This window comes from Lathyrus oleraceus, chromosome 4, assembly GCF_024323335.1.
Source record: "Lathyrus oleraceus cultivar Zhongwan6 chromosome 4, CAAS_Psat_ZW6_1.0, whole genome shotgun sequence".
Taxonomy (NCBI): Eukaryota; Viridiplantae; Streptophyta; class Magnoliopsida; order Fabales; family Fabaceae; genus Lathyrus; species Lathyrus oleraceus.
The window spans coordinates 363,769,702-363,841,790 of record NC_066582.1 but is presented as its reverse complement, the minus strand read 5'-3'; the positions used below and the strand labels follow the sequence as shown (position 1 = coordinate 363,841,790).

Here is a 72,089-nt window from a genome sequence, read left to right as displayed (position 1 = left end):
ATACCGATTCTTGATCGTCACTTTATTCAGTTGCCTGTAGTCCACACACAACCTCATAGTACCTTCTTTCTTCTTAACCAATAATACTGGTGCACCCCACGGTGACACACTCGGACGAATAAATTTCTTATCCAACAGATCTTCCAGCTGACTCTTCAATTCAGTTAACTCAACAGCAGACATACGGTACGGAGCCATCGATATCGGTCTAGTACCAGGTACCAAATCAATCGAGAACTCAACTTCACGCTCTGGCGGCAATTCATTCACCTCTTCCGGAAACACATCAGGAAAATCACACACCACAGCTAAATCGCCAATCACCAGTTTATCTTTAGCCTCCAAAGTTGCTAATAACATAAACAACTCCGACCCATCTGCCACTTCCTCATTCACCTGCCTTGCAGATAGAAACAAACTCTTTCCTTCCTCAATCTCAGGAAAAATCACAGTCTTATCAAAACAGTTGATATAGACTCGGTTAAACACCAACCAGTTCATACCCAGGATAACATCAACCTGTACTAGTGGAAGACACACAAGGTCCATCCCAAAGTCTCTACCAAAAATACTCAAAGGACAATTTAAACAAACTGAAGTAGTAGTCACTGAACCCTTCGCAGGAGTATCAATTACCATACTTCCATGCATCTCAGATATCTCTAACTTAAGTTTCACAGCACAATCCAAAGATATAAAGGAATGAGTAGCACCTGTGTCGATAATAGCTACAAGAGGAAAGCCATTAATATAACACGTACCTCTGATCAAACGATCATCTGCAGAAGTCTCAGAACCCGATAAGGCAAAGACCTTGCCTCCTGACTGATTCTCTTTCTTCGGCTTAGGACACTGTGGACTAATATGACCCAACTCTCCACAGTTGAAACAAGTCACAGTCTTCATCCGGCACTCTGCAGCCAAATGACCACCTTTTCCACACTTGAAACACTTCTTCTCAGTACTGGCACACTCATGGAAACGATGTCCAGCCTGACCACATCTGTAACACTTAGCAGGGGCACTGGAGTCTCCCCCACTAGGCCTCTTCATCCCACTCTGCTTCTGAAAACCTTTGCCAGCTGCATACGGTTTTCCACGATCATTCTGACTCTTGCCTTTCCTATCAACCCTTTGCTGATAGCTCTCTGCTCTGGCTTTGGAATCCTGTTCAAAAATCCTGCAACAGTCAACCAAGTCAGAAAATACTCTGATCCGCTGATACCCAATAGCCTGCTTGATCTCGGGACGTAACCCGTTCTCAAACTTCACACATTTCGAAAATTCTCCAGCAGCCTCATTATAGGGAGTGTAATACTTCGACAGCTCTGTGAACTTAGCAGCATACTCAGTAACAGACCGATTGCCCTGCTTCAATTCCAAGAACTCTATCTCTTTCTTTCCTCTGACATCCTCTGGAAAATACTTCCTCAGGAATCTCTCTCTGAACACAGCCCATGTGATCTCAGCATTTCCAGCAGATTCCAACTCAGTGCGGGTAGCAACCCACCAATCATCTGCTTTCTCTGACAGCATATGCGTACCGAACCTGACCTTCTGGTTATCGGCACACTCAGTCACTCGGAAGATCCTCTCGATCTCCTTCAACGACTTCTGAGCACCATCTGGATCGTATGCTCCCTTGAACATTGGAGGATTGTTCTTCTGGAACTCACTCAGTTGACGAGCAGCTCCCATTCCCACAACATTCGGATTCCCTCCAAGTACTCCAGCTAGCATACCCAGAGCCTCAACAATCGCAGCATCGTCTCTACCTCTTCCAGCCATCCCTATTCTGAAAACCCAACAAGCTAAAACAATAAGTACTGATAGGGTTACATGTCATACCCCAAAATTTTCCCGTTGGCATTACCAAGCATTTTCCAAGACCCTCTGACCTGTTCTGCAAGGCACTGATATCAAATGGACAAAAGCCCACTCACAACAGGCCCAATCCACAGGCGGCCCAAAACAGCTGGCTCGCTAGGCGAGCAGCTCCTTCGTCTAGCGAACATTGCATCATGCCACTCGCCCAGCGAAGCGTTGGATCCAGGAAAAAGCCCAGACCTAGTTTGCTCGCTAGGCGAGCAATTCCTTCGCCTAGCGAAGCTTGCGAGAATTTGAGGTTTTGGACCTCATTTTAAGCCCATTAGGTCACCGTTACCACTATTATAAATACCTGCTCCTCTGCCACGAAAAAGAGACACAGAGACGGACTCACTCACACGGAGACACTCACACAGAGATCCAGAGGAAACCCTAGCACCGAAACCCTGCTGATCCAAAGAGTTCAGAAGGCGGAAACCCTGAAGGCCGCTTGCCCGCTCCGAAGCTACCGCCGCCCAACTCAATCCGGCTCGCCAATTCAAGGTTGCAACCCGATTTGCAAACAGGTTTGCATCACTATTATCGCTTTAGTTTCTTATTTGGCATACGATTTAGGATTCTTAATCGGCATGTGATCATCACTTTATGTTCTTATTTTGCATGGGGTACCGCTTTAGTTTCTTAGTTTGCATGTGATATCGCTTTGTATTCTCATTTGGCATGTGGTACCGCTTCATGTTCTTAACTTGTGGATGATACTATAATTGAATTTATAAATGTATTTGAAGTTTTGCATGAGAATTTAAATATGCTTGAATATTGTGAAACTGAACCATATAATTATGTGTTGGATGTCATAAGCCACGCTGCAGATTGAGGTCATAATGTTCTCAAATTTCAAACCCGTGGCCGCTCGCTAGCTCATCGCTAGGCGAGCCCGCAGCGAGCCTTCGCTGAGCCTTCGCTAGGCGAAGCAGAGGCGAACGGGACAGGGGCTGCTTTGTCTCTTTGCTGCCCATTTCATGTTTACCTGATGATGATTCTGCATTATTTGGCTTAAATTCCTGGTTGTTATATTTATCTTATGGTGCAATTTCCAATTGTATTTTACCTCGATGCTTTAATCCGTGTGTTCATGGTGTAAAGGCTAGCATACTTCCGAAGAAATAGCCGCTAGGGAAGCCTTCATGGAGAGGGATTCTAAATTATTTCACTTTAACGTGAAGATTCATATTGATTGCCTAATTAATTTTAATGTAGTGATCCTTAATGTGTTGATTTTAATGTATCGATTTAATGCGGTATCACCATAATTACCTAATGAACTTAAAACATGGACTTTAAATAAATGATATCGGACCTCTCTTTATTACCCTACGATTACGTAATACGGTCATGTCCCGCGAATATGGGGATATCCTTAGCAAAGACCCTTCGGTAAAATCATCATAGTCCCTCGGACGTTGCCTTCGAAAACACGATTTTGTCCCTCGATGACCCTTCGGTGTAGCCTACGGTTAAATGATGATAGTCCCTTCGAATGCTAAGGTATCCTCACAACTGTTGCCTTCAATGACCTATCGATGATCCTACGATGACCCTTCTACATCCCCAGGATAAAACTACTTACTTCTCAATAGTAAGGACAGTTTTACCCTCATAAGAATAGGAAATGCCCGGAAAGACCTCGGATAGGTATAACCTTAATTGCTCATTCATAACAAAAAAAACTTTTCACCTCACACCTTTCAAACATCCTTTTTTGGAAAATCACCACTTAGCATACATCCTCACTAGGATCATTGCCGAGTTATATTTTTCTAAACTACTTTCGAAAAACTAAACGAGATAACCACTTTGTATACATTCATGCAAGAATCATTACAAAGTTAAGTTCTCATTTTCAAAACATTTTTCACACCTTTCTCAACCACCTTTTTCAAACTAGAAAACATAAATGATTGAGCAATTAAGAGCCCATGGATAACCATGGATACAAAGGGTGCTAATACCTTCCCTTTGTATAAAGTACCTCCCGAACCCGAGAATTTAAAATTAAGGTCTTTCCTGTTCTTTTTCACCTTTCCTTATGGGATAAAAGAAAAGTCGGTGGCGACTCTTGCTAACCGCGACATTGCGATTACAAATCCAAAAAAGTCCAGTTCACCGTATGACAGAACTGGCGACTCTGCTGGGGACGATAAAGAGAGGTCCACCTTAAAAATCATTTATGTTTTAATTGTTCTTTCTTTTAAGGGATTGTTTGAGTGAAAGATCCTACACCCGGATCTAGTGTACCTTAGGTAAGTAGCAATAGATCATCGCGACTATCCGGCGTATACTGGAATGGTCAAAATGATGGCTACGGTTAATGTGGCACTTTGGTCGTCCTGATGTTCCTCATGTTCACTTGAGGAAAAATTTGGCTTCCGCGTGGTGTCATCAAAGCATTAACCAGACCTTTAGAACCCTAATTGACTCATCCTAGCCATTAGAAAGTAGTGAGATAACTGGCTTCGGTTCCGACTGAGGTTGGTTGATACTCGATACTACACTCTTTGAGATTGGACTTTAGGGAAGCTTCGGTCAACCACTTGGTGTTGCACTGAAGTGGACTTAAGGAAAGGTCGATGATTTGAGATCCTTCTAGAACCCGGTTACTATTCTAGGACAGGTTGAACCAACCAAACTTCAATGGGGGGGGGGGGGGGGGGTACTTACCTATGGAACTCATGCAAGCCTTAAAACCTAGGAATGATTGTTGTGTGACATGTCTGTGCTTGCATAACAGCATAACATCATAACATCATAACATCATCATAGCATCATAGCATCATCATACTAACCATTTCAAGGACTTAGGAATTTAGCTTTGCTCTGTTGAACAGGTTATGGCTTCCAGGAAGACTATCCGGATCAATCTTGTAACGATCTCTCCTCAACTCAAGGATTTGGTGTTAGAACTTCCCGATCATGCTCAGTTCCACAAGAAACATGGTCATCTTCTCAACTTAGTTACCACCGGTTTCAAAGAAGATATGATGAGAGTTCTATTCCAGTTCTTCGATCCTAAACATCATTGCTTCACCTTCCCAGATTATCAGTTGGTACCCACATTAGAAGAGTTCTCCCAGCTACTTGGGATACCTATCCTGGATCAAACACCTTTCAGTGGTCTGGAAAAGATTCCGAAGTCTGAAGAAGTTGCCGCAGCTTTACACATGACAAAGTCTGACATTGAGACCAATTGGGTAACGAGGAGTGGAATGAAAGGTTTATCTGCCAAATTTCTGATAAGTAAGGCCCGAGAATTCCTAAAAGTTGTGAATGTCCATGCTTTTGAAGATGTTCTAGCATTGCTAATCTATGGTTTGGTGCTATTCCCTAATCCGGACCAATTCATAGATGTGAATGCTATTAAGATATTCCTCACACATAATCCTGTGCCTACCTTGCTTGGAGATGTCTTGCATTCCCTTCACACTCGTACTATGAGGAGGCAAGGGACTCTCATGTGCTGCGTACCTTTGTTGTCTAGGTGGTTTATTTCGCACCTCCCTCAATCAGTCTTGAAGAATGATCAAAATCTGAAATGGTCTCAAAGGATAATGGCACTCTCCCATTCAGACATCCGTTGGTGTTCCAATCTCAGAGAAAACGTCACCCTCATAGACCGTTGTGGAGAATTCCCTAATGTACCACTCATGGGGATAAGAGGAGGTATTACTTATAATCCTGCCTTAGCCCTACGTCAGTTTGGGCATGCTCGAAGAGATGGTCCACATGAAATGATTATTCAAGGTATAGTGTTTGACTATGACAGTGACTCTCAAGGTCTCCGTCAAAGGTTTGTACGAGCCTGGAGCATGGTGAAGAGAAGTAATTTAGGAAAGAAAAATTCTATTCCTATGGAGCCTTATCTCAGATGGGTACGCGCCAGAGCTCGTGAACTTGTCATGCCATATCTTGCAGTCGGACCATTGATTGTCGAACCTGAAGCTGAAGGAGATACTTCCCAGATCATTCCTTACCCAGATATGCCTACTGATGTTGAGGAGTTGAAAAGATCCTGGACCCAGTTGAGAGAAGAGAGAGATACTTTCGAAGCTCAGTTCAATGCAGAAAGGAAGAAAGTGTTAGAGCTCACCAGTCAGCTTAATGAGGAACGAAGACTCAATGCATATCTTCGCCCGAAAAGAAGTCGCCCCTGGGAGACTTGAGCTTTGTATTTTTACTATTATTCCTTTTGTAATGAACATTGATAAAAAAAAGTAGCAATAAAACATTTCCCTCTTGTTGGGGATTTATGCAGAGTTAAATTCCAAAAGTCCTTGAAAACATTTCATACATTGCATCGCATAACATAACATTGCATAACAGGTGTTCTAAAAGACCATATTCTCACGGTCTGCCTCTTAAACAGAAAAATGGATCTCGAACAGACTGTCAAAGATCTCCAGACTCAGAATGCTCAAGTCAAGGAGATGATGTTAAGCTTATCCAAGGGGCAGGAGGAGCTGAAGGCTCTTTTGGCTGAAAAGAAGAAGGACAAGAAAGCTGTGAGCTTCATTAACCCGGGCAGAAGGCGTAAAGGACAGGCTACGGGAATCAAATTTGGAATCCCGAATGGTCCAGAAGAGGGGGCGGAAAATGATTCAGAGGAGGAGAATGTTGATTTCTCTAACCCTGAGGATGATGATGAGGAGTATGAAAATGAACAGTACTCTCCAAGAGATGATAAGTACAAATTGCTGGAAGAACGCATGCTAGCCATGGAGGGTCAGAAGACACCTGGTCTGGATTTCGAAAGTTTGGGTCTGGTCTCCGATGTGACCATTCCTCGCAAATTCAAAATCCCCACTTTCAATAAGTACGATGGTGCGTCTTGTCCTCAGATGCATCTAAGGGCTTATGTGAGAAAGATCCAGCCGCATACCACTGATAAGAAACTGTGGATCCATTTTTTCCAAGAGAGTCTATCGGGCACTCAGTTGGAATGGTATTATCAGCTCGAGAGCTCGGACATCCGCACCTGGACTGATTTAGCAACGGCTTTCTACAAGCAGTACCAGTACAATTCTGAATTAGCACCTACTCGGCTACAGTTGCAGAATATGGCCATGGGATCTAAAGAAAGCTTCAAAGAGTACGCTCAGAAATGGAGAGATTTGGCCGGCAGAGTCAAACCCCCTATGACTGACCGAGAATTAGTGGACCTGTTCATGGGTACCCTGACTGGCCCATTCTACAGCCACCTACTGGGGAGTTCTTCATCAGGTTTCACTGAACTTATACTGACAGGTGAACGGGTGGAGAGCGGCATTCGAAGTGGAAAATTACAGGCAGCTACTTCTACAAGCAGTAAGAAGTCCTATCATGGGAAAAATGAATCGAATGCTGTGTATGGTCAGAAGAATCATAACAAGAAAATCGGTGACCATGCCATTGGAGCAGTGACGATCGCAGCCCCGCCAGCTCAAAACTTCCAGCAAAGACAAGACAGACCAAGAAGGCAGTTTACCAAGCTCAATATGACTTTAGCACAAGCACTGCAAAGTATGCTGAAGGTAAACCTAATCACTCTCAGAGGTCCTCCTGCAAATGCCAACACTGCTTCGCCTCGTTATAATCCCAATGCCAGGTGTGCATATCACTCCGATAGCCCCGGGCATGACACAAATGATTGTTGGCTGTTGAAGAATAAGATTCAGGACATGATCGATGCTGGGGAAATTGAGTTCGAGCCTCCGGAGACTCCTAATGTCATCAATGCACCTATGCCTAATCATGACAAGGCTGTTAATGCTCTCAAGGACGATTCTCTCATCACTGCTGTAGCGGACTTAACATCTCCTCTCCCGATCATAAAGAGGAATTTATTGCAAGCTGGTTTATTTCCAGGTTGTACTGAAGATTGCAATCTCTGCACACTTTGGCCCGAGGACTATTTGAAATTGAAAAATGGCATTCAACGGCTGATGGACGACCGTACAATTCTCTTTGAAAGGGTTTCTAAAACGGAAAACCCTATTGAAGAAATATCTATAATTGCAAGGTCCAAAGTTCCGGTTAAGATTACCGCTCCCAGGGTACCTGTGAAGATCATTGCTGAGCCCAAGGTAGCTCCCCTGATCATTACTGCACCTGGCCCAATACCGTACTCCTCAAGCAAGGCAATTCCGTGGAATTATGGAGGTGAGGTTTACATCCATGGCGTAAAGCAAGTTGGTGATTCTGCTAATCCTAATGACATCGTTGGGACTAGTAAAATTACTCGAAGCGGAAGGATCTTCTCTCCAGAGATCTCACCCCCAGCTCCTGAAACTCGAGGAAAGGAACCAGTCAATCCTTCTCAGTCAGAGACACCGGTCGAAGCTACTACTGAAGACGTCTCCAAACGAGAAATGGAAGAAGTGTTGAAAATCATCCGCAAGAGTGATTTTGATGTGGTAGAGCAGTTGGGGCACACTCCTTCCAAAATCTCGATGTTGTCCTTGTTGTTGTCTTCTGAATCTCATGCCAATGCCTTGATAAAATTCCTGAAGACTGCCCATGTACCTCAGGAGACCTCCGTCGATCAGTTCGAAAACTATGTTGCTAATCTAACTGTCGACGGTGGCCTAGGTTTTTCCAATGCTGACCTGACCCCGGCGGGAAAGAACCACAATAAAGCCCTGCATATCTCCATTGAGTGTAAAGGGATCACCCTGTCTCATGTGCTGATCGATAATGGCTCTTCTTTGAATGTGTTACCGAAAACCGTGCTCGAGAAACTTGACTGTAAAAGCATCGAACTGAAACCTAGTGACATTGTGGTGCGGGCTTACGATGGTGCGAAGAGTGTTGTCCACGGGGAAGTTGTTCTCCCTATCAAGATAGGACCTCAAGTTTTCAACACTACCTTTTATGTAATGAACATTCGTCCTGCCTACTCCTGCTTACTGGGGCGTCCTTGGATTCATGAGGCAGGTGCTGTAGCTTCGTCTCTCCATCAAAAGCTGAGGTATCCATTAGAGGGTAAGATCGTCACTGTGTGTGGGGAAGAAGAATACATTGTCAGTAGTGTGCGTACCTTCAGATACGTCGAAATGGATGGTGGATTCTTCGAGACCCCAACTCAGTCATTTGAAGTGGTTTCTCCGCCCGATCCTGTCCTTAAGTCAACTCCCTGTGTGCCCAAGGTTACTCGTGCTCCTCCTGCTATGATTTCTCTGAAAGATGCTCAAGCTGTGGTTGAAGGTGGTGGCTGTACTGGTTGGGGTCAACTGATCAATGTACCGTACAAGTCTGACAAAGCTGGTCGGGGATTCAACTCTGAAAAGATGGTCAAAGATCAAATCAATGCTGTAGAAGATGCTGACAGTGATTGCGACCTGGATAGTTGGATCTACCCAACAATTGGCGACGGACTCAATAATTGGAAGGCTGAAGACACTATCCCGATCTCCTTTAGTCAGGAGTAATTGTTATTGCCTATTTAGCATTGCAAATTTTAATTGAACTTCTTAAAGCATTGTGTCTATACCCGGGGCACAATAGCTAATTTGTTAAGGGTTTTGTCATTTCATAAGCATATTTTCATATTCAATAAATCAATGGACCTTTTCGCATTCAAATATTGCGCTCTTTATTTTTCCTGTCGTCTTTCAAACGAGCTATGTTTTCTTACACACACTCACGTAACAAACTGCAGATCCGTACTCACTCTGGATCCTATTGATAATAATTCCGCTACTGTTCATTATGACTTTGAAAATCCGATCTACCAAGCCGAAGATGGAAGTGAGGAAGATTGTGAAGTCCCTGGAGAGCTTGCCAGACTATTACTGCAAGAGGAAAGGACTATACAGCCGCACGAGGAGTCACTCGAAGTCGTAAATCTGGGTACTGAGGTAGACAGAAAAGAAGTCAAAATAGGAGCAGATTTGGAAAACAGTGTGAAAGTAAGATTGATCCAGATGTTGCATGACTATGTAGAGGTTTTCGCCTGGTCTTATGAAGACATGCCTGGGTTGGATACTAATATAGTGGTGCATCGGCTGCCTACGAAGGAAGACTGCCGTCCTGTCAAGCAAAAGGTTCGCCGCATGCGTCCCGAAATGTCTGAGAAAATCAAAGCCGAGGTTATGAAACAATTCAATGCCGGTTTCCTAGCTGTTACTTCTTATCCTCAATGGGTTGCTAATGTGGTGCCAGTGCCAAAGAAGGATGGTAAGGTGCGAATGTGCGTAGATTACCGAGACCTCAATAAAGCAAGTCCCAAAGACGACTTTCCACTCCCGCACATTGATGTTCTGGTAGATAACACCGCTCAACACAAAGTATTCTCATTCATGGATGGATTCTCGGGTTATAACCAGATTAAGATGGCACCTGAGGACATGGAGAAAACTACATTTGTGACGCAATGGGGCACTTTCTGTTACAAAGTAATGCCCTTCGGTCTAAAGAACGCCGGGGCAACGTACCAGCGTGCTATGGTGGTTTTGTTCCATGATATGATTCATCATGAGATAGAAGTATATGTGGATGACATGATAGCTAGATCTCATACTGAAGAAGAACATCTCGCTCATTTATACAAACTGTTTGAGAGGTTGAAGAAGTACAAGTTGAGATTGAATCCGAACAAATGCACTTTTGGAGTAAGGTCTGGTAAACTCTTGGGCTTTATTGTCAGTGGTAAAGGAATTGAGGTTGACCCGGCTAAAGTGAGAGCTATTCAAGAAATGCCAGTTCCCCGTACGGAGAAAGAAGTCAGAGGTTTCTTGGGACGCTTGAACTATATTGCTCGATTTATCTCCCACTTGACCGCTACCTGCAAACCCATCTTCAAATTACTGAGGAAAAATCAAGAGATGACATGGAATGATGAATGCCAAGAAGCTTTTGACAAAATCAAGAACTACCTCCAGGAACCTCCGATTCTGATACCACCAGTTGAAGGAAGACCTCTAATCATGTATTTGACCGTGTTAGAAAATTCAATGGGGTGCGTATTGGGGCAACATGACGAGTCTGGTCGAAAAGAGCATGCCATATACTACCTGAGCAAAAAGTTTACCGACTGTGAAACAAGATACTCACTGCTCGAGAGAACTTGCTGTGCTTTGGCCTGGGCTGCTCGCCGACTAAGACAGTATATGTTAAATCATACCACTTTGTTGATTTCTAGGATGGATCCCATCAAATACATGTTCGAGAAGCCTGCCCTCTCCGGAAGAATAGCGAGATGGCAGATGATCTTAACAGAGTACGATATCCAGTATACTACCCAGAAAGCAATCAAAGGAAGCGTGCTGGATGATCATTTGGCTCATCAAGCGGTGGATGATTACCAATCTATGAATTTTGAGTTCCCAGATGAGGATGTCATGTTTGTTGCTGATAATGAAAAACCTAAACCAGATGAAGGACCCAAATGGGGATCCCGATGGACTATGGTCTTTGATGGATCTTCTAATGCATTGGGCCATGGTGTTGGGGTTGTACTCATTTCTCCTGGAGGTTACCATACGCCTCTCACTGCTAGACTATGTTTTCATTGTACCAATAATATGGCTGAGTATGAAGCATGTATTTTTGGACTCAAAGCTGCTATAGATTGGCGAATCAAGTTTTTGAGTGTGTACGGAGATTCAGCCTTGGTAATTAGTCAGATCAAAGGAGAATGGGATACCAAACATCCGAATCTCATCCCTTATCGAGAGCAGGTGATGACATTGATCCCATACTTTGAAGAAATAACATTTGAACATATTCCACGAGAGGAGAACCAGCTGGCAGACACATTAGCTACCATGTCATCTATGTTCAGAGTCAGATGGGGCAGCGAAGCTCCCATGATTGCCATTGGACGATTAGATGAACCAGCATACTGTTATGGACTTAACACTGAGAAGGTACAGGAGAAACCTTGGTTCCACGACGTAAGAAGATATTTAGAAGCTCAGGAATACCCTGAAGGGGCATCCATCAAGGACAGAAAATTCCTGAGGAAGTTCTCCGCTAAATTCTTTCTGAGTAATGGAGTGTTATACAAACGTAATCATGATTCGACTCTGCTTCGCTGTGTGGATAGAAAGGAAGCAGAAAGAATTATGGGAGACATGCATGGCGGTATTTTCGGGACTCATTCTAATGGACATACAATGGCCAAGAAGATTCTGAGATCAGGGTATTATTGGTCTACCATGGAAGCTGATTGCCACCATCACTCCAGAACCTGCCACAAGTGTCAGATCTATGCGGATAAAGTACATGTGCCTCCTGCTCCATTGAACGTGTTGACAGCTCCTTGGCCCTTTGCAATGTGGGGCATCGATATGATCGGAGAGATTAAACCTACGGCTTCTAATGGACATCGCTTCATTCTCGTCGCTATTGATTACTTCACGAAGTGGGTAGAGGCAGCCTCCTTCGCTTCTGTCACCAAGAATGTGGTGGCACGGTTCATCAAGAATAGTCTTATTTGTCGGTATGGCATCCCTGAAAGAATTATCACTGACAATGGTACTAATTTGAATAACAAGATGATTACTGAACTCTGCACGCAGTTCAAAATTAAGCATCATAATTCTTCTCCGTACCGGCCAAAGATGAATGGCGCCGTGGAGGCTGCTAATAAGAACATCAAGAAGATCATACAAAAGATGACAGTAACGTACAAAGACTGGCATGAGATGTTGCCATTTGCTATCCATGGTTATCGCACCTCAGTACGCACTTCGACAGGGGCAACTCCTTTCTCTTTGGTCTACGGAACGGAAGCCGTCTTACCAGTGGAAGTTCAGTTTCCCTCTCTAAGGATCATGAAAGAGGCGGGTTTAGACGAGGATGAATGGATTCAGACTCGACTCGATCAGATAAATTTGATTGATGAGAAGAGACTTGCGGCTGTTTGTCACGGGCAGATATATCAGAAGCGCATGACCCAGGCATTTAACAAAAGGGTCAAGAGACAGGTGTATCAGGTAGGCGACTTGGTGATCAAGCGTATCACTCTTCCACAAGGGGACCCCAGAGGCAAGTGGACTCCCACATACGAAGGGCCATTTGTGGTTAAGAAGGTATTCTCTGGTGGAGCCATGATACTTGCTACAATGGATGGCGAAGACTTCCCGCATCCTGTGAACGCGGACATAGTTAAAAAATACTACGCATAACAGAGACCCGCTAGGTCGACGTACCTTGGCAAAAGTAAGGGCATCCCGGCGAACCAAAAGGGTTCGGGCAAAAATTAGGGATAAATATATAAAGACGTATACCCGGCAAGTCGAAAACCTGAAAAGGCGGCTTGGGCAAAAAGGGGTATCCCGGTGGACTGAAAACCTGAAAAGGCAGTCCAGGCAAAAATTAGGGATTAAAGCGTATGACTATGTCCCGTTCTCTGCTAGCTTCAACCAAGTTCCAAGGACTGAACAAGCCAATCACTTCTATCCGACAGCAGGAGATGAGATGCTTGAAGACATAATGACAGTGGTGGAATTAGAATCGATAGGACTTTTTCTGCATAGCTTTCTCTTTTTCTTGACAATTTCCTCTTACTAGGATTTCCGTCTCCTTGTACTCAAATTGCCTATTTATAGGCCCTCTTTCAAAATCAATACAATTTCATTTCCAAAAAGATGCTTTTGTTTTTACCTTTTCTGTTTTGATTGCGTAAACGTCCATTGATTTAATTTGAATTGACTTATGCACTTGAATATGACCAATGTTTACAAAAATGCATGCCTAAAATAGCAATAGCAATTACTACACGACTTCAGGATCGAGGAGAAGGTCTAACCACGCTTTCCTAGGAGGCTGTTACTAATTCGATTCCCCGGCAACGCCAATTATTCCCCAGAAGAGGTCGGCACCGCCCTACCGAAAGGTCATCCCTTCCATCCCCAGCCAGGCCCCGTTGGACAGAACCCAAATCCCCAGCTAAGGAAGGGCCATCAATACCAATGCCTCCGACCAGCAGACTGAGATCTATCTCCCCAGTAGTATCCCCTGGAAGAATGTTTCAGACGCCTAATGCATTCATTACATCATTTCATATTACATACCTGCATACAACGCTCACATTTACTTCATTCCGCGTCATACACTTTACATCATTTCATAATATATACAGGCATACACATGCGTACCAGGTTCGCAAGCATAAAACATCTCATGCATCATGACATGGCATGAAGCTAATTTTATTTTTCAGGTTAATTATCCTCTTGATACAATCAACCCAAAGGTCCATTCAGACGGACATCTGTATCAATTACATTCAGGGTTCAGCTACACCTTTCAGATATACCCCTTGTCAACATTCATTCTGACATTCTCCCAATGGTGGCATCTCTAAGCCCACCTCAGATATTCGCTGCAAATACAACAAATAGTATCCGATACAGCCTAACGTACGGTTCATTCTGATTCAGCCCAACATATGACTCTTTCAACTCAGATACGGTCTAACGTACGATCCATTCTGACTCTCAACAACTCCAATACGGTCTAACGTACGACCCATTTGGACCTCCAGCTCAGATACGATCTAGCGTACGATCCCTTCTGACCTTCAACAACTCAAGTATGGTTTAATGTACGACCAAGTTAAACCTTCCCTTTCTCAGGTGCTACCTTCGGACAGGTACATTCCTGAATGGTAGTCTAGTATACGGCTACTCCCTTTCTCAGGTGCTACCTTCGGACAGGTACATTCCTGAACGGTAGTCTAGTATACGGCTACTCCCTTTTTCAGGTGCTACCTTCGGACAGGTACATTCCTGAACGGTAGTCTAGTATATGGCTACTCCCTTTCTCAGGTGCTACCTTCGGACAGGTACATTCCTGAATGGTAGTCTAGTATACGGCTACTCCCTTTCTCAGGTGCTACCTTCGGACAGGTACATTCCTGAATGGTAGTCTAGTATACGGCTACTCCCTTTCTCAGGTGCTACCTTTGGACAGGTACATTCCTGAATGGTAGTCTAGTATACGGCTACTCCCTTTTTCAGGTGCTACCTTCGGACAGGTACATTCCTGAACGGTAGTCTAGTATATGGCTACTCCCTTTCTCAGGTGCTACCTTCGGACAGGTACATTCCTGAATGGTAGTCTAGTATACGGCTACTCCCTTTCTCAGGTGCTACCTTCGGACAGGTACATTCCTGAATGGTAGTCTAGTATACGGCTACTCCCTTTCTCAGGTGCTACCTTCGGACAGGTACATTCCTGAATGGTAGTCTAGTATACGGCTACTCCCTTTCTCAGGTGCTACCTTCGGACAGGTACATTCCTGAATGGTAGTCTAGTATATGGCTACTCCCTTACTCAGATGCTACCTTCGGACAGGTACATTTCTGAAGGGTGGTCTGGTATACGACTACTCCCTTTTCAGCAGATTCAGCCTAACGGACGGCCCATTCTGCAACCCAGAGGCGATCTAGCGTACGATCCATTCTGATCTTTCATCCCCAGCAAAGTCATCCGCCTAATGAACAACTCACTCCGGTATTCAGACACGGTCTAACATACGATCCATGCTGATCCCATATCTCTAGCAGTATATAGCACACTCTGACTCCCCAGCGAAGTCGACGGCGTAATGGATGACTCACTAAACGGTCTGATGTATGACCCGGTGTGACACCCATGTCTCTAGATATCGTCCAACGTACGACACAATCTGGAAATCTCCTCAGCAAGTTTCTTAGATGGCATCTTTAAGCCCATCTCCATCAAGACTCATTGACAAGCGTAAATTGTTGGGGCATTCTAGTGTTCAATAATCTTTCACCTCCAGACCACGAACGGCGCATGCCATTCTACTCTCTCGGTTCGAGAATATTGAACAGGGGGAGCTGTCATACCCCAAAATTTGCCCGTTGGCATTACCAAGCATTTTCCAAGACCCTCTGACCTGTTCTGCAAGGCACTGATATCAAATGGACAAAAGCCCACTCACAACAGGCCCAATCCACAGGCGGCCCAAAACAGCTGGCTCGCTAGGCGAGCAGCTCCTTCGCCTAGCGAACATTGCATCATGCCACTCGCCCAGCGAAGCGTTGGATCCAGGAAAAAGCCCAGACCTAGTTTGCTCGCTAGGCGAGCAATTCCTTCGCCTAGCGAAGCTTGCGAGAATTTGAGGTTTTGGACCTCATTTTAAGCCCATTAGGTCACCGTTACCACTATTATAAATACCTGCTCCTCTGCCACGAAAAAGAGACACAGAGACGGACTCACTCACACGGAGACACTCACACAGAGATCCAGAGGAAACCCTAGCACTGAAACCCTGCTGATCCAAAGAGTTCAGAAGGCGGAAACCCTGAAGGCCGCTTGCCCGCTCCGAAGCTACCGCCGCCCAACTCAATCCGGCTCGCCAATTCAAGGTTGCAACCCGATTTGCAAACAGGTTTGCATCACTATTATCGCTTTAGTTTCTTATTTGGCATACGATTTAGGATTCTTAATCGGCATGTGATCATCACTTTATGTTCTTATTTTGCATGGGGTACCGCTTTAGTTTCTTAGTTTGCATGTGATATCGCTTTGTATTCTCATTTGGCATGTGGTACCGCTTCATGTTCTTAACTTGTGGATGATACTATAATTGAATTTATAAATGTATTTGAAGTTTTGCATGAGAATTTAAATATGCTTGAATATTGTGAAACTGAACCATATAATTATGTGTTGGATGCCATAAGCCACGCTGCAGATTGAGGTCATAATGTTCTCAAATTTCAAACCCGTGGCCGCTCGCTAGCTCATCGCTAGGCGAGCCCGCAGCGAGCCTTCGCTGAGCCTTCGCTAGGCGAAGCAGAGGCGAACGGGACAGGGGCTGCTTTGTCTCTTTGCTGCCCATTTCATGTTTACCTGATGATGATTCTGCATTATTTGGCTTAAATTCCTGGTTGTTATATTTATCTTATGGTGCAATTTCCAATTGTATTTTACCTCGATGCTTTAATCCGTGTGTTCATGGTGTAAAGGCTAGCATACTTCCGAAGAAATAGCCGCTAGGGAAGCCTCATGGAGAGGGATTCTAAATTATTTCACTTTAACGTGAAGATTCATATTGATTGCCTAATTAATTTTAATGTAGTGATCCTTAATGTGTTGATTTTAATGTATCGATTTAATGCGGTATCACCATAATTACCTAATGAACTTAAAACATGGACTTTAAATAAATGATATCGGACCTCTCTTTATTACCCTACGATTACGTAATACGGTCATGTCCCGCGAATATGGGGATATCCTTAGCAAAGACCCTTCGGTAAAATCATCATAGTCCCTCGGACGTTGCCTTCGAAAACACGATTTTGTCCCTCGATGACCCTTCGGTGTAGCCTACGGTTAAATGATGATAGTCCCTTCGAATGCTAAGGTATCCTCACAACTGTTGCCTTCAATGACCTATCGATGACCCTACGATGACCCTTCTACATCCCCAGGTTAAAACTACTTACTTCTCAATAGTAAGGACAGTTTTACCCTCATAAGAATAGGAAATGCCCGGAAAGACCTCGGATAGGTATAACCTTAATTGCTCATTCATAACAAAAAAAACTTTTCACCTCACACCTTTCAAACATCCTTTTTTGGAAAATCACCACTTAGCATACATCCTCACTAGGATCATTGCCGAGTTATATTTTTCTAAACTACTTTCGAAAAACTAAACGAGATAACCACTTTGTATACATTCATGCAAGAATCATTACAAAGTTAAATTCTCATTTTCAAAACATTTTTCACACCTTTCTCAACCACCTTTTTCAAACTAGAAAACATAAATGATTGAGCAATTAAGAGCCCATGGATAACCATGGATACAAAGGGTGCTAATACCTTCCCTTTGTATAAAGTACCTCCCGAACCCGAGAATTTAAAATTAAGGTCTTTCCTGTTCTTTTCCACCTTTCCTTATGGGATAAAAGAAAAGTCGGTGGCGACTCTTGCTAACCGCGACATTGCGATTACAAATCCAAAAAAGTCCAGTTCACCGTATGACATTACACAACACCTATCCCGTACAGGGAAAACAGAATAATTACGACTCGACTCGACCGACTATGCTCTGATACCACTAATGTAACACCCTTCTAAAATACCCCAAATGTTTAATTAAAATAACAGTATATCATCAGAGTAATTATGCCCTTAAGGGTGTCACACAATTCATTTATCCAAAATATCCTGTCATGCTCATTTATTTAATCAAATAAAACATTTGCATAATACGCAGCGGATACAGATCAAATCGATCATTCAAAACATGTAGCATATTACATGTAACTGGTTCACAACCAACAATAAAACATTTAAAACATTTAAAACATCCCATCCCGATGTTACATCTACCAGAGCATGACCCACTAAGGAGACTACACTAGACTCCAAGCACTAGCTTCTACTCAATCACTGCTCGTTACCTGAAAAATAGTTGTAAGGGTGAGTTCCTCAATCAATATAATAAGCATTATAAAATATCATGTCATGTTAAGTAATTTAACACATTAATCACCCTAATCACATAACACATTCAGTAACGGTACATCAACTCAAACATCATACTCAATACCAATGCAAATCATACTCATACTCAATATCAACACAAATACACGTATAATATTGGAATACATCCATTCATATTATACGCCATACATATATTATGCAATGAGACTCCATGCATGCGGTACCGACTCTTCGTGAACATATAGTTCAACCTCACCGTCCAAATCCAGGCACGGCTACCAAGCCCACTAGTCCCACTCATTTGAGACCTAGTGACTCACTCATTAATTCCTCACCATGGGAATTAGCTACCACCCCAAATGGGCCATGCTATGCACGCTAATCACCTAGCATGCAAACATCAACAACAGTCCAAAATGACTAACATCACTAATTCCTCACCATGGGAATTAGCTACCACCATAAAGGCCACAATATGCATGCTAATTCACCTAGCAATGCAACATCATCAACAACAATCTACAATGGACCTATGCTCACACTCTAAGCCATAAAACAATCCGTACATAATTTCAGACATGATAAATACATTCACAACATTATGCATATCATCATACATCATCAACATATTCACCACATAATCATATCATGTCATACCACATAATCAATCACAGCATTAGCACACTCTACTAATGCCTATACTACTCAAAACAACGGGAAATGATCCCTAATATATCATACATCAGCTGAATTACGTTACTCAGCTGAACAGCTAAAAACTGCACAACAACAGCTCAGGAAAATCACAATCCTGCCCATACGCGTACTGCCTAGTCCCATACGCGTATGGCCCATCTCCTGACCAAATCCCATACGCGTAACACCATCTCATACGCGTATGCTACGCGTATCACTTCCCCATACGCGTACCAACAGAGACCAAACCACGTTCAAAACCTCATCTTCCTCATCCATACGCGTATTGCCTAGTGCCATACGCGTACCAGGCCATCTCATACGCGTATTGCCTAGTGCCATACGCGTATGACCAGAAACCAGATTTCCGGATCTGCTATGGGTTTTCTCTGCTACGAGATCCCTCAATTCCAACCTTCTACAATCCAATTTTTACACACAATTCATTCATATCATCTAACACGAATCATACACTTTCGATTTCACAAATTGCTAACCTTTCTACCTCTAATCCCTACGAATTCCTCTCAATCATAATCCAATTTCGTTCATCCAAAAGTTCACAATTTCATCATACATCATTCAAATCAGAGGTAACTCAATGGTTTATCACTACCCATTACATATTATCCCATAATACCCATTAATCGATGATAAACCCCCCTTACCTGAGTTAATCCGGCGAATCCTGCAGCTTCAAGTTCTTCCTCTCTTCAACCCTTGTTCTCTGGCTCTCTTTGCCCTTTTCCACTTTTCTGTCCCTTTTTCCTTTTCACGTGAAAAATAACCTTTTTACTAAATGGGACCTTTTCTAAATTCCAACTTTAATTCAAATAAAATAATAACCCAATAATAATAATAATTCCAATAATAATATTCCAATTATTTAATTAAATTAATAAATATATTATTAACTTAAATTAAATAATTATCTTGTTTTATCGGGGTGTCACATATGACCTCGTACAAACCATATCATACATCAAAGAACCTACTATACTAGCATATAAAGTGCTATTCATATAAGCTCTTTCGACTTTAGTACTAAGACTTTGAGTCGTACTAAGCTTGAATTGAGGATTTCTCGGTGTTACAACAAACTTTGAATTCAACATATCAAATTTGTTGATAATCTTTTTTAGGTATGTCTCTTGAGATAAACATAATATCGAGTGCTTTCTATCTCTCTAGATGTCAATCCCAAGAATCCTGACGGCAACTACCAGATCCTTCATGTCGAACTCCTTGTCGAGTTCAACCTACCTTCATTACATCCTAGACACTGTTGCTTGCTATGAGGATGTCATCCACATAAAACAACAAAAATATCTATATGATCATTTCAGATCTGATTTGCGAGTCTGTCCCAATAAATGACTTGTGTTTGAGGAGTTTATGCAAGATTTGGAAGACAAAGTTGACGAGAAAAGTTTAAACATTATGTTAGAAGCTATTTCATAATCGGATTCCAATGAAGTTTCAATTGGCAAAGTGGAAAATTATTCAAAGAGCGTCTAATTTGGTTTGTCCCCTTTGCTTCAATGAAGATGACAATCATCTATTTTTGCCTTGCAAAATCAACTCGAAAGTTTCAGACAAAATATTTATTGGTTGAGTTTTCATTTTGTTTCCGAAATGAGTTCCATCCCTCTCATCTAATGTTTTTCTGTCAGATGGTTAAGAGTAATTTAGTGGAAGATTCACATTATTTCTTTTAGTGTGTTACCTGTTGGATTTTGTGGCTTTGCATGAATTCCATTTTATTTAAAGGTGGTTTATTAGTTAGGATGAATATTGTAACTAAGTTTAAGTGTTCCATATCTCATTAAGTGTTCCATATCTCATTTGTGAGAGGAGTGAAAATCTAATGCGCCCCTTAGTAGGTTGTGTTTTCTTCTTATTCTTAATTAAGGTTAAGTATCTTTTATACTCATTCTAATTCAATTTGTTTATAAAAAATTCTATTCCTCACAAATAAATTTACTTAATTTTGGTTTGAAACAAACAATTAGACCTTTAAGTGCTATCAGGTTTCAGCAGATGACTAGAATTGATTTTAACATGTTTGTTGCTTTGGAGTATAATAAATTATATATTTTTTAAAATTGATTATATTTAAAATTATGATTTGTAGTTCTAAATTATTTTATTATTGAAATTTATTTTTTATCTCAATTTTAAAAATATTTATCCAAATATAAATTATTTAACTTTTTAATCCTTTTAAACAAAATGAATTTTACAAAATTAATTCTAAAAAAATCAAAAATCAATTTTGAGTGCCCTATAACCAACCATAACCTAAGATTTAAAAACATGTATCCTCAGCTTCTATAAGAAAAAATTATTTTTTTAAATTCATTAAATAGTTAATATAATATATTAAGAGTTATTCAATAAATTTAAAAAGATTTTTTTTCATTATAAATATGATCGGAGTACAAACTTATGACGCACTTAAAAAAAAAACACACATTTAAACTGCACACTAACGGAAAGGTCTCATTTCCATGGCGGCCGGGCATTTTCTCAAACAGTTAACATGCACACTTGGCGCCCATTCCACGGCCATATCCTGCCCTATAATGCGCTCATCACCTTCTTCTCTTTCAGTCTCATCATCACTTCCTTTTCTCTTCAAACACCACCACAAAGTTAGTTACTGTTGGCCTTCCCATAACATCCCAATCAAATTCAAAATTCACACTGCAGCAGCATCTTCCACCGCTCTACCACACAAGGTTTCAACACCATATATTTCGGTTCTGATTCAGTGTCCTAAAGATAATGCAGTAATTACTTTGCTCTTTTCTTTCTTTCTTTCTTTCTTCCCTCTGAAATTTTGGACTTTATCTTTTCTTTGTGCTCACAAGGATGTGCTTGGAGAAGCTCTTTTGTGCTTTGGTGCAAGTTCTGTTAGCATGGATCATAATGATGTCTGTCAAACAATAGATGAGGTACTTATGAAGTTATTCTACTTTCTCTCGAACTCTATTAGGAGGTTTGAAAATCTGCAAGGTTCCAAACAACAATTCTTAGTATTTTCTGTAGGAGCCTAGTAACAGAGGATATTTATTCTTCACACTATTTCTTTTTACCGTATTTCATAAACATCTCTTAAACTTAATGTAGAAAGTAAGTAGTAGTATTACTCATTTGGTTGAGTTTTATAAGAATGTTATTTTCTGCAGATTTGCATTACTTCTATCTATCCTGAAGGTGAGGATATAAATTTAAATATTTCCCATGCGTTTGATTCTATTGGTTTCAAGGAGAAACCAAGGTACAAAATTAAAGCTATCGAGGAGGAGGACTGGATAAAGAGATCCCAGGTTAATTTGATTTGCTTATTTTGTTCATTTTATTTATTTTCATTGTCTGTTCTCTTGTTATATTTGAACATTTTATTTTTCTTACACCAGCAGTTTACTGGAAATCTTTAATATTTTTGAATGGTGTACGGTGTTTTCTATTTTTAATTTCCCTAATATTGCTGAGAATTGTACATGCTAGAACTTGTTTTTGAAACTAAGTTATGAAACTTATCTATTTATGCTTACAGGAATCATTTCTTCCAGTAGAAGTTACTAAAGGCTTGTGGGTGGTGCCCGAGTGGAGTACTCCGCCTGTATGACTATCTTAAACTTTATTTGTGGATAATTTGCTATGGTTGCTGATTATACATGTGAACTCTCTTTATTCCCCCAGCTTCTATAAAAATTTGTGTTACTTTTTTGAGTTAGGCTTTGTTGGTCCGTTTGTTTTGCTTAAAAAGGAATAAAAATGAAGGATTGCACACCACATACTTTAGTCCATTTTTGAATTCTAATGTTGCAATGATTGAAAATCATAGATCAAAGCTAGTGGAGAGGATTAGAACCGAACTCTAAAGTTCTGTCACTTAAAGAGTAAAATACTCATTTTCTTATTTTTCCTTCCTGATCATACTCTTTCTTAATTACAATGTGATAAATTAAGAATTATATTTTAATATTTTATTTCATGATATAATATTAGAATTAAAGCACATTCTTTATGTGATCACCTTAAAAAATATGGAAAAAATGTCGAAGTTCAAGATGAAATTTCATAAGATTAGAACTTAGATTTAAATGAAAACTGAGATCCTTTTTGTCATATGGAAACTAGAAACTTGATGTACTGAAGGTTACAAAGGGGATTGAAGACCTTTGAGAAGTCAAGGACGAAACACCACAAGTAAAATCAAAGTATCAAAGAAATAGTCTTTTGTATCATCACTGGAAGATGTGATGTGAATTATATTATCAAAGAAATAGTCTTTTGTTTCTGAACAATATTTCATTAAAAATACTGAGGTACATCTTTAAAAGTCGGCAATAAAGGCGACATAAAAATACCTATAACGTACGACAGTAGGAACACGACTCAAATGCTGAACATTGAGATGGAAAATACCTAAAGGATACATAATTCATTATTAATACGACTAGAAAAAAGTGACTCTGACATGCTTTGCAAGATGACAAAACTCAGTATAATACAGTGTATGCATACCAGACTGCTACTACCACTTACTGTTATGTAATTACTATTAGGTTGTTTGCTTTCAGTTACATTATGTTACAGCTGTTATGGACTGCTATTGGGTTAGTCTAAACCCAACTAACTCTATAAATAAACTATATGTGTAACGACTTGGTTACTGTCAGAACGAGCTGTACATGTGTTAATTAGTGGTATATTTTATAGTTAAATAGGATTAAAATCCCATAAATAGGATTTGATTAGCTGTGTATGTATTTATAGAAATTATTGGTCCTTACTTATAGAATTGATTGAGGGAAATGATAAGTATTTATTAGGAATTTCCTTTCCTAAATATATTGTATTCTATTTAAGAGCACAGGCAGCTCTAATCAATAATAAGAAAAATTATCTTTGTCATGGCATCAGAGCTCCAAAATCCATAGGAGCTTGTTAAAAATTGTGGCCTGCATTGCCATTGTTTCCGCTGTGCGGCCTGCATTGCCGATTTTATTTTACGGTCTATCTTGCCGTTTTTCCAAACAAAATTCAGAATGTCTGAACCAGTTAATACCCCTGCCCCAAACACCGGCTCTGTTGAGCTGAAAAATGTTCAACCTAGCCTTCGTCTCAATGGTAAAAACTACCTCAAATGGTCTCATTTTGTCCAAACCTTTTTAAAGGGGAAGGGCAAATTGAATCATCTTACTGGAAAGGATACTCCAGAAGCTACAGACGGGAAATTTGCTGCATGGGATGAAGAAGATGCTGTTGTAATATCATGGCTATGGAATTCCATGGTGCCTGAGATTAGTGATGCATGCATATTCATGAAGACTGCCAAAGAGGTGTGGGACAGCTGTAAAGAAAACTATTCCAAGGTTGGTGATGCTGCACAAATTTACGAAATTAAGATGAAGATTGCAACTACCAAGCAAGGAGATCAGTCCATTAGTGAGTATGCCCAAACTCTACAAAATCTATGGTTGGAGTTGGATCACTATGAACATTTTGAAGCAAAATGCACTGCAGATGCTACTTTACTAAAAAATTATAAGGAGAAGGATAGAATCTATAAGTTCTTAACCGGTCTGAACAATGAGTTTGATCCAATAAGGATTCAAGTACTCGGAAAAAAGTTACCCTCACTAAATGAAACCATGGCTGCCTTTCGAACAGAAGAATCACGAAGAGGAGTGATGATGGAGCCTCAATCAACTGAAAGTTCAGCCTTAGTAGCACAAAGTCGAGAGAAGAACATTGACCAATGGAAGAACGGGCAAACCGGAGGAGCTCCCAAAATGGAGATTGAAAGAGGGGATAACAAGGATTCTCTATGGTGTACCTTCTGCAAGAAGCCAAGGCACACCGAAGACAGATGCTGGAAACTTCATGGAAAACCGCCAAATCAGAACCGAAATTGGAACACCAAAGGCATTCAACGAGGAGGACCAGCACATGTCCACTTGGTCCAATCAAGTGTTGTCAAGGAAAGTCATTCCAAACCTACTGCAGATTTCAATTCAGAAGAAATTACAAGACTAAGGGAACTACTAGACTCTTTAGTCAAACCCACAAACACAGGTAGTTCTTCCATGGCATTATCAGGTAGTTCTCATCCCTATGCTCTTAGTGTTTTACAATCTACAGGAAAAGGGACATGGATTGTTGATTCTGGGGCTACGAATCACATGACCCATTCCTCTACAGAGTTTATCTCTTACACACCGTGTCCAAGTAATAAAAAGATTGTCACTGCAGATGGCACTTTTATTACTGTTGCAGGAAAGGGAGATATTCCACTAAGTCAAAATTTAATGTTGAGAGATGTCTTGCATGTGCCCAAATTATCTGCCAAACTGTTATCTATTCACAAACTTACAACAGATTTACAATGCTTGGTAACATTCACTCCTACACTTTGCAAATTTCAGGATCAGGAAACGGGGAAGATGATTGGACTTGCTAGAGAGGACAATGGGCTCTACCTTCTTATGGAAGCGCGTGAGACAAGTAGCATTAAGAGTCAACTTCCACTGTCTTTGTTGTCAGAATCTATTCCTTCCCTCAATAAAGAAATCTGGTTGCGTCACTTCCGGTTGGGTCATCCTTCATTTAGCACTCTCAAAAATATGTTTCCCACCTTGTTTCAAGGTATAAACTTAGAAAATTTTCACTGTGATGATTGTGAACTTGCTAAACACAAACGTGTCAGCTTTCCTAATAATAATAAAAGAATGTCTACTCCTTTTTCCTTAATCCATAGTGATGTTTGGGGGCCATCCAATATCCCAAATATATCGGGGGCCCGTTGGTTTGTCATTTTTATTGATGATTGTACTAGAGTGTCATGGATGTATCTCTTAAAACAAAAAAGTGAAGTCACTCAAATATTTAAATTGTTTTTCCAAATGATAAAAACCCAATTTGAGACTACCATTAAACGGTTTCGTTCTGACAATGCCAAAGATTATTTTAATCAAACATTGTCTTCCTTTTTCACTGAACATGGTATTATTCATGAATCATCATGTGTCCACACCCCACAACAAAATGGGATGGCTGAAAGAAAAATTGGGCATATTCTCAATGTTACCCGAGCATCTTTATTCCACACAAATGTTCCAAAACAATATTGGGGGGAGGCTGCTCTTACTGCAGCCTACTTGATTAATCGCTTACCCTCTCAAATTCTTCAGAATAACAGCCCCATTCAGCTCCTCTCCAAATTCTACCCAAATTTCAAAACTTCAAACCACCTAGTTCCTAGGATCTTTGGGTGTGTGTCATTTGTCCATGTTCATTCTCCACATCGAGGAAAACTTGATCCCCGAGCTATTAAATGCATATTTCTTGGTTACTCGCCTACCCAAAAAGGTTACAAGTGTTATCAACCTACAACAAAAAAGAATTTTGTGTCTATTGATGTCACTTTTGTCGAAACCGAATCCTTTTTTTCCAAACCTTATCTTCAGGGGGAGAAGGAATGCATCGAAGATAAGGATGATTTGTTCAAAGACCTTTCTTTTATGCCCAAGACTCCCGAGTCAAGTCCTATAACCACTTCATTACAGACTTCTAATGCTACTCGTCCACTACAAGTTTACACAAGAAGGGCAGCACCTATTATCCAACCTGTGCAAGTCCCAGAATCTGACCCAATTCTTGAAACTGTAATCAATGAGACTGTTTTAGAGGAGCAAATTGTGCCCCCTGAAACTGAAGTTGTTGGGACTGATTTAGAGGAGCAGAATATATCCATGGATGCTAGAGATCTTCCAATTGCAATAAGGAAGGATGTTAGAGCATGTACAAAAAGGCCAAGGTATCCAATGTCTCACTTTATATCCTATGATAATTTGTCCAACAATCATAGAAGTTTTCTTGCTCATTTAAACACTACCGCTATCCCAAAAAATGTTACCGAAGCACTAGAAGCTATGAAAGTTGAAATGGATGCACTTGAGAAAAATGGAACTTGGAAGTTAGTAGAGCTTCCTAATGACAAAAAACTTGTTGGCTGTAAATGGGTATTCACCCTTAAATACAAGTTCGATGGAACACTAGAAAGGTATAAAGCAAGACTAGTAGCTAAGGGGTACACACAAACATATGAGATTGACTATCATGAGACTTTCTCTCCTGTCGCAAAAATGAGCACTGTCAGAATTTTGTTATCTCTAGCAGCTAACTATGGATGGAATTTGCAGCAATTTGATGTCAAGAATGCTTTCCTACATGGCAACCTTGAAGAGGAAATTTACATGGAGGTCCCACCTGGGTTTAACTTTGAGAAAGACAAAGTTTGTAAGCTAAGGAAGGCCCTTTATGGACTGAAACAGTCCCCTAGGGCCTGGTTTGGCAGGTTTACCACTGTGATGAAAGATATGGGATATAAACAAAGTCAGGGAGATCACACTTTGTTTACTAAGCATTCAGCCTTAGGGGGAGTTACTGCACTAATTGTTTATGTGGATGATATAATTGTAACAGGAAATCATCAAGCAGAAATGGATAGCCTAAAAGTGTGTTTGCTAAAAGAGTTTGAAGTAAAAAAGTTGGGCAGATTAAAATATTTTTTGGGCCTTGAAGTGGCACACTCTCGTCACGGTATTTTCATCTCTCAACAGAAGTATGTGCTGGATTTATTATCTGAAACTGGTAAATTGGGATGCAAACCAGTAGAAACTCCAATTGAACAAAATCACAGACTTAGTGAATTTGTTGAAGATGCAACTGTGGACAGAGAATCCTATCAAAAGTTGGTTGGAAAGTTAATCTATTTATCTCACACTAGGCCAGACATAGCTTATGCAGTGGGAGTGGTGAGTCAATTCATGCATAATCCCAAAGAAAATCATCTTAGAGTTGTTTACCGAATTTTGCAATACTTGAAGGGCACTCCTGGAAAAGGAATTCTATTTACAAAGGGTCAAGGAATTACTTTGGAAGCCTATACAGATGCTGATTATGCTGGATCAGTAGATGACAGAAGATCCACATCCGGATATTGTACTTTTCTTGGAGGAAACTTGGTGACTTGGAGGAGCAAAAAACAAAACGTTGTTGCGAGGTCAAGTGCAGAAGCAGAATTTCGGGCTATGGCTTTAGGTATTTGTGAACTCCTATGGCTGAAAATAATTCTACAAGACCTAAAGATTGAATGGAATGGACCCATGAAACTATATTGTGACAACAAGTCAGCAATAAACATTGCACATAATCCAGTGCAACATGATAGAACGAAGCATGTCGAAGTAGACAGACATTTCATCAAGGAAAAATTGGATAGTGGGACAATATGTATACCATTTGTATCAACTGGAAATCAGCTGGCAGATGTTCTTACAAAAGGATTAAGTGGTTCTACATTGCAATCTATTATCGGCAAGTTGGGAATGAGTAACATCCACTCTCCAACTTGAGGGGGAGTGTCAGAACGAGCTGTACATGTGTTAATTAGTGGTATATTTTATAGTTAAATAGGATTAAAATCCCATAAATAGGATTTGATTAGCTGTGTATGTATTTATAGAAATTATTGGTCCTTACTTATAGAATTGATTGAGGGAAATGATAAGTATTTATTAGGAATTTCCTTTCCTAAATATATTGTATTCTATTTAAGAGCACAGGCAGCTCTAATCAATAATAAGAAAAATTATCTTTGTCAGTTACAGATAAATTTAGTACAAAATTGGAGTTTTTGTATTTTCTCTACAAATTCACAAATAAATTTAGTACAAAATTGGAGTTTTTGTATTTTCTATCAAAATTCAGTCCTATGGGATTCTATCATGGTATTTGAAGCAGGTGTTAAGCTCATATGTCTATAGACCTCTCTTTTACCGCCACCAAAGCCGCTGAAACCACTTAATGCGGGTTTACGAACTTCAGTTCCTGCACAGAAACAGATGTCAATGACCAACCTCATTGCGGTGGGGAACAATGGAATCTCAACAGTCATTTGGTGCCGATCAGGTACGTTTTGTTGCTTTTCTAAAGACTTTAGAGAGAATAGGGGTAGAACGAACAATATATAATTTGGGTTTGATTTTAGACCAAATGGGTCATGGTCAACTTAAATGTTAGTTTATTGGGGGAAGCACCTAGAAGTTGGCCTGAATTCAATGATGTGGGTCTAAATTATAAATTTGGGCCTAACGAACCAAGTCCAAGAGAACTACCCGAGTGAAATAAAAAGATACAAGAGGGTTCATCAGAACCCCTGTCCTTATGTGCAGAAAACAGAAGCTCACTCTTCGATTGTGTCAGGGGCAGGTTAAAGATTTAGGTTTCATTGTGGCTGTTGTTGGAAACTTTCTCGAGAAAGTAAACGGAAGATGGATAGTTGGTGTCTTGGATATCAGTCTAAACTTAATGTTTCAGATCTAAGGCAATGTTAGTATGATGGGAAAGGCACTTCAGTTTGGGCTGTTGTAGAACTAGCAGCATACAGTTTAGCCAATTTGCTTTCTTCTTCTCCATTTTTGTCTGCTATTGCTCGGACTACTGGGCCCATCACTGATAACATGGTGAAGTTCAAGCCAGGATCATCATTTCTGGTGTTTGCAATTGCAATATTTTCTGATTTAACCTGTGTTTAATGTTACTAAAGAGAAAAGCCCTGACCGAGCCAATGATCAGCACAGAGTTCAGATTAGATTTACCAGCCTTGAAGGCAAATTTCTAGCAACATTCAATGCTCTTATGGCCAGAGTTGCTTATGAATGCTGTTGGTGAAACTCTCCCTTAATCTATGGTTTGCTAAATTTTGTATATAACAGAGGAAGGGTTCGGGGAATCTGAAATGATGTTCGGTACTATAAGTTGAATGCTATTTCGGATCCATTACAAGTCAGCAAGCTACGGCTCGTTCCTGTTAGGTTTGCAAACAAATTAATATTTCTTATGGTTGTAGAAAGGGAAATAGATCCACTTCCAACCTTGAGGAGAAGGTTGTTTATAAGGGGGTGGCATTGAGAGGACACCAAGGTCCAACATGTCTGATGACCCAATAATTAGGCCCGATTTACACAAGCACAATTTCTAGAAGATTGTAAAAGCAGAGAGAATATGAGTTAGTTAGTACCCACCCTGATTTTAGGGGAATTTTGTTATAAAAGAGAGGGAAGGGAAGTGAGTAATGCATTGCAGAATGTTGTTAGAGTTGATTAGGAGAGTTTTCTCTCTGGTTAGGAGCATTGTGTTCTGGGTAGGAGTTCTTGAACTCTGGTTTATCTTTTCATTCTGTTGTTTTCCATTGTAGAGCATTTGAGCTCCATTTTGAATAAATAGTAATCGCATTTTCTTCTTTTGATTTTCTGGGTTCTATCATGATCCCACTTTGTTTAGGTCAGTAGTGCGGGCTCTCCAATCTGCCACTATCACTAGACCTGTGCTCAGTTATTTCGTGAATTAGGTGTGGCTTTTCGTGGAAAATCTTTGGATTCCCACTGGCAGGCAGTGAAAAGGGCACTTTGCACTATGTACTTCAACTACATCCTGTATCATTTCAATAACTATACACTTTCCGTGGGTACTCTCACACTGTGATGCAGACTGGGCTGCTGACCCTGATGATGGCAGGTCTAGCTCTGGCTCTGCTATCTACTGTGGTAGCTAGATCAAGTGCAAACTGTGGTAGCTAGATTAAGTGCAAAAGATGAATAAAGAAGTCTTGCCTTAACTACTGCTGATATGCTTTGGCTCCAAACTCTTCTTCATGAGCTCAAAGTTTCCTCAGCTTCCCCAGTTATTTTCTGTGACAATGAAAGTACAGTTGCTATGGCTCACAATCCTATTCTCCATGCTAGAACTAAACACATGTTGATAGATCTGTTTTTTGTATGAGAGGAGAAAGTTCTAGCCAAGCAAATGCAGGCTGTGCACATTCCTGGGACTGATCAGAAAGCAGACATTCCGACCAAACCTCTTCTAATGACAAGTTTCTTTCCTTCATGAGGGTGTGTGTTGAAGAGAAATTAATCCATTGTCAATAAATGTCTATCAATTTCTACATACTTTGTCCTGTCGTATTGCACAAGATTTTTAGCAATATTTATGGCAGCTTTGTTGTCACACAATAGACTTACTTCATGGTAAGTATGAACTTGTAGTTCCGCAAGCATCCTTTGGAGCCACATCCTTCACAAATCCCATGAGCCATTGACCTAAATTCTGCTTCAACACTGCTTCTTGCAACCACAAATTGTTTCTTGCTTCTCCATGTCACTAAGTTGCCCCATACAAATGAGCAATACCCACTGGTTGATCTTCTATCAATAACTGAGCCAACCCAATCTGCATTTGTGAATATTTCTATTTTTCTGCTTGTGTCCTTTTTGAAATGCAGCCCTTCCCTGGTGCCTTTTTGAGATTCTGCAGAATACGGTTAACTGCTTTCATATGAGTCTCTTTGGGATCGTTCATGTAGTGGCTAACCATGCTGACAGAAAAATCAATATCTGGCCATGTATGGGTTAGGTAGATAAGTCTCCCAAACAGTCTTCGATACATCTCTTTATCAATTTGTGGACTCTCTTTTTTCTCTCCTATATTCACATTAGATTCCATAGGAGTGTCTGCTGACCGGCATCCTAACATCCCCGTTTCTTGAAGTAAGTCAAGAGTATATTTTCTTTAACACAAATAAATTCCAAATTTTGATCGTACCACTTGCATTCCAAGAAAATACCGTAACTGACCAAGGTCTTTGACTACAAATTCCTTAGCAAGTAACAATTTTAACCCTTCAATTCCAGTATAGTCATCACATGTAATAATAATGTCGTCTACGTAAACAATGTAAATTGTCTTCCTCTGAATGCTTTAAGAACATTGTGTGGTTTGTTTGGCATTGAGAGAAACCATGCATCCTAACCACTCGTGTAAGCCTATCAAACCAAGCCCGTGGGGATTGCTTGAGCCCGTATAGTGATCTTTTGAGCTTACATACCTTGCCTGATTTTTCTGACGTCTCAAGTCCAGGTGGTATTCTCATGTAAACATCTTCTTCAAGTTCATCATTTAGGAAAATATTTTTTATATATAGCTGGTGAAGTGGCCAATCCAAATTTACCGCCAAGGAAAGGAGAACACAGACTGAATTTAATTTTCCTACAGGTGCAAAGGTCTCTTCATAGTCCACCCCATAAGACTGAGTGAATCATTTTGCCGCCAATCGAGCTTTATACCTGTTCATACTCCCGTCCACATTATATTTCACCGAGAATATCCATTTGCATCCAACTGGGTTCTTTCCATCTGGAAGGTGACAGCTGCCATGTACCATTCTTCTCTAGTGTCTTGATTTCTTCCACAACCGCAGCCTTCCACTCTGGAAATATGATAACTTCATAGAAGTTTTGAGGAATGTGGGTGTTGTCCACTGAGTTGATGAAATTCTTGTACTTCTGCGACAATTTTTCACTAGAAACATGGTTCCCAATTGGATGTTTGGTACAAGACCTCACTCCCTTATCGAAATAGGTAAGTTTAAGTTCTGGTCATAAGTGTCATTATCCAATAAATTAGAAGATGAGTCAATGCATGGTAATTTACCTTTGTTAGTAGGTTCAGAATCTGAATTTTGGGCCGAGCCTTGGTTCTACTTCAGAAGAGTGCGTGTTTCTACTTCCTTAAAAATTTGAAGCTTGTTTTTCTTCCTTGTGTATTCATGTTGTTCTTTTCTTCCATTTGTTTGTCTTGGTAACCTCAACAGTGGTTGCTTGCTGGTCCAATTCAGGTTCAAGTATTATTTGGGTAGATTCTGAATTTTTAGTGGTTGAGCCAGGTTTCGGTGGGTTAGATTTTGGGGCAGATTCTTGCGGGACAGATTCTAGTACAGTTTCTGGAATGATTTCTGCGACAGCTTCTGGTACATTTTCTGGAACGGTTTCTAGGACAGATTGCGGGACATATTTTGGTACAATAATTTCCTAAGGTTGGTGTTCATCAATTGTCACTTTCTCCTCATGAATGACAACCTTTGAATAAAAGACATTCCCTTCATAAAACGTGACATTTATCGTGTGATAGATTTATCTTTTCTGAGGACAATAGCATTTATATCCTTTCTTGGTAGGAGAGTATCCCTAAAATATACATTTGATGGCTTTTGGATCCAGCTTATTGGGATTTACCTTTTGATCATGTACAAATGCAGTACTTTCAAAAATCTTTGGTGGGAGATTTGTGATGAGTTTGGTCGAAGGATAAAAGGACAAGAGGGTTTGGTGAGGTGTGTTTAGGTTGAGTGTTTTGGAGGACATTTTATTTATTAGGTATGATGAAGAAAGAAACGCATCTCCCAAAAAATGGCTAGGTACATTCATGGACAACATGGGGCTCGAGTGACTTTCAATGGGTGTCTATTTTTCCTCTCTGTTGTTCCATTTTGTTGGGGAGAATATGGAGATGAAGTTTGATGTACAATCCCATTTTTGGCAAGGTATGTACCAAGGGTGTGGTGGAAGTACTCCTCTCCATTATCAGTTCTTAGGATTTGAATGTTGCTTTGAAATTGGGTTTGAACTATTTTATGGAAGTTCTCAAATACATTCCCTACCTCTGACTTTTCTTTCATGAGAAACACCCAAGTGACTCTTATATGGTCATAAATAAAGGTGATAAACCACCTTGACCCAGTAATATTGCTCACTCGTGAAGGTCCCCACACGTCACTATGAATAAGGGTGAAAGGTTTAGATGACTTATAAGGTTGTATCGAATAATGAGACTTGGTGTGTTTGGCTTGTTCGCACACTTCACATTTGAAAAAATTAGAATCTTTATTAATAATGATGGAAACATCTTTTTCAAATATATAAAATTTGGGTGTCCTAGGCGATAATGCCATAACATTACATCATTCTCATTCTTTGATGAACACGTAAGGGCAGCCTTGTATGTTCTTCAACTCTTAGGTAGTAGAGGCCTGCACTCTCCTCAGCATTGCTAATCATCTTCCCCGAATTCATATCCCGAAATTCGCACAAATTTGGTAAAAACTTAGCAATACATCCTATGGTTAATTTACAGATAGACAACAAGCTGCAATTTAATTTTGGAACATGTAAAACTGAATCAAGAGTAATATCTTTAAGGATAATCACTGAACCTTTACCAGCCACTTTAGAGATAGTATCATCTTCTATTCGGACAAAAGATCCATCTTGACAGGGAGTGTATTTGGTAAATACATTGATGTCACCAGTCATGTGATCCTATGTGCCAGAATCAATAATCTATTGGTTTGTTTTTAGGTGATTAACATGAAGGACAGTAGAAAAATTACCTTTTTGGGCAAGAATAGCAGTGGAAGAAGAAGTACTAGTGTTTTGTATTGCTTGTTGCATCATTTTCTACAACATCTCTATTTGTTCTTTGTTGAAAGGGCTTGCCTCTGCAGTACTTTTGGATTTGCTTTCATCAACAACAGCAACATATGCACTATCCTTGAATCGTGGTTTCAGATCCTTGGGTTTCCTGTGAAGCATCCAACATGTTTCCTTTGTATGTCCGGGACGCTTGCAATGATCACACCATCCTCAACCTTTCTTTTGTAGGCCTCTTGCTACGAGGGCAGAGCCTTCAATGTTTGCACTTTGACTTCCAACATAGCTTTTCTTCTACTTTCTTCCCTTACTTCTCCAAACGCTTCACGAATGCTAAGGAGAGGTTTAGTTCCAAGAATCCTTCCCCTTACTTCATCTAAATTTTTATTCAGTCCCAATAAAAATTGAGAGATTCTATCCTTCGCGATCAATTTTTTGTAAATTTTTTCATCCTCCGGACACTTCCACTTTGTGTTGGCATAGATGTCGAGTTGCTGCCAATACTTTGTGAAAGTGTGATAGTACTCCGTTACTAGAGAGTCTCCTTGTTGAAGGTTATGTGAGAGGCTTTTGATCTCAAATATGACTGAAATGTTGTTATCCACATTTGAGTAGATCTCCTTGGCTGCATTCCAGATTTCTGCAGCATTGCCATAATACATGAAATTTTCACCACATCATTTGCCATTGAGTTGAGTAACCATGACATCACAAGACTGTTTTCATGTTTCCACTTTGCATGGTTTGAATCCGTCTTTGCTGGTTGCTTAGCATCGTCGGTGATGTATTCTTCCTTTTCCTTTTCTTGGAGGAAGAGTCAGACAGATCTGGACCACTGTGTATAATTTTGTCCGTTGAACTTGTAACAAGTAATGAGAATTGTCTCATTATAACTGGTGTTGTTTCCAGTCGCTGCCTTTGGATCAACATTTGAGATGCTTGAGCTGTTTGTTTTTTCCTCATGGAAAAACCCTAATTTTTTTCTTTCTTTCGGATCAGAACTGTAGCTCTGATATTCTGTAGAAATTCTATATTTCTTATTGAGTTTGTACATAATAGAATAGGATATAAATAGCCTAGAGAGTACAAGTAACTAAAGAAACTAACTAAATCCTAATTAACTCAAATTAATTCCTATTTACAAGAGAAATATTCTATATAACTGTATAAATAAGTATAACTGTATTCATGTAATACAACTATAAAATCTGTATTGCTGTTCCATATTAATGACCTGTGCCTTAATGGCCGCAGATCAGTAATTAACAGATCAGCAACCAACAACTATGCCTTACAGTACTTGTTTTTAACATATCACCTATCGATATCAATTTTATTTTTGGAAATAGGCACGAGGATGGGAACTGTTTCTCCTTCTATCATATGGTCATGTTCCCTTCCAAGTGGCAACTTTTAGTGCAGATTGGAACTCCTAGGAACTCAAACAACAAAGTTGTGCAGGATGGGACCAGACTCTAATACCATGTTGCATTTATGGGGTTATAGATAAAGGAAGGAGAGATATAATGACTTTGAATATGTGCACTATGATAACTTGGGTCAAAGGACTAAATTTTAATCTCTATTTATAGAAGTACAATACTCCTAATCCTAATCAAATAGGGAAATACATCATGATACTACTTACGAAAAATGAAAACTAATCTTAAAGATACTCTAAGATAATAAACTAATCATATGAGATAGTTCAAGATATGCTAATATAATATCAAGGTATTTATGAGATATAGTTTATATATTCTAACAAGTTTATATTCGCCGCCTTGTGTTTATCAGGTACTGGCATGCATGTTTTGTTTCTTAGAGAGCATTAAATTTAACTCAATGCTCAAAATGTAATTGAATTTCTTCTGACCAATTCTCAATTTTGTATAGGATGCTCAAGCAACAAATATAATTCTCAATCCTGGACATGCTTTTGGAACAGGAGAACATGCCAGCACTAAACTTTGTCTATCATTTTTGCATGGTTGTATAACTGGAGGAGAATACATCTTAGACTATGGAACAGGCTCTGGAATTCTTGCGATTGCAGCTCTTAAGGTATTCAATTGATTGTAAGCATACTATAGAGTTGAACATGATTGAAACAAACTGTTTAAAAGTAAGCATAGACCACAGTAGCGGTTTTTAGTTTTATGTTCAATCTAAGAAAGCTGGACAGTGCAGTCCTGGGTTCTGGTTTTCCTCTTTATGTTGACCGTAATCTATGTATAGCTGAATCTTCGTTTCCAATTTTGACATGCTTTTTGTACTATTAGTTTGGTGCTTCCTTAGCAGTTGGAGTTGATATAGATGCAGAAGCAATTGCATCAGCATATCAAAATGCTGCCCTAAACAACATTGGACCAGACAGAATACAACTGCAGCTAATTGCTAGCGAAAATACTTTATCCTCCACAGGCGACGGGACATCTGAAGTTGTAAAAGGAGAAAACACTAGTGAGATACAAACTGTTACTGACAAGGATAAGTATGATGTGGTCATTGCAAATATACTCTTAAATCCTCTATTAGATAATGCTGAGAAAATTATCTCTTGTGCAAAGCTTGGAGCAATTGTTGCTCTCTCTGGTATATTATCTAAACAGGTAACTTAGTTAATGTCATTATTGATTTTCTTTTTAAAAACGCAGCCTTCTGTTAATTGTCATCTAGGATGTTCTGTTGGGCTGATTTGGTTTTAAATTATATGGTGCACCAGAATTCATTGCTGTTGTGTTTTATACAGGTTCATCAAATCATAAAAAGATATTCCCCATTCTTAGAAGGTATAGAAGTTTGCAAAATGGACGACTGGGCTTGCGTGAGCGGTAGAAAAAGTAGGAATTTGGATGCATGCTGACTCATGCCTATAAGTGATCAATTTGGATGTTTGGTGATTCTTGGCCAACCTCTCAATGATGGCATTCATCATATTGTGTATGTTGAGAGGTAGGGGTGTATAAATAACTTCTATCTGTATCATCTATTTATAATTTTGGAAGCGCCACTTTCTGCACTGTCATATCAGCCCCAATATTCACTTGGCAACATTTTAATATTTCTGCATTCCATCTAAAATGTTGATGTGTCATGTTGTGCAATGTTCCTACATTCCATCACAAAAATCGTTCACTGTTTTGTCATATATTTGACAGTTGTGCTTTACTGAGGGAAAATTCAAAATATTTTGACAAATTATTGAAAACTACAGTTTGCTACAACACATATCACCTTCATCCTCACTGCCACCACACCAAACACTTAAAAACACCACACCAAACACTTAAAAACGGCAACAAGTATATCACATGGCTCAAAACAGCACCACGACTAGAACACTACTCATACGGAGGGCAATTTGACCCATCCCCAATGGGCACCCCTTTAAATTTACCCACAACGGGTAGGGTAAAAACCCGCAAAAATGGGTATGGGCATGGGCTCGGGTAATTATCCATAAAAATAAGCGGGTACGAATGCGGGTATGGGCACCTTGGTACCCAACCCGCCCCATACCCGCACACTATATATTTATGTATTTTTATTTTGATTTATATATTTTAGTTAATATTATTATATAAAAATGTATGTCTATCAATTATGAAACGTATATCAACGTTAAACCATTAAATATTTAATTAAGTGTTCGTTTATTTCAATAATAAGTTGTTTAAATTTTTTTTAAATATTTTTAAAAACTTAAAATTATATGAAGTTTTATAATTGATCTATTTATTTTTAATAGGAATGCGAGTCACGGGTACGGGTATGGGTACCTACATACCCATAGGGCACGGGTACGGGTGCTAACTTTGGCACCCAAGCCGGTAAGGGTTCGGGCACGGAGATTTTTTCAAATCACGGGTATGGGCTCGGACACTGGAATTTTTTCAAATCGCGGGTATGGGCTCGGGCATGGGGATTTTTTCAAATCGCGGGTATGGGCTCGGGCACTGGGATTTTTTCAAATCGCGGGTATGGAGATGGGTACTATAGTACCCTGCCCAAATCCTACCCATTGCCATCCCTAACTACTCAGAACATCTCTAATGAGGATAGGAAAAATATTTAGTTATTTTTAAAATGTAAAGAATTGAAGTTATTTGTGAGACACGTTTAATAAATATTGTATATGTGATGTATCAGAGAAATTGAATACTTTGATACTGATATTAAATTGAAAATATGATAAATGAGTGATGTGTATATGTAGGATCTATTTAAAAACTCATTTTAAGAATCTATCACCGAATGCTTTTACACCCTAAAAAACTGTTATTGAAAATACACCGGGTTAAAAACCTATTAATCATTGTAAATGAGGAGAAACCTTTGGCCATAAATCAAAGATCAGATATCGTTGAGAGGTTGAACAATAGGAGGGGATGCAATGACAAGAAAATACTAGCCAATGAGCATCATCAGAAAGTTGGCGTCAAATTTTGAATGTGGAACTGGCAGGTAGGGCAGGAGATGGAGGCATAGTCTACCAAATTTCTTGAACTGGGTATAAGAGAATCTATTAGGGAATTCATGTCCTTGAAAATTCAAAATTTCTCATCATGCGTCCGAAGATGCATCTTTGGACGCATTCAAATGACAACCAAAATGCTCCATCTCATTTTGAATAAAATATGGTCTGAAGATACATCTTCGTATGACATTTGGCATATTCGTAGATGTATCTCTGAATTGTCCCCCGATTTTTTTTTGAAAACGTTGAAAATACAAAGGAGAAATTATTTCGGAGATGCATCTCCGGAGTCTTTCCTGAATCATATCAGAACAACACCATTATCCAAACATTCCATTTTTGCGATGCTAGCTTATATTAACTTATACTAACATAAAATCAAAGAAAAATGTGGTTATATGAAAGTTAAAAGGAAAGTAAAAATGCATACATTAATAAAAAAAAGTCAAGAAAATTCATACATAACTTTTTTCCAAAAATACAAAAAAAAAATTACATCCCAATATAAGCTACTAGTATGTCTAACCGCCGACCTCCTCCACCGCCTGTATTGCACGACATTCCACAACTCGAAAATCATGCGCTCCGCTAGGGACAACTAGGGACTGTCATCCTCAAACAATCCTGACTATATGGTTGCTCTACCCATATCTGCAACACACCGATATACCGGCGTCACGCTCTCTGCCTGCTCATCCCGAACCTCTAGTACCACCAAGTTAGCTGGCCTACGTGGTTCTCCAGGAGCATCTGGGATCATGATAGAGTGTGACATCCTATGGAACCATGTCAAGTAACCCTCAACACAAGCCCAATATACATGAGTTTCCTCCCAACGATACTCCTATAGTATTAGGTAACTCTTGAAGTCATCCAGTATCGCATGTAGGTCTTTACGGAGGACGGCAGAGGAGCAGACTCATATGGAGGTCTGAGAATAATCTACAAGTAGCCAAACTGGCGCATCATTTGCTCAGGCAAATAGGGACACATAAGAGATGACCCACATCCCAATCAACCGGAGTATAAGGAAATGACCCTCGTATGGGCAGAAGCAAATGTCATCTGGTAAGATACGGTCAAGAGAGATTCTGAATGGCTCGACCACACCATTCCCCATGTACGGAACAAAAGCGACTGGACGAGACCAGTTCTCTGTGTGGTTAGGCACAACTTCAAAGATGGTGACGCGAGGGAAGTGGAAGATGATCCATCCCCAAAAAAGGTTAGGATACAATTAACAAGTGTAACAAATGAATTATGAATATATTAGTAACAAGAAATTACTGTAAGCAGCGCACAACACCCGTCATCTACTTTGTCTTCTAAAGACAAGCCTTGCCCAACTTCAAGTACAAGTAGACCAAACAGGCGACCCCCTAGTTGTGCTCGTGAACTGCACTCAAGTCGGTGAAGTACTCGAGGTAGACCACATCGACATATGTTGCATTTTTGTCCACAAACATGGACGTGTCAACCAAGAACAAGAGGTAACACCTCAATACGCAATGTCAATGGTACTCAACCCGCACATCATCACCAATGGCATCCAAAACCCTCTTCAAATGTTCTTTATAAAGATTTTCCAAAAAGATAAACTATGCATGAGCACCTCTAACGCGAATTGTCTCCTCCACCACCTTACCGGGGTCAATAGCCCCCAACAGGGTGACCATCAGATCTACCCATTCCTCTCACCCGACCCTCCATTGTCTAGTAATTTTCCTCTGATGGGAAGATGTAGGAGGAAATAGACGGCATCTGAAGTGATGGTCATCTCGCCTATAGGTAGGTGGAAAGATGACGTCTCTGGGTGTCACATCTCTGTAAAAGTCGCATGCATGTCGTGGTTTATGATCAAGTACGTAGAAGAACATAAATCGGCAAGACCGAAATAATGGAAAACATTAACGAACCAAACATCAGTGGGTTGTGGCAACTCCAGTTTCTTCCCGCCGTGGTTAATCATTTTCAAACAATCACACTCATGCAAAAAGAAAACATAAGCATCAATATGCATTTAATTAATTGACAACATATGTATTGCAAAAGAAAAGAAATATACCTCTTAATGCCAAACATGCATAGCAGCACGATCTTCATAATTATAAAGTAAAGAGGTATCAAATGGCCCTCCTGGATAACTCTCTAATGGGATAGCTTCCCAGGCTTCAGGGTCAACAAGGACCTCATGAACCTCAGGTTTTGTTACATCATATGCCTAAGATTCCTGAGAGAGTCGGCTACGAGAACCAAATGACCGGGCCTGCGAAGTAGATGCAACATCGAATAAGTTATCAGCACTGGTGGCCTCGTGGTCCTCGCCACGACCCTCTCACGTTGTACCAACGCGGGTTGGGACACACGCCCCAGTCTAATTTGTCCAGTGCTGTTTTTAGCCAATGCACATGCGTTATAAAGAGATACATATATAAATAGAAAGTCTGGATAAAATCACAAATCCCACAAAATAACCCAATTTTTTTGCCTGAGTCAAATATGGAGATGCATTTTCGAAAACAATGCAGAGCAAATACGGAGATGCATCTTCGGACAAACAGGGATCTCAGGAACCTCAAATTTTGTTACATCATATGCCTAAGATGCCTGAGAGAGTCTGCTACGAGAACCAGACGGTCGGGGCGGTGAAGTAGATGCAACATCAAACAAGTTATCAGCACCCGTGGCCCCGTGGTCATTGCCATGACCCTTTCACGTTGTACCGACATTAGTTGGGACACACGCCCGAGTCTAATCCGTCCAGTGTTGTTTTCAGCCATTGCACCTGCGTTATAAAGAGATACATAGATAAATAGAAAGTCCGTAGAAAATCACAAATCCTACAAAATAACCAATTTTTTTTACCTGAGTCAAATATGGAGATGAATCTCCGAAAATAATGCAGAGCAAATCCGGAGATGTATCTCCGAACAAACATGCGATTGTCTCAGTCATGGCAGATACGCCATATCTACCCTAACAAACCCAAAAAACCTCAATGCATGTTCTAATAGTCTATCAATTTCGTTTACACTATTACCTAATGTACCTAAAATAAGTAACGCATCCTAAAAAACTAACTAAAAATTAAAATATAAAAAAGATAAGAAAATTTGAATTACTTACCAAAAGAAATTGATTGATGAGAAGGAGCAGTTGGATGTTATGATATGTTGGGAAAAGCTCCAATGATATAAGCTTGATTGAATGGATGCAGAGGTAAAATCGTTCTAGAGCTCAAATGACTTTTTTTTAGAACTTTTGAGAAAAATGAAGAAGGAGGAAGAGGGAAGGGTCTGGTGCAAGATATTAAAGAAAAACATCCGGAGATGCATCTCCGGACCATCCACTAACTTATGAATAAATGATTTTTTATGGATATGCATCTTCAGACACACTTTTTTCAAGTAAGGAGATACATCTCCAGATTAAATTTTTACGTAAAAAGGGTGGCTCTTCAATTTGATACGAGGAATGACTAAAATAGGTGCATTCAGAGATGCATCTTTGGATGCTGGGAACATTATGAACATTTTACGGTGGCGTGCAAGCATCCATAAGGATGGAAAGATCATCTCCCATCTATTAAATGCTTAGGTAGCCGGTCATATAGTTAATGTATATTTAGATACTTCGAAGCAAATCTTGTTGCAATATCATAAACATAACATTAAAATGAGAGTTAATGTACTAGAAAAAGTGAGTTAATCAAATTTTTAAAAGCAATACTTAACAAATATAATTGGTCTTTATTCTTGAAATAAGTTAGGATTCACTCTTAGTATTTCTCTCAAGCCTTACGAATTTTAAAAAATGCTCATCTCGTATTGTTCAGAGATTGAAATCTGAATGCACCACACAATATATCTGGCCAAATTCGCCCGTAAACACACCCAATGCATAAATAAACATGTTTGAATATTGTTATTCGAACGCACCACACAAATATCAGTATACGAAAACACTCCAAAGTTTGGAGAGTGTAATCATGATGATCACAATTCCTCCATTACAAATTTTCAACCCTTTAATTCATAATCATATAACATTTTTTCTTAAACCCTCTAAAACATTCTTGCATTCTTATTCAATAATGTCACTTGGATCTATAATTCTATTGTATTTTAATATCAGAAACATCACAATCATTTGAACTTACAGGCAATATATATGTCTCTCATTGAATATATCCGTTTTTTATTCATCATGAATATCATCTAGATAATACTATCTAATATCCGTAAAGTGAAATCTGAAGCCTTTGTATGGATAATTAAATTGTCTTATTTTTTCTTAGTTGTAGGTATGGTATGTCGGGTTAAATAGTATACTCATCCAAGTCTCATAGTGGGTAGTAGGAAGGAAATAAAATTTGAGTATTAATATAAATAGAGATAGTTAGTTTTAGTTTTCTACACAACAATAAAATGTAGTCTTTTGGGTGTATTGAGAAATTTGGTAGTTGTGTGTTTAGAGAGAGTTTTCTATTTTTCTGTTTAAAAATAGTTTGTTGAGAGAGTTTCCTGTTTTTTCGTTCAAAAATGGTTTGTTGAGAGAATTTGCAATTTTTTCGTCCAAAAATTGTAACTGAGAGATGATTTGCAATTTTTCCGTTCAAAAAATGTAATTGAGAGAGAGTTTTTAATTTTTCCGTTCAAAAATTGTAATTGAGAGAGTTTACAATTTTTTCGCTCAAAAATTATAATCGAGTGAGGGTTTGTAATTTCTCCGTTCAAAAATTGAAGTTTGAAGGGTTTGCAATTTTCTCCTTAAAAATTGAAATATAATTAGAGAATTTATAATTCTGTTGTAAAGATTAGAAGTTGAATAATGAATTTGCAAGTTTTGTTTTAGAATTTTTTTCTCTTTTACTTTTTTGTAGGTATGCTTTTGCGTGCGTAGATTTTTTTTTGTTATTTCCCCAACAACTGGTATCATAGTAGGTTCTGATTAAAGGAGGAATAAAGAGTCACAAAAAATCCTGATCAAGCGAAAAAGGAAGAATAACAAAAAATTATGGTCAAGGGAGGAAAAAGATAAAAAGATTGAAAAATAATAGTTTTATAAATATGGCAAATCATTGTAACTATAATCATCATTTTGAAGATGAAGTTGAAGATAAAGTGAAGACATGTGAGACTGTGGATAAATGGAGGATTTGTTGGGTCAAATAATATACTCATCTAAGTTCCATGTTGGATAGTAATAAGAAAATAGAATTTGAATATTAATATAAATAAAGATAGTTAGTTTTAGTTTTCTACACAACAATAAAATAAAGTCTTTTGGGTATTGGAGATTTGGGTAGTTGTGTGTTTAGAGAGGGTTTTATATTTTTCTGTTCAAAAATTGTTTGTTGAGAGAGTTTCATATTTTTCCGTTTAAAAATAGTTTGTTGAGAGGTTTGTTGAGAGAGGGTTTGCAATTTTTCCGTTCAAAAATTGTAATTGAGAGATGATTTATAATTTTTCCGTTCAAAAATTATAATTGAGAGGGAATTTGATATTTTTCCGTTCAAAAATTGTAATTGAGAGAGTGTTTATAATTTTTTTCGTTCAAAAATTGTAATTGAGAGAGGATTTGCAATTTTTCTTCAAAAATTACAATTTGGAGGATTTGCAATTTCCCAACATGGTGCACTTTGATACTATCAATTGTATTTCATAAAATCTCAAACCAGGTGTTAAACACGCTATGTTATAAAAGAATTTATCATTAAATAAGAGTTTATGTTACGTGAGCCTATGCTTCCATTTCCAAATCCAACAATCGGATTGCAAAGCGTACTACACCATATTTATAACTTCAGCTATGTTATTCATACACTCTCCCTTACACCTAGATTGTATTCGTTGTTCACAAATACGGTGAACAGTGAATAATGCATAAATAATGACACGAACATTGCATAAACAATGATCGTGAACAATGTCATACGCGTGTACAGTGCCCAATGAATACTTCATGATCAATGACTTTTAGTACTAAATCTAAACTGTTTAATGAAATGTAAAAAGTTGGTTAATGAAGTGATAAAATTGGTTAATAAATACCCATATATTAAAAATAATTTTTAGTAATAAAATAAAGTTGGTTAATAAAATATAAAAAATATGGTTTATGAAGTTATGAAGTTGATTAATAAACGTTCATATATTAAAAATACTTTTTAGTAATAAAACAAAGTTAATTAATAAAATATAAAATATTAATTAATAAAGTTATGGAGTTGGTTAATCACACAATTTTATATTTATAGTCTTAATTAAAACAAATTATATATTTTTTAAAAATATTTTATTATTATAATATCTCATTGTTTACTGTATTAATAAACAATGAAATACACTATAACTTTTAGTGTAAGAATATCATTTTTGTTATAACTTTTAGGGTTGTTATAACTTTTTATAATTGTTATGACTTTGTATATTATTTTAATATAATATGATATTTTTAGTTTGTCATTATTAGATATTTTGTAATTCGATATACTTTAATACTTGTTGATAATTTATAGCAATGGTCGAAGATTAATTTAATTTTATTTGTAATTATTATTATTTAATCATATGAATTAATATGAAAAAATTATTTTTTTAAAAAATTATAATAAATTATATATAAATTATTTTAACTAAAACATATACCAAAAATATATTAAGATAGCAACAATGGATCAAACATGGGTATAACAAATTAATTACAAACGGTGAACATAGCGGCCGCTTTATCTTTATTAGAATATTATAGTAGATCTCTCTATTTATAGAATAGTCATGATTGTATAACAAACAAATATAAAAATTTATATCGTTCACCGTTTGTTCACAGTATTCAACTTCTCTTGGCTAAAACTAATGCATTCAACTGCTCTTGGTTGATGCAAATTGCTGGGAAATAAACAAAATGCTTCCTTTGGGGAATAACCGCATGTTCAGTTGCTCTTGGCTGACAGAAGACTCTTTTGGGGAATGAGAAGATCCCAAAGACTTGTTGGGGATGAAAAGTTAATGATATTCAAAAGGATTAACCTTACTCTCAATTATCGAACTGACATGTCCAACCTAACGCTCCATCGCATAGTAGATCAACATGGAACACTAACTCTTCCGAGGATTGATTGAAGAAACCTGTTGGGGAATACAAGAGACTCTCTGGGAAATAAACACATAGGAGGCTCGCTGGAGATATACTGAGGAACATTCAGTAAAGCTTGTTTGTTCATGGAACTCTCGTCCATTAGACTCATCGGGAGATTTCTAACTTATGAAGAGATGTCCATCTTAGACAGCTACTTCAAAGAGACTTGCTGAAGATAAAATTATTGGGGATCCCTTGCTTAAGGAATCCTGCTGGTATGAAACTCGCTTGGGGAGTTTATGAAATTTTTCTGGAGAAAATACAATGTTGGAAAAACTCTGTAGGGATTTATCTACTGGGGAAACCAAACAGAAATTCTGTTTACACCAAAGTTCAGACGGAAGAAAATCAATCACCTTGCTGGGGAAGAAACTCGTCTTAAGAATCATTACCAACAATGATTGTATTCTGAAAGTACTATAGTACTAGAGAAGATAACTGCTCTACTCTTGAGAACACCTCTTGCATCTTGGTCTCCTGAGGATTACACTGAACTTTCTTGAGAGGTTGCTGAATCCGACTGAGGTTTATGCATGATCTGTTTTTGTACATGATATGCAAAATGAATGTGAATGCATGAATATATTAGTTTATGCATTTTGTGGGTATCAAGCTCGGATTCCCCAACGCCTTGTCTTGGATAGTTTTGTCACCATGAAGATGATTTTTTGTTGCAAAATATCTTGATTTCTGCTTTTCCGCCAAGCGGGCTTCAATGAGGACTTCTTGCTTCTGGAAGAAAATTCATTTCAAACTTGCTTTAGATTACAATGATCTAGGAAATGTCCCACGTCTTGTAAACCAGATGCATTATTGTAAACCAACAAAAATTCCTTTTATACTTTCAAAATCAAAACAAATTAAAGTTTTCAAAAGCTTTGTTGTTTCCACTGTTTTAATTTTTTTATCTTATCAAAAATAAAAGCGACATTAAGCAGAAAAACAAAAATAATTGGTAAATCAATGTTCAACTGAAAAAATTTATTTGATGAGAAGAATAACTCATACATGGGGTTCATGAAGATGTAAACCCCTCTAAGAGGAGATTACAAAGAAAGAAAGCAAGTAAATGGCAATAAAAATTTAATTGATTTTCCAACGAAATACAACTTTGCTACTTTCCCCTATGTCCTCTAGTCCTCATTACTTTGCTTCTGGAGATGGTAATTGGATTGTTTTCTTCCATCTGAGCTTTGTTGCAGTATTGACTTATGTCGCTGCACTATTATGCCTTTCGATATTCCCTAACTTTTGCGTGAACTGCTCCTTAAGAGTTTCAGTTCACCGGGAGATTTTACCCTTTTTTTCTTAAGCCGCCCTTTTGGGTTTTCGACTTACCGGGCTTAATTTTTTGGTTTATCCCTAATTTTTGCCTGAGTCGCCCTTTTGGGTTTTCAACTCACCGGGATGCTCATTTTTTGCCTAAGTCGCCCTTTCGGGTTTTCAACTCTGCGAGCTTTTATTATCCATCTCTTTTTCTTAGGCATAATACTTTCTGAATGCATCAAAATTGACGGGGTGTGTCAACTCTTCTCCGTCCATGTTCGTGAGAACTAAAGCTCCACCAGAGAAAGCTTTCTTCACCACAAATGGTCCTTCATAGTTTGGAATCCACTTGCCACGTGAATCCTTCTGGAGGGAGATTATCTTTTTCAAAACTAGTTCACCTACATTAAACTCTCGAGGTCGGACCTTCTTGTCAAATGCCCGCTTGAGTCTCCTCTGATATAACTGACCATGACACAATGCTGTCATCCTCTTTTCTTCGATTAGATTGAGCTGGTCAAACCTGGTTTGAATCCATTCTGCTTCTTCTAATTCTGTCTCCATCAAGACTCTCAACGAGGGGATCTCAACTTCTATTGGTAGCACAGCCTCCACGCCATAGACTAGTGAGAAAGGGGTTGCCCCTGTTGAAGTGCGAATAGCTGTTCGATATCCATGCAAAGCAAAGGGTAGCATCTCGTTCCAATCTTTATAAGTTTTCACCATCTTCTGAATGATCTTCTTGATATTCTTGTTAGCTGCCTCTACAGCTCCGTTCATCTTTGGCCTATAAGGTGACGAGTTATGATGTTCAATCTTGAAATTCTCGTATAACTCCTTCATCATCTTATTATTCAGATTTGATCCATTATCAGTGATAATCTTGCTAGGAGTTCTGTAGCGACAAATTATCTCTTTCTTGATAAACCGAGTGACGACTTGCTTTGTCACATTGGCATAAGAAGTTGCTTCTACCCACTTAGTGAAGTAGTCAATGGCAACCAGAATGAACCGATGTCCATTTGCAGCTTTAGGCTCAATCATACCAATCATGTCTATGCCCCACATTGAGAATGGCGATGGAGCTGATAAAACATTCAGAGGAGTAGGTGGCACGTGCACCTTGTCAGCATAAATTTGACACTTATGGCATTTCCTGGCATAGTGGTAACAATTTGTTTCCATTGTCAACCAATAGTAACCAGCTCTAAGGATTTTCTTTGCCATTGCATGTCCGTTTGCATGAATACCGAAAGAACCTTCGTGGATTTCTTTGATGAGTAGGTCGGCTTCGTGTCTATCCACGCATCTGAGCAGAACTAAATCAAAGTTTCTTTTGTATAGAACACCACCACTTAGGAAGAAATTGGTTGATAACTTTCTTAAGGTCTTTTTGTCTGTGATGGATACATCATTTAGATACTCGTGCTTCTCAAGATATCGTTTGATGTCATAAAACCAAGGCTTGCCATCTGTTTCTGCTTCAACTGCCAAGCAATGTGCTGGCTCGTCTAGACGTTGAATTGTAATAGCAGGTGATTTGTTAGCCCACTTGACCTTGAACATAGATGACAGAGTAGCCAAGACATCGGCTAATTGATTCTCCTCCCTAGGAATATGATGGAAATTAATCTCATCAAAGTAGGGGATTAGCTTCATGACATGCTCTCGGTATGGGATCAAATTGGGATGGCGGGTCTCCCAATCTCCTTTGATTTGATAGATGACAAGTGCTGAGTCTCCATACACCTCAAGAATCTTGACTCTTAGGTCAATAGCTGCTTCGATTCCCAAGATACATGCTTCATACTCCTCCATGTTATTGGTGCATTTGAAACATAACCTTGTTGTGAAGGGAAGATGAAAGTCCGTTGGAGAAGTTATAACAGCCCCAATTCCGTTACCCAATGCATTTGAGGCACCATCGAACACGAGCGTCCACCGCGATCCTGGTCCGGGTCCTTCTTCCAGGCTTAGAATCTCATAGTCTCTTATGTACATGACGTCTTCATCTGGGAAGTCGAGTCTCATCGATTGATAGTCCTCCACTGGCTGGTGCGCAAGGTACTCTGATAACACACTACCCTTAATGGCCTTCTGAGTTACATACTGAATGTCATATTCTGATATTAACATTTGCCAGCGAGCGATTCTGCCAGTTAATCCAGGTTTCTCGAATATGTACTTGATGGGATCCATCTTGGATATTAACATTGTTGTATGGCAGATCATATACTGTCTTAGGCGACGAGCAACCCATGCTAATGCACAACAAGTCTTTTCTAGCATGGAGTACCTGATTTCACATTCTGTAAACTTCTTGCTCAGGTAGTAGATAACATGCTCTTTTCTACCTGTCTCATCATGTTGCCCCAGTACACATCCCATGGATTCATCGAGTACTGTTAAATACATAATGAGAGGCCTTCCTGGAACTAGTGGCACTAAGATTGGCGGTTCTTGCAGATACTGTTTGATTTTATCGAATGCACTCTGGCAATCATCGTTCCACCTAACGACTTGATCTTTTCTTAACAACTTGAATATTGGCTCGCAAGTGGCTGTCAAATGCGAGATGAATATGGAAATATAGTTCAATATGCCGAAGAAACCACGAACTTGCTTCTCTGTCCGAGGTGCTGGAATCTCTTAAATAACTTTGACTTTGTCAGGATAAACTTCTATGCCTCTCTGGCTCACAATGAATCCTAGAAGCTTTCCAGATCTGACTCCAAAAGTGCATTTAGCAGGGTTTAAGCGCAGTCTGTATTTCCTCAATCTTACAAACAACTTCTTCAGATGAATAACATGCTTCTCTTCTGCCTGAGACTTGGTAATCATGTCATCCACATAGACTTCAATCTCCTTATGTATCATATCATGGAAAAGAGTCACCATGGCCCTTTGATAGGTCGCCCTAGCATTTTTCAGGCCGAAAGGCATTACCTTATAACAGAAAATGCCCCATGGTGTAATGAAAGTTGTTTTCGCCATATCTTCGGGAGACATTTTAATCTGATTATATCCTGAGAATCCGTCCATGAAGGAGAATACAGAGAACTGAGCTGTGTTATCTACCAATACATCAATGTGAGGTAACGGAAAATCATCTTTGGGACTAGCTCTATTCAGGTCTCTGTAGTCTACACACATTCGAACTTTTCCATCTTTCTTCAGAATTGGCACAATATTAGCAATCCACTGCGGGTAAGTTGCAACAGCTAGAAAACCTGCATCAAACTGCTTTTTGACCTCTTCTCTGATCTTGACAGCCATGTCTGATCGAGTTCTTCTCAACTTCTGCTTGATGGGTGGGCATTCCAGCTTCAACGGTAGCTTGTGCACAACTATGTCGGTGTCGAGTCCTGGCATATCCTGATATGACCAAGCAAACACATCCACATATTCATGTAGTAGCTTGACTTGTTCCTCCTTCACACTTTTTTTCAAAGAAGTTCCGACCTTGACTTCCTTTCTATCTTCCTCAGTCCCCAGATTGATCACATCCGCTGGTTCCTGATGAGGCTGAATCATCTTTTCCTCTTGTTTCAAAAGTCTGGTCAACTCTTCTGGGAGTTCACAGTCTTCCTTACCATCCTCTTCAGCTTGGTTAATCGGGAGGTCGAAGTCATAGGGAATTATAGCATTGTCGTGTTCAATGGATCCAGTTATTAATGATCTGCATGGAAATGATTTTTTCTTTTTAGCGGAAGATTTTGAAAAATGAAAGTGATGTGAAATCAAAATTGCCATTTTTTAATTTTGTTGTTTGTTTGTTTGTAAAAAAATTAAAAAGATGAAAGACAGGGATCTCAAAAAAATGTGCTTTGTATTGATGATAAGGCTTAAATATTAACACAAAATGGGCCCTACAAAGCTATCCATATGCCTTGGGCGTGGCATTGGATGTTTTTAGAAAACAGTAAATTACTTTGAAAAAGAAACTATATCCGGAACATCTGTTGCCTTCCAGTTAGTGAGAGCGGCATCCGGAGGTCCACGAAACACCATCTTGGACAAATCTAGATCTTCATCTTCAAGAGCATTCAATTGATCATCACTTCGGAAACCAGCTTTGGAGAATATTTCCTGGATGCTAGGAACCTTACCCTGATGTATCTTCTGATCTTTGAAAAGCTCAATAGACGGCTGATATCCTAATCCACACTTGTCTTTCTTCTCAGGCAATTCAATCATTATGCCCCAACTTCCAGGGCAGCCAGCTTCAATTGCAGCTTTCACACTCTTCCACGAGGTCATGACCCCCTTGGGTTCTTCAACAAGTTTCGGCTTAGTCTGGACCACATTGACCACTTCAAGGGCTTGGAGAGGAGTTTCAACAATGTCTTCACCTACTTCAATGTATCAGAAAGAAGTCAAATGGCTGACGAAAATATCTTCTTCTCCGGATACTGATACTAGCTTACCAGAAGTGACAAACTTCAGCTTCTGGTGAAGTGTCGAGGTGACAACTCCAACAGCATGGATCTAAGGTCTACCTAACAGACAGCTATAGGCAGGCCTAATATCCATTACCTGGAAGGTAATACGGAAAGTTTGAGGGCCAATCAGGATTGGGAGGTCAATCTCCCCAATAACTGTTCGCTTAGACCCATCAAAAGCTTTCACTATCAAAGCACTGGGTCTCATCTGCACCCCTTCAATATTCAATTGTGCCAAGGTAGTCTTAGGTAACACGTTCAAGGATGAACCTGTGTCTACCACTACTTGAGCCAAAGTGACATTTGTGCACTGAATGGAGATATGAAGCGCCATATTATGTTCTCTCCCATTAGGGGGTAAATCATCATCAGTGAACATCAAACAACTACTAGCATTAAGATTAGCAACCACATTATCAAACTGAATAACACTGATGTCTTCTGTCACATAAGCTTCATTCAAGAACTTCAATAGAGCAGTCCTATGAGCCTCGGAACTCATAAGTAAAGAAAGAATGTAGATTTTTGAAGGAGTTTGGTTGATCTGATCTACGACCTTGTAGTCACTCTTCTTGATGATCTTCAAGAATTCTCTATCCTCTTCAGCAGTCACTGCTTTCTTAGATGAGCCTTCTCCTGCTTCTGGAGGATTCACCTCTTTCCCCTTCGTTGATTCAATTGTTAGTGCACTTTCTTTATTTGGGATCACTTCAGGAGAGAAAACCCTTTTACTTCGAGTCACACCACTAGCTCCAACGATGTTAGTCACATCTGGCTCTTTCAAGATTACTGGTTTGTTACCCATATAAACTACATGCTCATAGTTCCAAGGCACTGCTTTGGTACTGTCAAATGAGAATGGAGCGGGAACATAAATAACCATGGGCTCAATCTTCTTCGTTGGCTCTAGGTTAACATTTCTCTGATAAGGGACCACAAAAGGCTTGGGAAGCCTCTCCTGATCAAACACAGGCACAATCACATCAACATCCTCATCAATCTTTTCTCTAGTGAATTGAATAACTCGCTGATCCATCAAGCATTAAAGATAAATTTTGAATTCACCACACTGATCAGGGTTGGACGAACACACCACACAATTATCATGTACTCCATTCATCAATTCTGCTTCCATCAATCTAGCATGGACCACAGTTAAAAGAGTCTTCAACTTGAACACATCCTTTATCAATCCATCATCAGTTGAACTTTCTATAGCATTGACACCTGAACTATCATGTTTAGGCAAAGGATTGTTCCCCACATTTGGAACATCAGCAAAAGACAATATTTTCTGATCTATCAACTCTTGAACCCGTAGTTTGAACACCTTGCAATTCTCTGTTGTATGACCCTATGAATTAGCATGAAAGACACATCTAGCATTCTCATCATACCAAGGCTTATGCGGCTTCGGCATTGGAGGTAATGCCCTTGGCACGACAGTCCTATTCTGAATCAGATACGGTAGCAATTGAGTGTAAGTCATTGGGATAGGAGTGGTATTCACATTATTGTACTGTTGATATGGCCTCTGTTGATTTGGTCGTTGCTGCTGAACTGGACGTGGTTGATTATTCTGTTGATTTCTCTGTTGATGTTGAGGTGGAGGAGCCTGGAACTGAGGTTGTGGAGCTTGATATTGAGGAACTGGAACTTGATAGTGAGGTACCGGAGCTGGAATAAGAACAGGAGCAATTGGACGGTAAGGCATGGTTGGATAATGAGCAGCCGCTACGTAAGGGTACTGATAATAAGGCACAGAAGCAGGAGCCTTGTATGGTACCCTCCCCCTCTGAGAAGAAATGACACTAGTCTCACCCTCCTTCCTCTTGAATCCGTTGAAAGGCTTCTTCAAGATTGGTTGACTGCTGGAACCTCCCTGGATTTTACCACGTTTCAGTCATTCTTCTACTCTTTCTCCCACGATCACCATGTCAGAAAATCCTATGGACACACTACTGATCAATCTTTCATAATATTGGCCCTGCAAGGTACCCATGAAAATGTCAATCAATTCACGATCAACCAATGGTGGGTGCACCCTTGCAGCCAATTCTCTCCAGCGTTGCGCATATTCCTTGAAAGACTCACTGTCTTTATGGGCCATACTCTGAAGCTGAGTACGGTTTGGTGCCATGTCAGTATTATATTTGTATTGCTTTGCAAATGCTTCAGCCAACTCATCCCAAGTGTGGATGTTGCTACACTCCAACTGCATGTACCAATCCAAAGATGCCCCAGTTAGACTGTCCTGAAAGCAATGGATCATGAGCTTATCATCTCTGGCATAGGCAACCATTTTTCTGCAATACATTTTCAAGTGTATGTTAGGACATGTGAGGCCTTTGTATTTTTCAAATTCCGGAGCTTTAAATTTTGGAGGAATCACCACGTCTGGGACCAGACACATCTCCAAGGCACTCAATCGGGTTGAGTTATGTCCTTCCAAGATTCTTAGCTTTTCGGCCAGAGCACGACACATCAAGATAGCCTCAGAATCTTGGGCAGCAGTAGGGATGACCATTGGAGTAGCTCCATTGTAATTCTGCATTTCAAACTCGTCCTGGAGCTCCTCATCAGTGCGGGGAACAAATACTTGATTGACTATCGGAGGTCCTTGCGTAGCGACTCCATCAGCTACTTCAGAAGTATGCGCAGGTGGAGGCACATGAGTTCTTTCAGGCGGTGGAACAAAACCTGGAGGAAGACCGCATATAACGGGATTTGGAATAGGAACTGAAGGTCCTGACTGAAGAGCAACCCCTTGAACTAGAGCATCGTTCCTTGCAGCAGTGGCAACACGGGCCTCTTCTTCCCTTCTAGCCAGAGCTTGTATAGCCTCGAAGATCTGCTCGATCTTGCTTTTGACAGAGTCCATCTCCTCTCTGAAGGCAGCTTGTTCTTCTCTAACTACATCCATGATTCTTCTTGTGTTGGAGCGAGTAGCGTATGCACGTTGAGGAATCAGCTTGAACTACTGGAGACGAGGAAAAATGGAATGAGTTTTTGTTTTGAGAAATGAAATGCATGATGCATATGTTAATGCATGTGGATTTAAAAATGTCTTTTATGCTTATGTTCAATTTTATTTTCAGGGAACCGTGTTAGATTCCTTGTTATTTTGTAAGCATTCGAAGAGATCACGGGGAATAAAACAAGAATGGAACCAAACTTTTTGTACAAAAGAAACTCAAAATCCTTCATTCATTTAATTCAAAACAGAGTACAAGGATTGAGTACAAAATATTCTTTCAAACATAAAGGAAAGTACAAAACAACAGGGTTAGACTGTAGGCTTTTGTTTGTTGAGCTCTTCCAACTCTCCTTTGAACCTTTTCATCATGTCTTCACAAAGATAAATAAATTTGGTCACTGAAAGAGGGATGTTGCCCTTGTCTATGTCTTCCAGAGCACATCTTAGCATCAAAGGCACATTCTTAGCCATGCCATTACAAAAGTCTATCAAACTGGCAAACTTGTCTTGATACTCATTTCTTTGTTCATGTAAAAACTGGATGGTTTCCTCGCAGGCTGCCAAACTAGTGTAACACCTCAAAATTTGCCCTCCTCTCTTCGGACTAGCTTAGCATATTGCATTTCATTTTGTAGGACTTTAGGCATTACATCTTTGCATATCATGTGAAATAAGCAAGTTATCCTCCTAGGTCTTTCTTAGAAGATAGAGAGGTTAAAAGATTCTAGCTTGAGAGTCTCATGAATTGATCCCTAGCCATCTGAGGGTTTGTGCTTCAATTAGGGTTTATTGGTTCCTCAAGGAGGATGAGTGTTATCTTATTGGCCAGAGTATATCACCATCATCATGGTCTTATCATCACCAAGAGGTTCATTGTGCCTGATCATGTGCCTTGGGATTAGGGTTTTGACCTCTAGTCAACCCTAATCAGTTGCATTCTAATAGGCAGGGTTTCTCAAGGAGATGAAGTCTTTCTTGAGATGGAGATCATTATATGATTTTATGGAGCTTGTATAAGCTAGGGTTTCATGGTGGAGCCATTTCATCAAGTGGTTGAGGCTCAAAATCATCTGTGCATGATCATATCAATTGTATGTCAAATGCAAGTCAACTATGGATTTGGGGGTGGGAAGTGGCTAGAAATACTTCATTCATGTTCAAACAAGTCTCATTTGACATTTCAAACATCAACATTGAAGGATTTAAAGTCAGGCCAAAACTTTCCAAAAATAGAAAGTGACCTATAATTTGAATTTGCCAAAAATGGAAAGGTTTTAACCTAGCTTCAACTTCAAATTACATCATCAAGAAAGCTTCAAATGAAATTTTGTTGAACATGAAAGTTGTAGATCTTTCTCTCCCATTTCTAAAAAGTCCAAGATCATCAATTTCTCATGTGTGGTTGAAGAGATATGATCAAATCATGGCAAGGTGTACTTGAAGACTCAAATGGACATAACTTCTCAACAAAGCTCCAAATTGGATGGCTCTTTTTGCATTGTTCTTCTTTTGACCTCTAAATTCCAAATCATGCATTGCATTGCTCAAATTATCATCACATGAACATTTGGTAATTCATTTGATTTTTGGAGGGAAAATATGAAATTTGAATGTGGTGCATTATTTGAACATTGTGCCATTGCCATTAGCTCCAAAATTGCATTTTTAGTGAAATTAGAAGGATTTTTCGTGCACTGTTCACATGCATATCATGCATAAGGGTGAAAATCACATTTTTGCACTTACACCTCATTTTGCTAATTCCACTTACCAAATGGCTTAAACATGATTAAAGGGTGATTAACATTGCATATATAAACAAAAACCCTAACTGTTTTTCAGGGGGGAGAATTCAGAATTTCAGATCTAGATCAAAATTTTTCACACTTTTTCTCTCAAATTTTCTTTCAATTTCTTCAAACAAATTGCATTTCCTTTGGTTGAATCATCATCTGGAAGCATCATTGAGCAAGATTGAACATAGATCCATAGCAATTCGTGCCTGTTTGAAGCATATGCAAGCTTGAACTCAACAATGGTGAATCCAAATTCTGGTTGAATCACGAGCAATTGAACCTCAAGCTTTCATCCAATCAACTTCACAAGCTTCATAGAGGAACATTGGAGCATTGCAAGGCTTGAATCAACACAAATCCAGATCTGCTCTTCAAGAGGTCATTGAATCGAATCTCTCTTTTCTCAAATATATTACGATGTTGTTATAGATCTTGATTTGCTGGTTAATTTGAGCTTTGAACCATGAATTTCCATGCAATATTGAGTTAGATATGGTAGATTAAAGATCCATGCCTGAAATTTGTTTTACTCGATTTGATCTTAATATGAGGAATTATGCTTAGCCATGCATGGATTCATGATCTATGATGAAAATGCTACATGTTGATATGATTAATTGTGAAATCTGGAAAAAATGTTCTTGATGTTGATGAACATCCACTGTTCATGAGATGCGCGCGTTGAAGAAGATGATCCAGATTTTAGGCCACGGTTCTGATTCATTTTTACCACGCAAATCCGTTGCATTAGGTGTTTCTTAGGGTTTGAATTTGATTGGTTGATTCCCATAGCCATGCGTGCGTTCTGATTGGCTGTTCCATGTTGAACGTGCCATTGGCTGCCACCATATAAGTGGAACGCAGCGTTTCGCTGCCGGGCGCCATTTAATTCAAAATTAAATAAATATTGCCTTTTAATTAATTTTAATTGTCACATATTCATTTCATTTTATTTCAATCTTTAAAAAATCAAAACAAATTGAATATTGATCCAAATATTACCAGATTTTTTGCATTGTGATGCTTGATCTCTCTACTTATTTATCACCATGATTTTGCAAGTTGTGCTTGGCTGGATAATTTTTTGCCCTAGGATATTTGAACATGTATGCTATTTTGACACTGCCTTGCTTATTCATTTGTGAAATGCTGGTCTTTGATCCAATGATTCTGAAAATTTGCATGATGAAACTAGACTCATTGCTTGACATTTTGGTGTTGATTTGGTATTTTTATCAATTGTCATATCTGTTTTATGCTTGTGCTAAGTTGGTGTGACAATTTGTGTCACACCTTTGCTTGTTCAACTTGAATGATGTGTTTAACATGCCAAATGATATCCAATTGTCCTGATTTTTTGTGTGATGCATGTTATGAATGTTGTGAATGAGCATGAATTTTGTTGGATTTATTTGGATCATTTCTGATTTAATTGAGATTTTTCATTCTGGTTGGTCACATTTGAGCTTTAAAATTGCCTTGAACTTCATTTGATCTTGAAATGCTTTTGGTTAATGATATTGATGTGAGACCTTTTGGATGGTTTCAAGATGTGTTTGAAGTTGATTCATGTTAAATTTTAGCTCCTGTTTTAAATTTTTTCTCCATCTTTGACCCTAGGCTTTGACCTAGTGATTTGTTGCTTATGTTTGAGCTTTGATTTCAGGTTGAGCATTCAAGTTCCATGGTTCATGATGCTCCATTCATTTGAGCATTGATGTTTGCTTGTGATTACTAACATTGTGTGTTTTGTAGGTTGATGGTAACTCATTTGAGTTGGCCTTTTGGCTTACACATTTTGTACATTGGGATTGTCTGTTGCTTATTAACTGTTGTCTGTTTGTCTAAACATTGTACTGATTTGTCTGATGTTTCCACAGGTACTTAAGTTGCTTTAAGCTCATTGTGAACTTTGCTTTGCTTGGTTGCTTAACCACTGAGGTATAATTCCTTTGACTTCATGTAGTCTGGAAGACCTGTCCTGTTATGTGGGCAGGCACCTGTCTGAAGCCCTCCTTAAGAGGAAATGCTTGTGAATGTTTACTTTTGTGCCAAGCAGGTAAAGACCTCTTAAGAGGCAATTGGTAGATAAAAGAGATGTGTAATCCATCTCCTGCTACTCAGTGTGTCATTCACTTTGCTCACACACCTTGTGTTGATGCATTGTGGATAATAGCCCAAGATCTATGTTGTGTCAGTCATCTGTGGAGAAGAGTTCCTACATTCTGAACTCCCACATCTTCTATTTTGAGTCAAGCTCTCCCAGGCCAGGATAAGAGCTGTGAGGTCTTATCCTCACTTCCCATTTCATCTGCTTCACCCTAACTCTCAATGTTAGGGTTAAGAGCTAACTACACCCGATTCCAGTTGGCTTGTGTTTCACAGCCTAACCTTGTATGAGCCCAATTGATTGCATATAGTGTGTGTGATTGTTTATTGTGCTTGTGATTGTTTGACTGTGCTGTTTAGGATAGCTTGCTCCCTGTGCAAGTTAGATAGAAACCTCAACCTAGGACCATTGTGGATTGCATGATAACTATTAGGCTCGAGTCAGGCTCCCTTCTAGTTTGTCATTTCCCAGTCTCTGGTTAGGTTAGAAGTTCTTTCCCTGTTAAGGGGAACTACGTTGCCCTGATCCTCATACCAGATGAGGTACGTAGGCAGGAGATCGTGCGAGATCTCTCCGGGCACCCTTTTCCTTTTTTGTGTGTGTTTGCTTGACAGCTAGCAGGCTCGAGTACCAGACTCCCTGTTAGCTTGTTTGTTCAACTTTTTTGTTGCTTTTTGATGATTCAGCATCCGGTTAACCCCTTTTGTGTGTGTTTGGAGTCCGACATAAGTCCAGCGTTTGGCAGTTGGTTTCCTGTGTGTGTTTGTTGGTTCGGAGTCTGATGTAAGCCCAATGATTGGCATTCGGTTTCCATGTTTGCTTGTTTGGGTGGAGTCTGACGTAAGTCCAGCGATTGGCAGTCGGTTTCCTGTGTTGGTTTTGTTTCGGCGTGCGTGAGCCGAACTACGGTAGCTTTGATTCTCATTCTAGATGAGATACGTAGGCATAGAATGCGATATCCTAGCGAGCCCATTCCCCTCTTATTTCATCTGTGTTTCCTTCCAGTGTGCGTGCATTCTCTTGAGCAGTGTTTAGCAACCTTTCTTCTATTCTTTTGAGCGTGGATCCCGTCGAGTACGACGGATGCGTAGGGGTGCTAATACCTTCCCTTCGCATAACCGACTCCCGATCCCATCTCTCTTTGGTCGCGAGACCATGTCTTTTCCAAGTTTACTTCGAGCGTTTCCTTTCCCTCTTTTGGGATAAATAACGCACGGTGGCGGCTCTGTTTGTTTTGTTTTGCTCGTCGGTTGATTTTCACGGATGCGACAGCTGGCGACTCTGCTGGGGATATAGGAAGTTGACCTCTTGTTGGTCCCTCTTCCCTAAGCGAGTCTTTCCTAGCGTTCTCTAGGATAGTTTAGGTTGCTTGTGTTGCTCTATTTATTGCATTTATGATTATTATGTTGTATATATATTTGCATAAATGTTTGCATGCATCATACTATCATTGTGTTGTCTTCTGTACAGGTGGTTCCTTTGGTTTGGGGGGGGGGGGGGTGTTTTGAGTGGGGCTAAAACCCAGGCTCGAGTATACACCTAGGATTAGTGTGGTCTCATGTCGCTTCTCATGTTAGGTCAACATGTTTTTGGCGACGTGACATACCACAAGCCGGACGAGGTTTATTTGAGAGTGCTCTTCCTTTGTGGAGTATCCACTTTGGTTGATTCACGTCATCTGAGCTGGTGACTTCGGTGACCGTTCATTCCCGGATCTTTGGTTTAGGTGATCTTAAGAGAGCTGCAACGGCACACCCGAAAGGGCAAACCCGTTGAGTATCTTTGCCCGATTGTCGAGACCATTATCCGCCTTAGGATGACCTGATTAGAATTCACTTATGAGGGGAGGGTTGATTCTTACAGATGCATGTCCTGATGGTGACTAATGGTTCAGATATTGATCAGAGTCCTATTTATAAGTCGGATTTATGGACATTTACTTCTGAGACGCCGGAATTCTGTCCGTGGTATTTATCAGTGGGGATCCGTTTATTTCAGGATTCCCTGGGCTGGTTCAGAGGGTCTTGTGGTTATCTGTTCAGAGGATCTCTGGTGATGATGGTGATATATCTTTCAGTTCCGTTTATTTCGGAACACTGAGTGGGATTTGTGGTTACATATTCCTTCAGATGGTTGTGATCAGTTCAGATGCCGTAACTCAGTGCAGTGAATGTTCAGATGACTTGGAGGATGACACAGTGCATTGCATTCATACATCAACATCATTCACATTTTGCATATTATCTGCATTTAACACATGTTTATCCATATGCAGGGGACATTCTTGTTCGAGATCCTGGTTGAGAGACTTCTTTGTTCCAGACATGAGGACTGGTTTGAAAGATGATGTTGTATACAACTTCTTTGACCCAGAGATTGGTGTGTTGAAGGATATGATAACATTGATTACACCTGACCATGTGGGGATGTTCCGTGAGGCATATGGTGGTATTTTGAAATTGGTTTTCAGGCTCACAGATAGTGATAGGAGCGCCGTCCATACTCTTCTCCAGTTTTATGACCCGGGCTTGAGATGCTTCGTGTTCCCGGATTACCTGTTGGGACCTTTGATGGAGGACTATGCTAGCATCCTGGGTATTCAGATCAGAGATCAGATTCCATTCTACGTCACTAAGGCAGAACCCGATATTGCGGAGATTTCTCGTGCTCTTTATTTGAGCCCGGAGGTGACAAAGGGGGGTTTGAAGGAGAAGGGAAAGATACCCGGTTTTCATCTGAGTTTCTTGGAGGCTAAAGCCAAGGAGCATGCTGTTGTGGGTAATTGGAGGGCCGTCTGTGCTTTGATTGCTGTGAGCATCTATGGGATCATCATGTTCCCTAACCAGAAGAATTTTATGGATATTAATGCCATCAGGTTGTTTGCTCAGAGGAACCCTATCCCTACCTTGGTTGGGGATGTGTATTACTCGGTCCATAATCGGAACGAGAAGCGGCGTGGGGGATTGATCAGATGTTGTGCTCAGTTGTTGTACAAATGGTTCATGGGGTATTTGCCTTCCAGGGTGCATTTGCTTTTCTTGATCCTACTGTCAAATGGTCATTCAGGTTGATGGGTTTGCGAGCCAAGGACATAGCTTGGACTCACAATGGTATGGCCGGACGAGATTTCATCTACAGTTGTGGGAGTTTTCCCAATGTGCCTCTCATAGGAGTTTAGGGTTGCATTAATCACAACCCGACGCTTCTTAGGAGACAAATGGGATTTGCTGTGGAGGTTCCTCCTCTTGAGCGCGAGATTCAGGAGTCATTCTATTTCCCGGCTGAGGGTAATCTGACACGGTTGAGGCAAGTGTCTGGGGCATGGCGAAATATTCAAAGGAAGGGCAAGGTTCCTTTTGGCAAGGTTAACAGCAGGTCTTTTCCTCCATTTGATGATTGGCTTAGGAAGAGGATTGAGCTCACACATCTACCATTTCCTGGAGGTGATCCTTGGTGTCCTTTGATTGAGGGGCCACGTTCTTATGTCAGTATGGAAGAGTTCCTTGAGATGAAGAAAGCCAGAGATCAGCTGCAAGCAGAGAAGACTGAGTTGGAGATGATTGTTGCTAGAATTCAGATGGCTAATCAGGAAATCAAAGGGAGAATAGAAGACCAGGATAAGAGACATGCCATGGAAGTGAAGCGCTTTGAGATATACACCGCTTATTATGGCAAGGTTAGCCAAGCTTTAGAGTCATCCACGAGGGAGCACGACATCACCAAGGAGAAGTTGGCCAGAGCTTCGAAGGTCATTGAAGATGAGAAAAGGAGACAAATCCTTGTGAGGGATCAGAGGGACGACAGAGTCAGAATCCTTATCGCCGAGTGGGAGGCAAAGCTGAAGATTAAGGAAACAGAGAACGCGAAGATCATTGCCGAGAGAGATCATTATATTGCCGAGAGAGATCACTACATTGCTGAGAGAGATCATTACTTCAGACAGATGAAGATTCACCAGAAGGAGGTGGGAAGACTGCAGCAGGAGAACACTGAACTCAGGTTTGCTGTGAAGTTTACCAAGATGGTAGATGAGGCAGAGCCTTCTGTGGGGCCTTCTTCAGTATAGCCTCTTGTTATCATTTGTGTGGATTACCGTCAGGCCTGTTGACGGAAGTCACTTGCTTGTATTTTCTTTCTGTTTCTGGAGAATTGTATTTGATTTGTATCAGACTTGATGTATGACTTTTGCATGTATGGTGCACTTTTGGTATGCAGTGGTTATTTTCATTCAGTGATTAATCTTCAAGCTTTATTTGCTTTGCTTCACTCACCCAGCACACACATGGTCGGGTGATATCTTTGCTAAATCATATATCTCTGATCTGTATGATGAAATCATTCGATGAATGTCAGAATATTGCTGTCGGATTATTATCTGTCTCGATGAAGCCAGGATCGAAAGACAGAGTGTTCCTCATATGGATAGACATTGCATTCATGCATGAATCATAATAACTTGTCTCTGTTTTGCAGGTGTCAGTTTCTAACATGTTTGATTGACACAGGAATGATGAATCCACCCAACGCCGACATTCTCGAATTGAAAGAGATAATGAGGGAGTTGTTCAATGTTGTGCGAGGGCTCACTTTGGGGCAGAAAGCAATCGCCGAGAAGGTGGAGAGGATTGAAAATTGGCTGAGAATGGGGGAAATCCAGGGAGATGCTCTGTCGTCTGGAGTAGAGAAGCCCTTCGGCAATAGTCAGCACAAGAAGGAGGTCGAATCTAGTGATGTGCATGCCACAAGGGGTAAGGATCGTTACCACCCGTATGCTGCTACAGTAACGATCCCTACTAGTAATCAATCTGTACTACAGCAACGGCAGTCACCTCAACAGAGAACACAGAAAGCTGGGTGCCAAGTGAGAAGAAGGCAGACAAATCGTCATTTTAATAAGCCGCCCGTGACTTATGCCTCTCTGTTTAAAAGGTTGAAGGATATTGGGTTGGTGCAGCCAAGGACATTGGTTCCAGTGAGACCGGATCAGAGGCTTGCAAGTTACGATGAGAATGTCAGGTGCGAGTTCCATGCTGGTGCACCCGGACATCACCTTGAGGGGTGTAAAGCTTTTAAGCATGTCGTTCAAGATTTGGTGGATTCTAAAGCCATCAATTTTGCACCGATGCCGGATGTTAATGCTAACCCCATGCCGATGCATGGTCCTATGGAGGTAAATGTGATGACAGAGGATAAAAGGAAAATAGAGGTGACGAGTGTGGATCAGTTGAGGACTCCAATGTTTGTGGTCAAGAGACATCTGATGAAGAATGGAGTTTTCCCTGGTTGTGATAATCGTTGTGCTGCCTGCACCGTCACTACGAATGGGTGTGTAATGCTGAGGGAGACGATTCAGAGAATGATGGATGAAGGACGTCTCCGATTTGAGAAAGTTGATTGAGGGGAGGAGGACATCTTTGTCAGCCACTTGTCATCGTTCAAGCAGGTAGAAATGGACAGTGAAATATTTGAAACACCATGTCAGGCAGTTGAGACCGTCAAGGTAGAAAATGCCATTTGTGTTGAGAAAGAGAAAAAGCTGTCCATTTCTTCTTACAAGCAGGCCATGGAGGTGGTGAAGAACGGGGAAGTCCTAGGTTGGGGAAAAATCATAGATATTGTGGTAAAAGCAGATATGTTCGGGGTTGGCTATCAGCCAGACAAAGACTTGTCTGGGCAAAATAGAAGACACCGTCAATCGTTCCTGTTCATCAGTGCTGGAATGTTGGATCCAGGTCACGCCTGTACAGTAGGTGGAGAGATTGACAGTGACTGCGAACTAGACTCGTGGATAAAAGCGTGCGTACCAGGGAACTGGAAGGCCTAAAAAGATCATCACTGTCACTCTACTTGAAGAGTAATATTTTCTATTTTCAATACTGTTTGCATGAAAGCCGTACGTTTTGCCCGAAACGTAATGGTTCATTGTAAGGGCCACCTCATGTGTTTCATTTTGCAACATTTTGCATCATTAATAAATGGATGTTTTTCACAATAAAAGCGGTGTTCCCTGTTTTTCATTTATTTTTGCAGTTTTAAGAAAAAAAATAAAAAATGGCAATGTTTATTTTCATTCTCTTCCCTTTTGATTCGTCTTGTTCCGACTTCAAAAAAAGAATGCTCCGGATCTCATTGATAACAATTCGGTTACACCTTTGAATGACTTCGACAATTCGATCTATCATGCCGAAGAAGAAGGCGAAGAAGATTGTGATCTGCTGGAAGATTAGCCAAGTTGTTGAAACAATAGGAGAAGGTGATTCAGCCGCACCTGAAGCGAGTTGAGATCGTTAATCTCGGTACCGACGAGGTCAGAAAGGAAGTGAAAGTTGGTTCCGCCTTCGAGGCGAGTGTCAAGAGCGGAGGTGGTGCCATTCGGTCTCAAGAACACCGGTGCCACGTGTCAGAGAGTCCTAGTGACTTTGTTTCATGATATGATTCATCATGAAATTGGATGCTATGTTGATGACATGATAGCAAAGTCCCAAACAGAAGAGGGGCATTTGGTAGATCTGGCCAAGCTGTTTGACCGATTGAGACAACTCAGACTGAGGTTGAGACCGAATCAGTGCACTTGTGGAGTGCTGTCCGGTAAGTTGCCAAGGCTTATTGTGGGCGAATAAGAGGAATCGAGGTTGATCCTGCTAAAAAAAAAGAGAGAAAAGGAAAAAAGAAAAAGAAGAAAGAAAAAAGCCATGCAAGAAAGTGCCTGAACCGAGAACAGAAAGAGAGGTTCGTGGTTTCTTAGGTAGATTGAACTGCATTTCACGGTTCACATTTCATCTAACAGCCACGTGGGAACCCACTCAAGCTGTTGAAAAAAAATCAAATCAAACGGTTAGGTGAAATAATGGTTTCCAAGGGGCATTGAGAAATAAAAGAATAAGTTGCAGGAGCCTCCGATTCTGTTGCTTCCCTATGGAGAGAAACCGTAAACCCCATACTTGACAACCCTCGAGGAGTCTATGAGGTGTGTATTGGATCAGCATGACGAGTCTGGTCGAAAAGAGCATGCAATTTACCTTAGCAAAAAGTTTATCGACTGTGAAACAATACATTCACCGCTCGAGAAAACTTGCTGTACTTTGGCATAGGCTGTTCGCCGACTAAGACAGTACATGTTGGTTCATACCACTTTGTGGATTTCAAAGATGGATCCGATTAAGTATATTTTTGAGAAGCCAGCATTGACCGGACGGGTTGCGAGATGGCAAATGATTCTGACCGAATATGATATTCAGTGCACCTTTCAGAAGGCAATCAAGGGGAGTGTATTGTCTGATTACCTCGCCCAGCAACTCGTAGAGGATTATCAACCGATGATGTTTGAGTTCCCTGATGAGGACATCGAGGTTCTCAAATCGAAAGATTGTGAGGAACCGATCCCGGAGGAGGGGCCTGACCCTGAATCCGAACGGATTCTGATGTCTGATGGGGCCGTTGATGAGAATGATAGTGGAGTTGGTGCTGTTTTGGTTACGCCGAAAGAATCCCACATTCCTTTTTGCTGCCCGACTAGCATTTGAATGCACCGACAGTGTGATTGAGTATGAAGCTTGTATCCTGGGTATCGATCTTCGGTGCGTACATCTACTGGGGCAACGCCTTTCTCGCTTGTGTATGGGATGGAAGCGGTGCTACCGGTTGAGGTTCAAATTCCCTCTTTGAGAGTCCTGATGGACGTGAAATTGCAAGAGGTTGAATGGGTAAGGACCCGGTATGAAGAGTTGAGCCTGATTGAGGAAAAGAGGCTGGTGGCCATTTGTCATGGGCGGTTATACCAGCGACGGATGAAGCGTGCTTTTGACCGGAAGGTGCGACCTCGTGTGTATCACGTAGGAGATCTGGTGCTGAAAAGGATCCTTCCTCCTCAAAACGATCGTAGGGGCAAGTGGACACTCAATTATGAAGGTCCATTCGTGGTCAAGAAGGTTTTCTCTGGCGGAGCCTTGTTGTTAACAACCATGGATGGCGAGGATTTTCCATCCCCTGTGAATGCGGACATAGTTAAAAAATACTTCGTATAAAGAGACCCGCTGGACAAAAAGAATAAAATAGTCCAGGCAAAAATGGGCATCCTGGCGAACCGAAAAAAAATGAAAAAGGTTCGGGCAAAAATTAGGGATAAAAAGGAAAAAACTGTACACCCGGCAAGTCGAAAACCTGAAAAGGCGGCTTGGGCAAAAAAAGGGTATCCCGGTGGACCGAAAACCTGAAAGGGCGGTCCAGGCAAAAGAGGGATTGAAACGAAAAACTGCGTCTGGCATGATCGTTTGCGCTTTGGTTATGACACATGGATAATCCCTGGCAGGGATCAGTTGGAAACGTCTTATTCAGAAGGCGGAAAGAGCGGAGAGTTTGAGGACATATGGGGTGTAACCGAGTTAGAACTCGATGAGATCGCGGTTTCTCATTGCCATTAGGATAGATTTTCCTTTTGTGCGCAATTACCTCTTTTCAGGAATTGCTTCCTTTGTATTGCTCATTCATGAGCCACACCTTTTCAATCAATATAATGCATATTCAGTCAAATAATGTTGTTTTTTGTTTTCATAACCGCTTTGATTGTAAAAACATCCGTTTATTTTGATAAAGAATCTTTGCATTTCGAAACATGGAGATCCCTTCCAATGCATGTTTATAAGATTGAAAACTTGAAATCTTATTCGGAAGGTTGAGTGACCCAGGTGTTGAGACTTTGGCATACCTGGGGCACGTTTTTGTCTAACGATCTCTTTTGCAGGAGCTGTTAGATATTTTCACTCACTTGCAGGTGTGATGAGAAGCCTTTTTGACAAAAAGATCCCCGTGGAGTCCACTCAGGGACCAGGGATTGAAGAATGGTGAAAAGACGGCGAGGGATGACGACGATCCTGAATATTAATCAAGAAGACTCTTCAAAGTCTGAGGATTGGAAAGTTTGTATAAATTCAAAGAGTTCGATCTCCGTCGAGTACGGAGGAGGCGAGAATACAAGGTGATGAATCAGAAAAGTCCAGACGAGTCTGGGAGCTCTCAAAAGTGGAAAGCTGACACTTGATTTGGATGTTGAATACCAGGGTTCGACGAGTCGAAGGGTGTTCTGTGCCAGAATTTCCTTGTTTCCCCAAGCAGAGGCGGAATTGTTATCTCCCCAGCAGATTCAAGGTCTGAGTCTTCCCTAGCAGGGTTGGGATGGTTATCTCCCCAGCAGGTTTAGATCGTTGTTTCCTCAGCGGCCAGGCTTGAAGGTTGCTATTTCCCCAGCAAAGGTGTCCGTTGCTGGATTTTCCCCCAGCAAGTCAGAGGCTGTTGTTTTCCCCGCAAAGTGCGGTGGTGGTTTCTTCCCCAGCGAAATCCCCAGGCGGGTCGGGTGCAGAGGAGGTTATCCCTAGTGAGGGTGGCCTATTTCCCAGCAGCAGTGCTATTCCCCAGCAGGGTGGAAATTGGAGTGATATCGGGTTCCTCAATAGGGTGCCTCGAGCTCCCCAGAAGAGTCCCTTGAGGGGGATACTTTTTATGCATTCATCATTTAGATAAGCATGGCATATTGCATACCTAATTGCGTAGCATTTCCATAGTTATGGAGCATTACGCTAAAAAAATCATGCATCATCATTGCAAGCATAAGCTAGTCTCAAGCCGTGGTTGCCGTTTGAGATTTGGTTTCGCCATTTGGTGAAGATGCTACCCAAGCCGTGGTTACCGTTTGAGGAGTGGTTTCGCTAGTTGGAAGATCAACATCAGCATTGCAAGCATCGGTTACTCAAGCCGTGGTTATCGCCTGAGAATCGGTTTCATCGGATGGTGAAGATGTTACTCCGAGGAGTTTAGCATCGCGGTGCTGGGTCAACCGTATTCCCCAGTAGTGCGATACTGGAGGAGATTTCTATCGTGCGAGATAGAAGTTGGAAGATGTTACTCTGAGGAGTTCGGTATCATAACGTTGGAGCAATAGTGTTCCCTAGTAGTACGATATTGGTGGAAACCTTTCCGTCGGGCGGAGATGGGAATGAAGATCAAAGAACGTTACGCGATCAGTGCGAAAATCGAAGAATGGAGAAAAGGAAGTGTTGCGGCATTTTCTGGAGAACGGGGTTCAAACGGAGATTGGAGTTGAAGATTATATCCGGGATGAGGTCCTCAGGATTATCTTCTGATCATGTGTCACCTTAGACTTTGGCTGAGGCCAACAGAAGTCGTTATGGGTGTCTTCTGAGGAAGAGATGCACATGTTACCTTCCTTTCGTGAAGGTGTACCCTCTGATATGTCGCCATCAGAGTGGTGTTTTGGTGTTATTTGCGGCGTTGCCAGCGGAATTACCACAAGAAAAGGGAGAACGGGGTTCAAATGGAGAAAGGGAAGTGTTGCGGCATTTTCTGGAGAACGGGGTTTAAATGGAGAGAAGGAGATGCTGGGCATTTTCTGGAGAACGGGGTTCAAATGGAGAAAGGGAGACACAGGGTGTTTTCTGGAGAACGGGGTTCACAATGGCGATCACGAGCTATCGTCAGGCGACTGGGGTTCAATTGGAGAGCGGGGTTCATTGTTTGGCAAACAAGACTACTATGAAGATGTCGGGGTTCAACTGCGGTGATCCGGGATCATCTGCACGAAAGAAAATATTTGTTCGGGGTTCAAGAAAAGCAAAAGAAAATCATCAATCAGAAAGTTTCGGGGTTCAAGAAAAAGTAAAATATATAAATAATAATAATCCCCAGCGGGAGCGGCGTTCCAGCCATGGTTATTCCCGTGTTACCGTTTATTTTGGTATCCAGGTCAACATTCTGTTTCGGTGTTCAGGCCGACTGTCGCCGTACCAGACGGATTTTTCTTCTTTTGAGATCACTTCTTTGCCGATTCTGACAGGCAGTGTTAATTATTTCCCATCAGAGTGCAAATTGTTCGTCTGTTCTTGGTATTCAATCCCTCTTCACCCTGATCATCTGAAAGCCGAGGCTATTCATATCGACAGGTTCACAGTGGATTGAATAGGGGAAGCTGTAACACCTTAAAATTTGCCCTCCTCTCTTGGGACTAGCTTAGCATATTGCATTTCATTTTGTAGGAATTTAGGCATTACATCTTTGCATATCATGTGAAATAAGCAAGTCATCCTCCTAGGTCTTTCTCAGAAGATAGAGAGGTTAAAAGATTCTAGCTTGAGAGTCTCATGAATTGATCCCTAGCCATCTGAGGGTTTGTGATTCAATTAGGGTTTATTGGTTCCTCAAGGAGGATGAGTGTTATCTTATTGGCCAGAGTATATCACCATCATCATGGTCTTATCATCACCAAGAGGTTCATTGTGCCTGATCATGTGCCTTGGGATTAGGGTTTTGACCTCTGGTCAACCCTAATCAGTTGCATTCTAATAGGCGTGGTTTCTCAAGGAGATGAGGTCTTTCTTGAGATGGAGATCATTATATGATTTTATGGAGCTTGTATAAGCTAGGGTTTCATGGTGGAGCCATTTCATCAAGTGGTTGAGGCTCAAAATCATCTGTGCATGATCAGATCAATTGTATGTCAAATGCAAGTCAACTGTGGATTTGGGGGTGGGAAGTGGCTAGAAATACTTCATTCATGTTCAAACAAGTCTCATTTGACATTTCAAACATCAACGTTGAAGGATTTAAAGTCAGGCTAAAACTTTCCAAAAATAGAAAGTGACCTATAATTTGAATTTTCCAAAAATGGAAAGGTTTTAACCTAGCTTTAACTTCAAATTACATCATCAAGAAAGATTCAAATGAAATTTTGTTGAACATGAAAGTTGTAGATCTTTCTCTCCCATTTCCAAAAAGTCCAAGGTCATCAATTTCTCATGTGTGGTTGAAGAGATATGATCAAATCATGGCAAGGTGTACTTGAAGATTCAAATGGACATAACTTCTCAACCAAAGCTCCAAATTGGATGGCTCTTTTTGCATTGTTCTTCTTTTGACCTCTAAATTCTAAATCATGCATTGCATTGCTCAAATTATCATCACATGAACATTTGGTAATTCATTTGATTTTTGGAGAGAAAATATGAAATTTGAATGTGGTGCATTATTTGAACATTGTGCCATTGCCATTAGCTCCAAAATTGCATTTTAAGTGAAATTAGAAGGATTTTTCATGCACTGTTCACATGCATATCATGCATAAGGGTGAAAATCACATTTTTGCACTTACACCTCATTTTGCTAATTCCACTTACCAAATGGCTTAAACATGATTAAAGGGTGATTAACATTGCATATATAAACAAAAACCCTAACTGTTTTTCAGGGGGGAGAATTCAGAATTTCAGATCTAGATCAAAATTTTTCACACTTTTTCTCTCAAATTTTCTTTCAATTTCTTCAAACAAATTGCATTTCCTTTGGTTGAATCATCATCTGGAAGCATCATTGAGCAAGATTGAACATAGATCCATAGCAATTCGTGCCTGTTTGAAGCATATGCAAGCTTGAACTCAACAATGGTGAATCCAAATTCTGGTTGAATCACGAGCAATTGAACCTCAAGCTTTCATCCAATCAACTTCACAAGCTTCATAGAGGAACATTGGAGCATTGCAAGGCTTGAATCAACACAAATCCAGATCTGCTCTTCAAGAGGTCATTGAATCGAATCTCTCTTTTCTCAAATATATTATGATGTTGTTATAGATCTTGATTTGCTGGTTAATTTGAGCTTTGAACCATGAATTTCCATGCAATATTGAGTTAGATATGGTAGATTAAATATCCATGCCTGAAATTTGTTTTGCTCGATTTGATCTTAATATGAGGAATTATGCTTAGCCATGCATGGATTCATGATCTATGATGAAAATGCTACATGTTGATATGATTAATTGTGAAATCTGGAAAAAATGTTCTTGATGTTGATGAACATCCACTGTTCATGAGATGCGCGTGTTGAAGAAGATGATCCAGATTTTAGGCCACGGTTCTGATTCATTTTTACCACGCAAATCCGTTGTATTAGGTGTTTCTTAGGGTTTGAATTTGATTGGTTGATTCCCATAGCCATGCGTGCGTTCTGATTGGCTGTTCCATGTTGAACGTGCCATTGGCTGCCACAATATAAGTGGAACGCAGCGTTTCGCTGCCTGGCGCCATTTAATTCAAAATTAAATAAATATTGCCTTTTAATTAATTTTAATTGTCACATATTCATTTCATTTTATTTCAATCTTTAAAAAATCAAAACAAATTGAATATTGATCCAAAAATTACCAGATTTTTTGCATTGTGATCCTTGATCTCTCTACTTTTTTATCACCATGATTTTGCAAGTTGTGCTTGGCTGGATAATTTTTTGCCCTAGGATATTTGAACATGTATGCTATTTTGACATTGCCTTGCTTATTCATTTGTGAAATGCTGGTCTTTGATCCAATGATTCTGAAAATTTGCATGATGAAACTAGACTCATTGCTTGACATTTTGGTGTTGATTTGGTATTTTTATCAATTGTCATCTCTGTTTTATGCTTGTGCTAAGTTGGTGTGACAATTTGTGTCACACCTTTGCTTGTTCAACTTGAATGATGTGTTTAACAT

The 72,089-nt window shown here is 40.0% G+C and overlaps 2 protein-coding genes across 4 annotated transcripts; one reads left to right on the top strand and one right to left on the bottom strand.

The window, feature by feature from the left end:
* Positions 1-21,449: 21,449 nt before the first annotated feature.
* Positions 21,450-37,368, top strand: LOC127075472 (uncharacterized). 3 transcript variants are annotated; one of them, XM_051016941.1, is made up of 7 exons: positions 21,450-21,788; positions 21,870-21,953; positions 22,188-22,328; positions 22,559-22,624; positions 36,237-36,404; positions 36,623-36,952; positions 37,093-37,368. In XM_051016941.1, exons 1-7 carry the CDS (start codon positions 21,507-21,509, stop codon positions 37,204-37,206), a joined length of 1,185 nt encoding a protein of 394 aa, XP_050872898.1. In that variant the 5' UTR covers positions 21,450-21,506; the 3' UTR covers positions 37,207-37,368. The 3 variants fall into 3 exon arrangements, with proteins under 3 accessions (XP_050872898.1, XP_050872899.1, XP_050872897.1); XM_051016942.1 differs by having other exon boundaries at positions 21,452-21,737; XM_051016940.1 differs by having other exon boundaries at positions 21,464-21,953.
* Positions 37,369-51,717: 14,349 nt separating this feature from the next.
* On the bottom strand, positions 51,718-54,594 carry LOC127137438 (uncharacterized). Its single transcript, XM_051063897.1, has 5 exons — positions 54,064-54,594; positions 53,182-53,553; positions 52,783-53,025; positions 51,842-52,698; positions 51,718-51,751 (listed from the first exon to the last, which is right to left on the bottom strand). Exons 1-5 carry the CDS (start codon positions 54,592-54,594, stop codon positions 51,718-51,720), a joined length of 2,037 nt encoding a protein of 678 aa, XP_050919854.1.
* Between the last annotated feature and the right edge of the window lie 17,495 nt (positions 54,595-72,089).

Coding starts and splice junctions, on each gene's coding strand:
- LOC127137438 (XM_051063897.1), bottom strand. CDS start 54,594: ATGGATGTAGTTAGAGAAGAACAAGCTGCCTTCAGAGAGGAGATGGAC. Junction 53,554..54,063: donor TGTGTCTGGTCCCAGACGTG/GTGATTCCTCCA, acceptor GGTAAAATCCAG/GGAGGTTCCAGCAGTCAACC. Junction 52,699..52,782: donor AAGCAGAATTGATGAATGGA/GTACATGATAAT, acceptor TTGATGGATCAG/CGAGTTATTCAATTCACTAG.
- LOC127075472 (XM_051016940.1), top strand. CDS start 21,507: ATGGCGGCCGGGCATTTTCTCAAACAGTTAACATGCACACTTGGCGCC. Junction 21,954..22,187: donor TCTGTCAAACAATAGATGAG/GTACTTATGAAG, acceptor TATTTTCTGCAG/ATTTGCATTACTTCTATCTA. Junction 36,405..36,622: donor TTGCGATTGCAGCTCTTAAG/GTATTCAATTGA, acceptor TTGTACTATTAG/TTTGGTGCTTCCTTAGCAGT.